General features: G+C 39.7%; 4 protein-coding genes across 6 annotated transcripts; 1 reads left to right on the top strand and 3 right to left on the bottom strand.

Annotated features, from left to right (window-relative positions):
* Window positions 1-19,352: 19,352 nt before the first annotated feature.
* Window positions 19,353-20,764, bottom strand: LOC133782248 (uncharacterized). 3 transcript variants are annotated; one of them, XM_062221488.1, is made up of 3 exons: window positions 20,667-20,764; window positions 19,905-20,530; window positions 19,353-19,810 (listed from the first exon to the last, which is right to left on the bottom strand). In XM_062221488.1, exons 2-3 carry the CDS (start codon window positions 20,010-20,012, stop codon window positions 19,463-19,465), a joined length of 456 nt encoding a protein of 151 aa, XP_062077472.1. In that variant the 5' UTR covers window positions 20,013-20,530; window positions 20,667-20,764; the 3' UTR covers window positions 19,353-19,462. The 3 variants fall into 3 exon arrangements, with proteins under 3 accessions (XP_062077472.1, XP_062077470.1, XP_062077471.1); XM_062221486.1 differs by having other exon boundaries at window positions 19,905-20,549; window positions 20,667-20,758; XM_062221487.1 differs by having other exon boundaries at window positions 19,905-20,758.
* Window positions 20,765-20,841: 77 nt separating this feature from the next.
* LOC133782247 (uncharacterized) lies at window positions 20,842-37,008 on the bottom strand. Its single transcript, XM_062221485.1, has 7 exons — window positions 36,550-37,008; window positions 22,860-22,945; window positions 22,693-22,777; window positions 21,834-22,588; window positions 21,598-21,713; window positions 20,998-21,488; window positions 20,842-20,903 (listed from the first exon to the last, which is right to left on the bottom strand). The coding sequence occupies exons 2-4, from the start codon at window positions 22,937-22,939 to the stop codon at window positions 22,142-22,144; spliced, it is 612 nt and encodes a 203-aa protein (XP_062077469.1). The 5' UTR covers window positions 22,940-22,945; window positions 36,550-37,008; the 3' UTR covers window positions 20,842-20,903; window positions 20,998-21,488; window positions 21,598-21,713; window positions 21,834-22,141.
* Window positions 37,009-39,094: 2,086 nt separating this feature from the next.
* Window positions 39,095-39,797, top strand: LOC133782251 (uncharacterized). Its single transcript, XM_062221490.1, has 2 exons — window positions 39,095-39,340; window positions 39,489-39,797. Exons 1-2 carry the CDS (start codon window positions 39,176-39,178, stop codon window positions 39,642-39,644), a joined length of 321 nt encoding a protein of 106 aa, XP_062077474.1. The 5' UTR covers window positions 39,095-39,175; the 3' UTR covers window positions 39,645-39,797.
* A 151-nt stretch (window positions 39,798-39,948) lies between these two features.
* LOC133782249 (uncharacterized) lies at window positions 39,949-49,062 on the bottom strand. Its single transcript, XM_062221489.1, has 4 exons — window positions 48,726-49,062; window positions 48,414-48,647; window positions 44,882-46,135; window positions 39,949-40,547 (listed from the first exon to the last, which is right to left on the bottom strand). Exons 1-4 carry the CDS (start codon window positions 48,992-48,994, stop codon window positions 39,962-39,964), a joined length of 2,343 nt encoding a protein of 780 aa, XP_062077473.1. The 5' UTR covers window positions 48,995-49,062; the 3' UTR covers window positions 39,949-39,961.
* Window positions 49,063-72,089: the final 23,027 nt, after the last annotated feature.

Consider the following 72,089-nt stretch of genomic DNA (forward strand, 5'->3'; position numbering starts at 1 on the left):
AGTGTTTGATTGTGATTATAGACTCGTTGTGAATTATCCCGCTCTTTAAATTGCTTGAACCTGAGGTAAGGAAGTTAGCTAGAATTTTTAAAAGTTTATGTCGACTGTATGAGATGTAATGTTATGAGATGAGTTGCTTGTATGTGTGCTTGTATGTTGTATGAAAAAGCAAAGGTTGTTAGCGTGTTGAATACGACACAAAAAAGGAGTTACTAAGGTATGACGTAACTCATAGGGCGGACGCACCAAGGTTATTCTAAGACCAGAGTTCCTGAATACCTCACATAGGAGGATTTACTAGTTTATTCTTTACTTGTTACCTCATAGAATTGTTTGCTTTATTTGTTATGATGAAATATTCAGATAAAGTGTATGAGATTATGTTTTGTCTACGATATGCTATTTTTTAAGCTTATGTACGATGAGGATAGTCTTGTATTGTGCTTATGTGATTTGTTGTTTCTTGTTTGTACTTCCTTATTGGGTTTTTAGCTCACCCCCTTACTTTCTCCCTTTCAGATAGGGAATAGCGTTTCTCATTGGCACGCATGGTGATGTGTGGCGTCCCTGGGTCTGAGTATGTATATTGTGGGGCTTTGATGAACGGAAAATGATCTAGTTAATGCCATGAACATTTTATGGAGTTTATCTGTGTTTTCTTACGATTACATTGGGACTTTAAACTTTTATTTTAAATTTTCATAAAAGACATTTGTTGACGGTGAAATTTCTTCAACGAAATTAGATCGGAAAACTCAAAGGTAAGTTAGATGATATTTATATAAGAACTTAGAATAAACTTTAAGGAAAAGTAAACACAGATAAAAAATGGAGCAAGCATTGGTATATTTCTCAATAGCCTCTGCATACAATGAATTTTCCAACCCCTCATTCTGAGGGGTCAAGCTCCTTTTATAGTTTGGCTCTAATGGCCCCTTATACATGGTGGTCCCTTGGGACAATATAGTACATAAGTACACTGTCAGGGTAATAGCACAGATGGTAGTGGTATGGGAAGAGTGGTGGAGCAGAAGATCATGGTGTCAGCCTGGTACATAGTCAGAGGCATGCATATAGTGCCTCCACTCTCTGTACAAATCCGTACCTCCACTACCTGTGTGATACAGGTGTCAGGGTCATGCTTCTGTCCTCCTCATGGTTGTATGTCATGCACCCGTACACGTACGGGTACTATGTACCCGATGGTTATTCTCGCCTCTCCAAGGCATGTATCTACTCAAGGTTATTCCACGTCCTACTAAGTGTAGGGAAGCTAGTGTGTTGACATGAATGATATACTCAGTCATCTATTCCACTTTTGGCTCTATACCTAATAGTTATTGGGTCTCTCCTATTGCTCTTCACCTCATGTGACTCATAGGGAGAGTGGTGCCCCATTGGCGGCACTTACCTCAGGAAGAGAGATAAGGCCTCTTCAACGGGGCCTGCTGCGTGTGTAATGAGGCATGACACCTACAAATGAGATGAGGGTCTCATCTTGTGAAACCATCACTTTGCAGCCCCCACACTACGAGGCTCCTGATATATGGTCGAAGGGTGTTTAGTGGAGGCTATGTCTCTTGAGGCCTTTGAGGTGGCCGATGAGCAAGGCGAGGCACTCGCGGCCCTTGGGCGAGACCCTTGATGGTGTGGCCACTAGGCATGCGGTCGTGAGCCCCTGGTGCGCGCGGGGTGTGCGGCCCCTGGTGCGCGTGGGGCGCGAGGCCCCTAGTGCGCGCGGGGCGCGAGGCCCATGTGCGCGCGGGGCGCGAGGCCCCTGGTGCGCGCGGGGCTCAAGGCCCATGTTCGCGCGGGCGCGGGGCCCCTGGTGCGCGCGGGCGCGAGGCGCATGCCTTGGTGAGACGTGGAATACATCCTAGGTGTGAAATGTTTCCTTGGCGTGAGGTCCTTGGTGTGGGACACCTCGGGGCAAGGCTAGGCGCATGAGGTGTTGGCATGTGCGGGGTGCTGCTGGAGTGGTGTTCGCGAGGCTGGGGCCTTAACTTCGAGGGGCATGGATAAGGGCCATGTGTGCATGACAGAGGCATCTAACAAGGTGATGCAGCTTGGAGGCCTGGAATGACCTCGTGAGGCCTAGAGCCTTGCGAGTGTCTAACACTTTGATGACCTGTAATAACCTTCTGCCTTCATCGCGTACTTGGCGCCTTTGGTGCCCCTTAGCTGCTTACTTCTTCAAGGGACTAGAAACTTCTTTTGTTTGTTTTTCCTATTTGGTGGATTTTTGGCATCCACACTTGCCCCCCAGTCTATGGGGAGGCCTTTAGGCGTTCTTGTAGACTATTTCGTTCCTTTTTATTATTCTCTTATTCTTCTTCTTTTTTATTTTTTTTTTATTTTTTTTTATCATGTTCGAGATCCTTTGGAACCCACGCGAAAGGGGGTTCGGTAGGTCTCTCTGTGGTGCACCTTGGTTGCACCTATAAGGATATATTGACCCCTTGGGTTCTAGTTATCCTTTTATATATCTTTGCGCGCACTTATTATATCTTGCGAGAAGCGTCCTTCTCGTCATTAGGCATAGTACTATTTTCGCAAGCGTCTTCTTTGAGACCCTTTTTGCAAGCATCTTCTTTGAGACCCTTTTCGGAAGCGTCTACTTTGAGACCCTTTTTTATTACGTCTACTTTGGAGACCCTTTTTGGAGGCGTCTACTTTGGAGACCCTTTTTGGAGGCGTCTACTTTGGAGACCCTTTTTGGAGGCGTCTGCTTTGGAGGCCCTTTTTGGAGGCGTCTACTTTGGAGGCTCTTTTTGGAGGCGTCTACTTTGGAGACCCTTTTTGGAGGCGTCTACTTTGGAGACCCTTTTTGGAGGCGTCTGCTTTGGAGGCCCTTTTTGGAGGCATCTACTTTGGAGGCGTCTACTTTGGAGACCCTCTTTGGAGGCGTCTACTTTGGAGACCCTTTCTGGAGGTGTCAACTTTGGAGGCATCTACTTTGGAGGCCCTTTTTGGAGGCATCTACTTTGGAGACCCTTTTTGGAGGCATCTACTTTGGAGACCCTTTTCGGAGGCGTCTACTTTTGAGGTGATTTCCCCTCGGGTGGGGACTTTAATGGCTAGAGGGTCTTCGTTCGATCTCAAACATGGTCAGCGACCCCTCTAGCATGAGGTCCACTTCTATATGGAATCTCCAGACGTGTTGGTAGTATGGCCACCGGAGGAAGGTTCGCTTTCTTCGACATGAAAGTTCTTATGGCCCTCTTCCACACGTATGTACTTTTGTGCTCTCTCGAAGAAGTCATCCAAATTCGAAACTTCTCTTTTGAGTATGCTCCCCCATAACTTGCTTCCTGGACGAACTCCGGCTGTAATAGCCATCTTGAGCTCCGCTTTGGTTAAATCTCCCACCTTTGTCGCCTCCATACTGAACCTATGGACGTAGTCCTTCAGACTTTCATTCTCACCTTGTTTTATGTTAGCGAGGTTGGTAGTTGGCATGATGTAATCACAGGCTGCATGGTGCTGCTGAAGAAATTCATCAGAGAATTGTTGCCATGACTCGATTGTTCCTGGCCCTAACCTCTTGAACCACTTGTACGCCACTCCTTTAAGCGTAACAACAAAGCAATGACACTTTGCCCTGTTGTTGACCCCTCTTAACCTCATCAAGTTATTGAAGGAGTCTATGTGATATTTTGGGTCTGTCGTACCCTCGTACGGAGTCATGCGAGGCTCTATGAAGCCAGTGGGCACTTGCTCAACCTGAATCTCCCTTGTGAAGGGTGAGTCACGGTCGAATTCTTCGTCATCCATGTGCCCCCCAAGCGCAGTGGTGATCTTGCCTCGAGGGTTTCGCATTTCGGAGTCTAGTCCCCTCCTCTTTTTGCATAAGGAGTCTTGCGGGTTCTTGGGCTGATCCCTTGCCTTGGTCGTATTCCTTGGGGGAACCGCGGGGGGTGCATGTCTTACTTCTGACCTCTTCCCATGGAGCTCTTTTCTTAGGCTAGGGGGTGCCTCTTTTGAGGGGACTTCGGCCTCGTTCTTACGACCATCATCTTCTCTCTGCCTATGCTCCTGGGGACATTTCGTCGGCCTAGGTCCCCCATGGCACTTTGCATGGGGGGTTTTACTGGTGGAAAGTTGGGTTCTCTCATCATCTACAGGGAAAGTGCTTTCCCATTTTTCATGCTCCTTCCCTTTACGCATAGGAGGGGGTGTGCTTGACTTTCCTCGTAGTAGGTCATTTAAAACCTCTTGCATGTTCTCTATCTGGGTTTCCAACTTTTGAGTCTTTTTGTGTAACTCTTGAATCTCATCCCTGTAGAGGCAAGTCCTTGAGCCTGAACTTACCGAGCGTACCCTGGGACTCTAGCTTGGCCCGTGCGTTGATGGACCTGGGTCTTGGTGGCCTGAGCATGGTGCTACTGGAGGCCGGTGAAGTGAATGCACTGGCGGCTCCAAATGACCTCCGTCGGGCCTGATGATCGGAGATGAGGCTTCCTTCTCCTCCCTTGGGGGAGGAGACTCCTCCAGTCTGCCTCCATGTTTAGGCGAAGGGGGGTCTTTCTGGGTAGCCCTCCGCTCTACTTCATCCCAGAGAACCTCATCATCTTGTATTTTCCATAGGCATTTTGAACGTCTTAGCATCTTTCTTTGCTGGGAATGATGGAAGAACGCTGGCTTGATGCTTGTTCTTCCCACAGACGGCGCCAAACTGTTGACGGTGAAATTTCGTCAAAGAAATTAGATCAGAAAACTCAAAGGTAAGTTAGATGATATTTATATAAGAACTTAGAATAAACTTTAAGGAAAAGTAAACACAGATAAAAAATGGAGCAAGCTTTGGTATATTTCTCAATAGCCTCTGCATACAATGAATTTTCCAACCCCTCATTCTGAGGGGTCAAGCTCCTTTTATAGTTGGGCTCTAATGGCCCCTTATACATGGTGGTCCCTTGGGACAATATAGTACATAAGTACACTGTCAGGGTAATAGCACAGGTGGTAGTGGTATGGGAAGAGTGGTGGAGCAGAAGATCATGGTGTCAGCCTGGTACATAGTCAGAGGCATGCATATAGTGCCTCCACTCTCTGTACAAATCCGTACCTCCACTACCTGTGTGATACAGGTGTCAGGGTCATGCACCCGTACACGTACGGGTACTATGTACCCGATGGTTATTCTCGCCTCTCCAAGGCATGTATCTGCTCAAGGCTATTCCACGTCCTACTAAGTGTAGGGAAGCTAGTGTGTTGACATGAATGATATACTCAGTCATCTATTCCACTATTGGCTCTATACCTAATAGTTATTGGGTCTCTCCTATTGCTCTTCACCTCATGTGACTCATAGGGAGAGTGGTGCTCCGTTGGCGGCACTTACCTCAGGAAGAGAGATAAGGCCTCTTCAACGGGGCCTGCTGCGTGTGTGATGAGGCATGACGCCTACAAATGAGATGAGGGTCTCAACTTGTGAAACCATCACTTTGCAGCCCCCACACTACGAGGCTCCTGATATATGGTCGAAGGGTGTTTAGTGGAGGCTATGTCTCTTGAGGCCTTTGACGTGGCTGGTGAGCGAGGCGAGGCACTCGCGGCCCTTGGGCGAGACCCTTGAGGGTGTGGCCACTAGGCATGCGATCGTGAGCCCCTAGTGCGCGCGGGGTGCGTGGCCCCTGGTGCGCGCGGGCGCGAGGCCCCTGGTGCGCGCGCGGGCGCGAGGCCCATGTGCGCGCGGGGCCGAGGCCCCTGGTGCGCGCGGGGAGCGAGGCCCATGTGCGCGCTGGGCGTGAGGCCCCTGGTGCGCACGGGGCACGAGGCCCATGTGCGCGCGGGCGCGAGGCCCCTGGTGCGCGTGGGGGCGAGGCGCATGCCTTGGTGAGACGTGGAATACATCCTGGGTGCGAAATGTTTCCTTGGCGTGAGGTCCTTGGTGTGGGACACCTCGGGGCAAGGCTAGGCGCATGAGGTGTTGGCATATGCGGGGTGCAACGGGGTGCTGCTGGAGTGGTGTTCGCGAGGCTGGGGCCTTAACTTCGAGGGGCATGGATAAGGGCCATGTGTGCATGACAGAGGCGTCTAACAAGGTGATGCAGCGTGGTGGCCTGGAATGACCTCGTGAGACCCAGAGCCTTGCGAGTGTCTAACACTTTGATGGCCTGTAATAACCTTCTGCCTTCATCGCGTACTTGGCCCCTTTGGTGCCCCTTAGCTGCTTACTTCTTTAAGGGACTAGAAACTTCTTTTGTTTGTTTTTAAAAATAAATGGGCCCATATTGCATGTTTTATTAATGCCCCATTGAACCTTTTTCATAAAATATGGTATTTTCTTAATAATTATCAAGTAGTCATCGTTCACAAATAAAGTAGCATAGGGTGTTATTACAAAGACTCTAAGGCAATATGGTATTCTAAATCGTTTCCTCGTTCACTGGCTCCCCGTAGCATACATACATATGTTTTGGAAACTGACTCAGCTCACCATGCGTGTCAAATAAGTCTACCTAGTGTTTACCTACAAGGGGGAAAGTAAGGGGGTGGGCTAAAAGCCCAATAAGGAAGTTCAAACAAGAAAATAAAACACAACATAAAAGCATAAGAGACATATCTCATAAATTCTGAACATATTTTCCTTATAGCAATCATTATCAACATAAGTCATATGAAAACATAACCATAATAACATAAGTCATCATCATAATCATAGACATAATATTATATAAAACATAAGCATAATTACACAACATATGATTATGGCACCCCTATTATCCAGGTCACATCATATGAAAACATAACCATAACAACGTAAGTCATAATCATAAACATAAGATTATATAAAACATAAGCATAATCACACAACATATGATCATGGCACCTTTATTGTCCATGTCACATCATGTGAAAAACATAACCATAACAACGTAAGTCATAAACATAAGCATAATCATACAACATATGATCATGGCACCCTATTGTCCATGTACATCATGTGAAAACATAACCATAACAATGTAAGTCATAATTATAAACATAAGCATAATCATACCACATAAGATCATGGCACCCATATTGTCCAAGATCACATGTGACTCTCCTTTGGTCACTTACATGGCGCCCCTATTGTACATGTTTTACCTGGCACCCATATTGCCAAGATTTTAGGCACATCTGCCCTTAATAATGTTGCAGCACTAGGTTAAGCAAACACAAACAACTCCATACATATCTCAAAACTAGGGTCAATTCAAAAACAAAACAAAAATCTAGCTAACTTCCTTACCTTGAGTCCAAACAATATTCAAATAGTAGGAACACTTCACAAAGAGCATAGAATTATAACAAAATAGGTGTCTTAATATCACATAAAATCACACCTAAATATTCAGAAGTATTTCCCACATTTGCATGGGCCTTGCAACATGACAACCACCTAAAGACCAAACACACAATACTAGGTATGTTTCTACTATCAAACTTAGAGCACATAATTGATTCAATTACTTGGAAATAAGCCTTCAAATCAAACTAAATTCTAGGTCGAAACCATCATAGGCACACCAAACAATTAAACAAGATTTCATAATTCATAAGGTCATGAAAACAATATCACTTGTCATGTTAAAAATTCATAGATAGATCTTATGGCTCATATTTGGTAAATATCTCAAGAAAGAAATAAAACAATTTTAGGAAACATGCATGTCGAACCCTCATATACCCTTACTACCAAAACATGATGACAAAATCATACACAAGCTTATAATTAACTAAAGTGATAGAAACAATATCAATTGGCACGCTGAGCATCTTGGCTAGAACCCTAATCTAACATAAAGAAAAATTTCAACATATCATGCAAGGGAATCTTAAAAACATTAGTAAGAATGTTTGTAATATCAAAACATTCTAGAATCATGTCACGATAACACATCACTTTGAATAATTTTTGACAAATTCCAACTTGGTGAAATAGCACTGAAACATATATATAGCTAAAGCATAATATTTTAACACCAAATACATGGTAACAAGGCATTCATCATGTTTCTATAATTAAGGAAAATTCCATACCATTTCTCACAATTTAATTTAACATTTTTATCAAATACATCTCAAGTCACATATACATATACATACATGCATATCTACACTAGCTATATACATATTACATTTTAAATCATATAATAGAATTTCAATTCCAAAACTAGCAGGCATACCTAATAGTCAAGCAATTTACATACATTTATAAGACATAGATCATAGCCATATACATGAATTGGCAATACCTTATCCCATAAACAAGTTAAAATCACACATTGATTTTCATCATAAAACACATTTCACCACACATAGCATGACCAAAACTCATATCCAAACCCAACACATATATATAATACACATAGCATCACATATATATATATATATACATTTACTACATATTCCCACATATATATAATACAAACAAGATTATATACACTCTATACTATACATATTTATATATATATATCTTTTAACCCTTCATGCTTGTACAAAAACACATACACGCATACATATGAATCAATACACGCATATACCACATTCATATATGCATATATTTATAAATGAGTTTATTCATAAATTAACATTCATGCATCAAAACCATATGTACAACCCTAGCATGTTTATATGAATTTAAATAGAGAAAAAGGCGAACAACATCAAAACACATAGAGAAACAAGATCAAAACAACAAATAGAGAACACAAACCTCTTGATAATTTTTCTTTGCCCAAAACACTAGAAATGTGTCCCTTGACACCCTCGTTACTTAACACGAAAACCTAGATGCGAAAAACCCCAAAGCATCTATGTTTTAGAATTTGGAAATAAAGATAAGAAGAACGAAAATAAATAAACACCATCTTACATTTTATAAACCCGAAAACCTTAACTTTCTTGCCTTGAAGGACTATGAAAAGAAAGAGAAAAAAAATGAGGTTTCTTTTTTCTGCTAATGGGTGGAACACGTTGGTGTCAATTGGAAGATGAAAGAAAATTTTCTAGTGCTTCCTTGGAGGTGGACATCAATGAGAATGGGAGGAGAGAAAAGTTGAGTTTCTTTCTTTGGTGTTGGGCAGCTACAAGTGGTGATGAGGAGAAGAAGAAAAGAACAAAGAAAAAGAAAAAGAAAAATTGAAGCTACTTACTTATGCTCTTAACCCTAGTCGAAACTCTTAGGCCAATATACAATTAAAGACCAATTATTCCCCTTGATTCCCTCTTATGGAAATATATACAAAAATGAAAATCACTACTAATGGCTAATCCATTGCTTGACCGACACCCCACACTCTCCTTGCATGCTATCAATTTTGGCTAGCACGAATATAGGAAACAATCAATTCCTTTATTTTCCAATTAACAAAATAATTACTAGAAAATGTAACTACAAGAATCTAGACAAAGCTATCAATTTCTATTGATTTTGAATCAAGGGAATAATCTAAAAATAGAAGCAACTGTTAGATTAAAGCTTTTACTAGCTCTTTTAGATGGAGTTACAGAAAGTCAGAATGAGTTGTGAGCTTGGGGACCGGTACTCTATATCTATAGAGTGAGGCCTACTATCAGAGTCTCTACCACAGATTGAGATATTCTCTCGATCAGTTTGGATATGCAAAATCGTGTAACAAATAATGTTGACCATTAATTAGAATATTTTGTCAATAAATAAAATATTGACTTTGATATATTAAATCAATTAGTTATAACAAATTGATTATTATTTTCCATGTATTACAATATATTTATTACATAACAATATAATTTATGTGGCTATGTACTTAAACGAATAAACCCTATGTTTATTCATGTCCTATAAAATTTTCTCAAATAAAATTAAATGTGCATAAATATGAGAAAATATCAAAATAAGAGTTTCATTGATAATAACTTCAATTTGTACAATAAATTTACATAAGGGAACCAAGTCCCATGTTCACTACATGATCCTTGAATTTATGAGGTGGCAAGCCTTTCGTCATAGGATCACCAATCATCAATTCAATGCTAATGTGTTGAATGACCACATTATTTTCTTTAACACATTTTCTCATGACCAAGTATTTGATGTCGATGTGCTTGCTTCGTCTACCACTCTTGTTGTTCTTAGCCATGAATACAGCAACTAAATTGTCGCAGAACATTCTCAATGGCCTAGATATGGAATCTACAACTCTAAGGCCTAAAATGAAACTCTTTTTCCATACACCATGCGATGTAGCCTCAAAACACGAAATGAACTCAGCTTTCATAATAGAAGTAGCAGTCAAGGTCTGTATGTTACTCCTCCATGATATAGCTCCACTGGCAAACATAAACACGTAACCAGAGGTTGATTTACATGAATCAGTACAACCAACAAAGTCTGAATTTGAGTAGCCAACTACTTTTAGGTTGTCGGTTCGTCTGAACATGAGTTTGTAATCCTTAGTACCCTGAAGATACCTCATAACTTTCTTTGCAGCTTTCCAATGGTCTAACCCCGGGTTACTCTGAAATCTTCCAAGAATTCCGACAGCAAAGGCAATGTCGGGTCTTGTGCACACCTGAGCATACATCAAGCTTCCAACAGCAAAAGCATATGTGATGTTCTTCATTTCTTCCTTTTCAAAATCATTCTTTGGACACTGGATCAAATTTAATTTATCACCCTTAACAATAGGAGCAACACTTGGTGAACAATCTTTCATCCAAAATCTCTCTAAAACTTTGTTAATGTAGCTTTCTTGAGATAGATCTAATAATATACCTTTGAATCTATCTCGATGGATCTTAATGTCAATGACATAAGATGCATCACCCATATCCTTCATCTCAGATTTCTTTGAGAGAAATTGCTTCACCTCATCTAGCATGCCCTTATCATTGGTTGCAAGAAGAATATCATCCACATATAAAACAAGAAAACAAATCTTACTCTCACTGACCTTCTGGTATATACATTGATCCATGACATTCTCTTCAAATCCAAACGAAGAGATGACATCATGAAATTTTAAATACCATTGGCGGGACGCTTGTTTTAAACCATAGATGGACTTCTTAAGCTTGCACACCAAATGCTCACCATCACTAGAGGAGAATCCTTCTGGTTGTTTCATGTATATCACCTCCTCTAGGTCACCATTTAGGAAGGCAGTTTTCACATCTGTTTGCTGCAACTCTTGTAACGCCCTACTACCTTAGAACCGTTACTAAGTGAGTTTAAAATGTGCAATTAACTCGCTCAGCGAGGTTTTTAGAACAAAAGTGTGATTAAACAAAAAGACAAGGCTGTAATCTTTAAAAGTACTCCATTTCACTAAAAGTTCCAGTAGTTTAACATTTGGGATCCCAAAACGATGTTCGTAAACTATTTACAACACAAAATAGATACACAGTTGACAAATTATCAAAAACAGAGTTTAGTACAGCCATTTCTCAAAAATGCCCCCAACCAAAGCAGTCGGGTAGGCCAAACATGTACGTGCCGCCCCCACGCTCTCCGTACTCATGGCTAGTTGACTTTCTCTTTGCCCTTACCTGCAACACAGAGCACCCGTGAGCTGAGTCCCAGCAAGAAAACTCACACAGTACATAACATATGCATATCACACAGTTGCTATGACAGATAGCTCACAGTCAATCAGGCAATCCACAAGATTAAACACATATACGACCATGCCGTCTCAGAAGCATTACCAAAGCCTGGGATCTCGGTCTACACCGTAAGGATATCCCATGTATCCATTAGGGTCTTACCCTAACCACAAGCACTCCATGTGCTAAGTGGTATTCCCGGCCCCATTGCCGTTCTCGGCCTTCACCGTTCTCGGCCTTCGCCGTTCTCGGCCCCTTTGTCGTTCATTCTGCTACAACCATATTTAGCATTCTCAAACAACAATCAAACATATAATAGTTCATTTAAAGCTACATCCTAGCAATGATATATCTTAGGGCCGCGCCCTGCAGCAATACTATGGGCCAAGCCCTGCTCTACGGGTGCTATAGTTTTCTTACCTGTACCCTGAGCTTTCTGATGCACCAAGGTCACAAGAACGGTCCTCTATCACAAGCCTCTCCAAAGTCCTAGTCACAACACATATAAAACACTTTTAATACTAACCAATCCCAAAACCACTTCCCGGGACCAATCCCGCACTCTCGGGACCTCTAATTCCTTAAAACAACGCATTGGAACCATCTCTCAAGTCCCCGGGAAAAAGCCCTAAAAATGAAATTTTTGGCTGTCAAAAATGGCCTAGGGCTGCGGCACTCCCTTCAAGGGCCGCGGCGCCCAGTGGCTTTCCCTCATCCTGATGCAACCTCGCGCCGCGGCGCCCAAGAACAGGGTCGCGGCGCTCCTTCGCGAACCCAGATTTCTGGGTTTTCCCCTGCGTTTTTCCCGAGCTAAAACCACTCCAAATCATCCCAAACAAGTACCTAAGCCCCAAAACCAATTCAAAACCCCAAATGAACCCTTAACAACCTATAAACATCATAAACAAACTCAATCACACAATGACACCCAAAAATCCACTCTTGGGTTTCAAATTTCAGAAACCTAAACCATGGCTTCTAAGACTTAAACCATAGCTTGAAAAATATGAACCTTGCTTCTAAAATCTTAAACCACATCAGAAACCAAAATGTAAACATGTTAGAACTCTTACCTCAATCAAGAATCTGGCTTGAACCCTCCTCAATTCCAGCCTCCAACCTCTTTCCTCTTGATTATCCTAGTTGAATTTCCAAGTAAAACCAGCCATTCCCCCTTTAGATTCCCACACTCAATCTCTGAAAATTTAAACTTAAATTCAACAAAAGCAGAGCACAAACTCTTACCTCTGAACAATTTTGGCCTAAGCTTGATCTTGGTTACTTCAAACCTCTTGATTCTCCTCCTAAGACTCAAATTCAGCTTTCTTCTTCAGGTCTCAAATTTTAGCATAAACCAACTATCACCAAGTATAATACGTAAATTCCTTTTTCCTTCTGCTGAAGGTTATCTATCTTGTCAAATGACTATTCCACCCTTCCTCAAATATCCCTTCCTAACTAAACCTCAGGGGCTCTTTTGTCATTTCATATCTATATTACAATTCTACCATTTTTCCTCCTAAACCTGTTACTCTCAGCGGTTACTAATGGTTACACAAGTTACTAAATTACCAGTTACCATTAACTCACAAGAACTCAATTTACAAAATCCCCAAAATACCCCCTAGGCTTCTCCCGAGCCGGGTATTTAATCCTGTTGTGACCTTTAAACTAATTATCTCCCTAGGACCGTCTCGGCACGTGCATCACACTATTATCACCACACTCACGTGGTACAAATCACATAACACATTTATCACATTTATGCCCTCAGCAAACTAAAATTACCAATTTACCCCAAGCATACAAACGGGGTCCTCATGCATATTTATACTACCTAAGCATGCATTCTAATCACATATTCATTTAAATTCATAGATTATCATATTAATTCACTTATTTCCCTCCAGGCACGCTAATCAAGGTCCTAAACCTTATTAGCAACTTGGGATGTTACAACTCTAAATCGAAATGAGCAATTAATGCCAGGATAACTCTGAGGGAATCTTTCTTAGATACCGGAGAAAAGGTCTCCATGTAGCCAATTCCTTCTTTTTGAGTGAATCCCTTAGCAACAAGTCTCGCTTTGTGTCTCTCAATGTTGCCTAATGAGTCTTTCTTTGTTTTGAAGACCCATTTACACCCAATAGCCCTCACCCCATTAGGCAACTCAACAAGATCCTAAACTCTGTTGCTCTTCATAGAATTCATTTCTTCATTCATTACATTGTACCACAGTTCTGATTCTTTACTATTCATAGCTTGTGAAAACATTTCTGGATCATTTTTTTCTCCAATATTGTAGTCAGATTCTTGCAAATACACAATGTAGTCACTAGGTATTGCCGATTTTGTTGTCCTAGTGGATCTTCTTAAGGCTACACCAGCAGGCTCTTGGGCAGCGGGTGGTTCAGCTTGTTGTTCAACAATTATAGGCAACTCTTGAACAACTTGATACATTTGAACTTCATCATTGACTTGTGGATCTTCAACAATTGGTTTTGGTGGTTCAACATCCATTTGGACTACAGTGGTGTTATCAATCACAATCAATCTTGCTCTTGAGGTGGAGGGTTCTGAAGGATCTTTCTTAGAACCTAAGTCCTTGGATTGATCACTCCCACTAATCAAGGCATTTTTAAGAAATTTTACATTCCTTGATTCCACAATCCTAGTGCTATGAGATGGACAATAAAACTTGTAACATTTAGACCTTTCAGTGTATCCAATAAAGTATCCACTTATGGTCCTTGGGTCCAGTTTCTTTTCTTGTGGATTGTATACCCTAACTTTAGATGGGCATCCCCAAATGCGTACATGTTGCACACTCAGTTTCCAACCATTCCATAATTCAAAAGGAGTTTTTGAGACTGCCTTGGTTGGAACTCGATTTAATATGTACACGGATGTCTTTAGAGCTTCAGTCCGCAAGGATTTAGGAAGTTTAGGGTTGCTACTAAGCATACTTCGCACCATGTCCATCAATGTTCAGTTTCTCCTTTCTGCAACACCATTTTGCTCGGGTGTACCAAGCATGGTATATTGGGCAACAATCCCATTTTCTTGAAGAAACTTTGCAAAAGGGCCAGGTGCTTTTCCATCTTCAATGTATCTACCATCATATTCTCCACCTCTATCTGGTCTCACTATCGTAATTTGCTTGTTGCATTATTTCTCTACTCCAGCTTTAAATCATCTATGAAGGAGATGAAGTATTTCTAACCATATGAGTCCATGTCTGGACTACATATATCAGTATGTATGATTTCTAATAGGTCAGAACTCCTATGGACACCACTTTTCTTAGACTTGGAGGTATGCTTTCCCTTAATGCAATCCACACAAGTATCAAAATCAGTAAAATCTAAGGTATTGAGTACCCCATCTTTCACTAACCTTCTAATTCTATCAATGAAGATATGTCCCAATCTCCGGTGCCATAATGTAGAGGAATTCTCATTCATAACACATTGTTTATTGCCAGCATGAACGTGCACAGTATTATAAGCGGTATTGTTTTGTAAATTAAGGCAATAAAGACCATCAGACAAAATACCATTTCCAACACATTTAGATTTATTATATAAATTAAAAGATTTTTTCTGAAAATGTAAAGGAAAAAGCAAAAGGTACAAGTCTTGAAACGGAAATCAAGTTTCTAGAGAAACTTGGTACACAAAATGTCTTTTCTATCTTTAAAACAAAACCACTACTTAAAACTAAATGGCACGTTCCAATAGCCTCCACATGTGAGCCCATCTTGTTTCCGGATAAGATGTTTTGCTCACTTGCCACTGGCTTCCTTAGGTTTTGTAAGCCCTGCAAGGAACTTGAAATGTGAATTGTTGATCCATAATCAATCCACCATGTGTTAATATTAACATTAGCCATATTAGATTCATAACATACGAATGAAATTGGATTACCTTTGTCGTCCATCCATTTCTTGAACTTGGCACATTCCTTTTTCGCATGTCCCATCTTTTTGCAGAAGAAACACTTGATGGAATCCTTCTTTATTTCTCCTTGGGGGGGTCACTTTGTTTTTCCCCTTGTCCTTCTTAGATGGTTTGCGTTTCTTCCCTTGGGGGGCCATGTGAGCACTTTCACCTTGTTCCTGCAGGAGCCTTGCTTCTTCTTGAGCACACATGGTTATCAGTTCATTGATACTCCATTTGTCCTTATGTGTGTTGTAGGAAATTTTGAAAGGCTCGTATTGAGGTGGAAGATTGTTAAGGATGTAGTGGACCAGGAAGGTTTCAGGAATGACTACATCGAGCTTCTTTAGTTGAGCAGAAATGTCCCTCATCTTTGAAATATGTTCTCTAACTCCTGTGACATCAGTGAGTTTTGTGGATGAGAACTGGTGGATGAGGTTGTTGTAAAGTGGTTTTTTCTGAAGTGTCGAACTGCTCATCGATCAGTTTGATCAAGTCTTTGACTTTCTCAGGTTGTTCCACTGATCCACGCATTCCCATAAGGATCTTGGACATAATGAACAGGATGTTAAGGCGATTGGATCGCTCCCATTTTTCATATAGTGCGATCTGAGCAGCAGTGCTAGTCGCAGTAATTGCAGCAGGTTCATCCTTCCTTATTGCATAGTCCATGTCGGTGCAGCCTAAATGAAGAAGAACTCGTTCTTTCCATATTTTGAAATTTTCACCCCTAAGCTCAGGAATTTCGATAAGGATTTCAGCGAAACTAGAGGAGGATGAAGAAGCTGCATGAATAGGATTACAAACTTAGATTTTTAAAGATTGAGGCTTAATGAAGTCATGTTTTACCAATGTATAACATGCTGAAGGATGAAATTTTATTAAACAAATATTGCCTATGGGCTAAATTTTTAATTTAATAAAATTAGATGTATAGGATGATAGATTATTCAAGCGAATTATTTTGGATAAATTAAGGTTTGATACTTCTATCTTTATTAAACTTTATGATAAAACTATTATACAGGATCTTTATTTATTTTCATGTATATCTAATATTAATACGAGATAGCCTAAAACATGTTTCTAAAATTGAATTCAAAGAGAAACAACTAATAGAATACTTACAGTATACGCAGCGGAATTAAAGAGTCATTCCTTCAGTTTCTCTAACTCTTGTATCCTCTCTGTCGCAGAGTATTATCAAGAGACTGAACCGGTCTTCTATTTTCTTCACAATCTTCCAATGTATCCTTAGAACCACCTAGACTAGTGTGGGCAATTCTCAACACATGAGATAGATATAGAGAGAAGAAGAGAAAATAACAAAGAGGCTTAGAAAAGGACTTGTGTTTAGAGAGAATCTAAAACTATCAGAAAATCTGACTTGTGACTTATCAAACTTATGTTTTGACTTCTCTCTAAGCACTTCTTTTATAGACTCAATTAGGCCATTTAATTTAATTTAATTAAAAAAATCAATAAAATAACAGTCATTTTGAAGCCCTAGGTCGAAATTATCATGGGCTATAGGCCCGTGAAATTTCCCATTTGATTATGAGCCCATTGAACTTAAAATCAAGGCCTGTATTATTTTCTATTGATTTAATTAATTAAATAATTATTTAAATCATCTATCAAATTAATTATTTATAATTTGAACCTTGATTTAAACTTATTTATTAATTTAGATATCAATTTATCTTAATTAATAAATCTGCCATAATTTCTCTTTTCTTCTCAAAATTACACAACTCTATGAAACTATCTAAAATTGACTTGGTCAACTTTGATAATTCTAATTGATAATTAAATCAATTAATTGAGACTATCTAGATGATTTTATCTAAGGTACAATGGGGACCATGGGCCTATGAAATCAAGCTCCAATAAGTTATCATAAATCTAACAAATAAATTTACTAACTTATTAATTCATCATGACTCCACTATAGACTCGGAATTGCACTCTTGAATTCACAGAACGCTCTGTAACAAACATGTTAGGAAAAATTGTTTTGCCTCAATGGAAATTGATAATAATATTACAACTCTATGCAATATATTACAAATAAATAATGATTGATTGAATAAGATTACAACTCTATAACTGAAAATACAAATAAACTAAAGAACAAGAAGAAGAGAAGAAGAATAGAATGGTGAAAATACAACTCAAAGCAAAATGTTACAAGTAAAGTAAAATGTTTGAAATAAAGAAAAGAAGATTACAACTCAAAACAAGAAATACAAATAAAAAAAAAGAGAAGAATATAAAGATGAAGAGAAATAGAATAGAAAGAAAGAACAAACAAACTAAAATAGAAGCAACTCTCACTCACACTACCAAAGTGAAGAGTGTTGGGGATCACCAACTTGAACAAGGTTTGAAACCTTTGTCCAAAATCTTATTTCCCCCTAACTCAAGCACTAAGGGATCTCTCACATATTATAGGAAATGCTTTATGGAATTATCAAGTCTCAAGGTGTTTCTAGCCAAGTGCTGTAATGGATAGAAATGTTGTGTCTTTCAAGTGAGCTATAGGCTCCTATTTATAGAGTTTAGAGACACCTTTTGAATTTCAAATTCCACCAACCCTCATGGCTATTACCAATGTTTAATTGGATTAATATGGAATTAAAAATGAGATTTTAGGGTTATTTGGGTTTTTTGAGTCGTTCAACAAAGATTGAAAAAACTGAAAAATTGGTCAGTTTTGGCCTGTGGCTGCGGCCAGAGACATTAGTGGCTGCGGCCACTGGTCTCTAACCCACAGGTCGCGACCAGTGAATGTTGGTGGCCGCGGCCACCGACCAATTTCAGCACAAAAAAATGTGTTGTTTTTCCAAACGGTTCCAAACCCTCCCAAATGATTTTGTAACTCCCAAAACACATTATTGGGGTTTAAATCATATCTCTAACAACCATATCACATATGACTTTATGAAATTCATCTCAATATTGTGTAACAACAAATTTACACAATAAAGGGTAATATTTGGAAGTTACAAATTTGTAACACCAAATATGTTACATTATTTGGATATATATTATATATCTTAATATTGTAACTCTCTATTATATGTTACAATATGTGACACACTTTGTCACATTTATTTAATCTAAAACATTATATTATAAAATAATATAACAAAATATAAATACGTTATTAATTATCCATTGTTACAACCATAATTGTCACTCAATCCTCTATAGACGATCTACAATGAGACAGGACTAAAATATCGTTTTACACCTCATTGTATTTTATCCTTAAAACACTTAGTTCCTTGTAAATGATATTTCAGTAAACTAATTTAACTACTGAAATGAGATCTCTATCATTTAACACCTTGAACCAAACTAAAAGGAAACCATCGTTTCACTTCTTCATCAGAAGTTAGAGATGTTCATATCTATGATTAATACTCAGAATACTAACTACTCAGAATTGAGATTGAATTGACCTATGGTCAACTATATGATATGACTAGAATAGATAATAACAGTATGTTTACTTATCTTATCAACTGTCAATATTGGTCCAGTCCGATGTAAAAAATATATCTGATCTTATTTACTTTGCTAATGTTCTAGAAAGAACATAACACTGTAATGTGTAAGTAGATCATATCGTAGATTGACAAGTCAGTGTAAATCCTGTGCACTGACTAATCTTAGGACTAACTTATTTTGAACATATAATCATATTTATATTCCACTGTGATGACGTCACTATAAATAAGATTAGCTATATGCTCGGGATTTAATAGAAGTTTATATTAAACAAATAATCATGAAAATAAAACATGTGAGCAAAGTGATTGACCAAGTCAAAAAATAATTTCTATCCTTTTATTGATAATAAAATGAGATTACAAAGAATTTGGGTTTTAATTAGGGCATAAAACCCCAACATAAGATGCAACTAAAATTGTATACAGCTAGACAGGACAGCCTAGTCCACTACCAATCGAAACTTGAAGCTTTCGAGCAATTGCATTACGATTAGCACTCTGAGTTCGAGAAGACACGGTTGGAATCATATTGGCACGTTTAACTTTTTTGGTTGAAAATCGACTATCAGAATGTGACTTAACAGGGCTCAGAAGTGGCTGGGGACTTTCACCATTCTTATTCCCAACAAATAAGCCAATTTCACCACTGCCATCCAAGTTGATTAATTTATTATAATGGTCCTCATTTTCACAAAAAAATCGCTCGCTTCCTTTGTTGAAATCATTACATACTAAAAGATTTCCAAAACGATAACGCTCCGCACTTGCATCAAACTATGGATTTAAATTTTTTGTCAAAGTCAAATATAACTGTAAAATTGAAAAATAAATAGCCATACCAACATGCCTTAGAATAAAGTTTACATACCTCGTACGCACTAGCATTTCCATCACTATGGGCCTCCATGTATTTCAACACATACACTCCGCAGTCGTAGTTGTTAGCTTGTTGAGGCAAACCTTTTTCCATAGACATCTCAAACCTAGCAGATTTCCATTTGCTCTCTCGAGTGGCATTAATATCAAAGGAAAATAAAGTGTCCAAGGTCTCCAACTATATTCATAAACGACAGAGTATTAGGCAGGCAATGATGCAATCAAGTTTGAATAAACTAAATTTCATACCATTTCTTTAGTACAACAAAATTTATCATCCATATCTCCATTTTCTACAAGAGAATCCCAAAGCACAGCGGTTCTACCTACAAGATCCAACTGAACCACGAACATATGTCTAGCTTCCGGATCTCCATCTTTCATTATCAAAACCACCATTTGAAATATACAAAAAAAAAAAAATTATGCAAAACTAAAAAAAAAAATATGCAAAACTCGTACAAGGATGTAATGGTAATGGTAAACATAGTCAATAAAAAAGTCTAAATAAATGAAAGAAACATAATGCAATATATATCACCTCTTGACACTTTCCAAAATCAGAAAAATGGTATTTTCTCCAATTGTTTTCTCGTGCAGCATATTTAATTGAATACCCTTTGCCAAAATATTTTTCCTAAAATTAGTTTTAATTTAAAAAAATACCCTTCATTAAACCAAATATATAACATTATAATTTCAATCAGGTCAATATAAATAAACATGATCACAATTTTAGACAAATAAAACTCACTGATACATTCGTAGGCATAAACCATACAATTGCATTTTCATCGAGTTGTTTCTTACGCTCAGCTTTTGTCAATATCCTGGCATATGCGGAAACAATCTGCATAACAAGTTAATTGTCCCATTTAAATAAATTGGATTCGATATTAACAATGCTAGTAAATTAAATTTGATACTTGCCTTTCCCTGAACCCATCTCCTAGGTTCCATTGACTGCATGCACTTACAATCAATAACCAACCTATCATATTCACAAATAAGAGTGTTGCATAAAAATTAATTAACATCAATAAAATATAAAATCATATCTAAATGGTATACTAAATAACTTATACCTACTAATCTTCCAAGTCATTGTTGAAAATATATTCAGACATCTTGTATGTTTGTAGGGATATAAGGGTTGCCAGTTTGAAAGGTCCTACTACAAGCCCTTCACTAAAACAAAACAGTTCAAGCCCAGCGACACCCTAAGGGTTCGGCTCTTTGGGTTTAGCAATTGACTTCCCTGCCTCCACCACCACATCAAGAAATTCCTGTGACAAACCCATTGCAATATTACTATGTTTTCCTCCATTAACTGGATTTTATCCGCATTGATTAACATTCTCTTCTCCTACAAATTTCAGCCCCATTAGTTTAGTTACCCCCTAAGTGACCATAACCCTTAACTTATCTAGTAAAGCAACAACTAGTACCACCAACCCCTCCACTTGATGGCCAACTTTTGTAAGCTTCTCCATCAGTATGCTACTTCCCCCATAGTCCCCACTAGGCCAGACCATCCGTGCTGAGGCCCAATGCTAAGTTCAGTCTTAACGCGAACCTATTAAAGCAGACAATGATGATCAATGCTAAGTTTAGTCATAATGGGAACCTGTTAAAATATACACCTTAATATATTTATATATGTATATATATAAAATTTCACATACACTTTTGCAGCTACTATAACCTCCACGATGACATATGTAACCCTTCACTTTTTTACACTGTTCGTCAGTCCAAAAGGTGATGGTTGGAACAGAGCGGTCAACATACGTGTTCGGGACTTGTATATGGTTAGAGTACATGAATTGCCACAGTATGAAACAAAACTACAATTTATTAGTGGCTTTCAAATAAAATTAATCATTTCGACCAAATATAAAGTAACAGAAAGAATAACTACCTGAAGGAAAGCAGTGAATCCATTCAAGTGGACCAAGTTTCAAGCTTGGTACTTTCTGATAGATTTCATAAGGCATCGGACGCTATGGGTAGCCTAGTTTTGACAAGGGATTCTACAAGGATCGCACACTGTGTTTATATAACTTGTGCGCAACTGGTTGCCCGATCAAGGTACAAGGACGCTGCCTATGATTACCAAAATGAAACTTTCCAAGAAATATTCGTCTGTGTTCGAATACTCTACCAACTGTGCTTCTAGGCTTGACAATGACATGCGTTTCTTTCCAGTAAGCATTCTACTCTTAATCTTTAAGAACTTTTGCCGTCTGGAATGGTCATCACACGTTGGAAAACATCACCAGAAATGGGAAACATCTTCCCGTATATTTTCATGCAACTATTCTCAACATCAACTGATTCAACTAGCCATTGCGCCAAAGGAGTATATATACTGGGGAAATCGACTCTCAAAAATGCTCCAAACCCAACTTCATGCACCATGGCCTTCTGTTCATCAGATAATTTATTGACAATACGAGACACCCTCTCAAATGACCATCGAGTCATGATCTCACGTGACTCAATCTCATGGGTGTCCACCTCTGTTTCTGCATCATCATCCTCTGTGTCATCTTGGTCTTCTCCTTCAGATTCATCATCGAAATCAACTGGTGGCATCTCCTTGCCCTTTTTCGATTTACCAATTGATATGGTCTTTAGGGCAATCATCCGCTTGGTTGCTAGTTCTTTCTGCATCTAAACAAAACAAATCAAAAGTACACGATTAAATGATTAATCAAATCAAATAATATTAAGAAAAACTTAAACAACAAGGAAGTGAGTCTACAAAGATGGCATACAAGTGCATTCTCTAGTCGTCTCTTCTCCGTTAACAAATTTTCAAGCTTGGATGTCTCCTTCTTAACAACTACCATACTACATGTCCTGAAACAAGCCAATAACTAAAGCACTCAAAATAATTGTAGCAAAACTAAAATTAGCTGGACAAGAAAAAAAAATTACTCACCCAAGATCACCATCCTCATCGTTCTTGCGATGGGTATCCAGTTTCTTACCCACACCTCCTCGTTTGCATTTTAAAGTCATTTACCCCTACATTTCCCAAAAATGAATAAGATAACCTCCAATTTAACTAACACATGAATTAATTGCTATTTCTTCTTAAATATTTCAAGAACAATCTAAATTCATGGTTTTCAAATATAAACAAACCAAAAAAAAAAAAAGAGGAACATGCCGAAAAGACAACTAGGTCTCAGTTCCGATAACCAAAATGGTTAAAATGGGTTGATATAGGTCTTGTTTGGTAAAATTTTTGTTTTTGAATTTTTTAAACACAAAAATATAAATATTATTTTATTTTTGTTTCTTTATTTTTAAAAAATAAAAATATGTTTGGTAACTATTTTTGTTTTTTGTTTTTAAAAACAAAAAATAATAAACGCGTTTGATAACTTTTATTTTCATTTTTTGTTTAACAATATAAGGTGTTGATTTGAAGAAGAGAAGAAAAAAAAGAAAGGAAATTTTGAAAAATGTTTAAAAAAATTGAAAGTGAAAAAATTATATTTTTAAAATTTAATAAATTTTAATTAAAATTTAAAAAAAATAATAAATAAAAATAGAGTTACCAAACACATTTTATGTTTAATTTTCAAATTTTTAATTAATTAAATAAAAAACTATTTTTTTAAGTGTTACTGTTGACGCGGTTCTTCGCCAACAGGTAATTAAGAAAATAAGAGGATGGGATTAGTGTTTATGTTGAACCGAAATAGATGAATGATCTTTTTAGGAATGGGCTGGTGACACAATTACGTTTTTAGGTGGTTCAAAGGTTAAAATCCTTCTACTCCACCAGTCAATATTATTGCTATATGCTTGGTATTCTTTTACAGGGTATTTCTTACACAATAGAGACCAACCCTTTGCAACTCCCAGGGTCTCCATATTTATAGGAGAGGGCACCTGGGAGTTGGTAAGAAGGTCATCCCGTGACCTTCTTACCTATCATGTCAACTATGTGACATTCATGATTAATTCCTAAAACCTGACACATGAAGTGTGGTCTAATCAATAGGTAAGGGGATAATGGGCCGCACGGCCCAACCCAGTCGTAGGTGTCTGAATACGCACGTTCATGCTACGTGTCCGAGAAGTCAGGGATATATCAGACACGTGATGTCTGATATATGCACGTTTACCTTGCGTGGTTGACTTTATAAAAGGTCACAGCCTCCAACTTTAGCTCGTACCACGAGCTGGATGCTTCCCTTGACCTGTGGCCTTCAGAGTCCAAACCCAGTCTGATCTTGGCGAACCCTTAGGCTACCTTGAGCTGAGGAGGTAGGATCTTTCGAGTAGCAGCTCCGGTCCTGGGGATGTCCACGTGGTAGACATGATTAGGCCGTATCTCATGATTAGGTCGTATCTCAGCTTGCTAACAGCCAGTGGGAAAACCAGGGCGTACATTTGCCCCCCAAGCCCATGCTCGTGGGCCACAGTAAGGGCTTTTAGGCTTCCCCATGAACTCTTCATATTCCACATTTTACGCAGACGCCGAATACGTGGAACATCGTGGTTGGTGACGGTACGTCTTCCGAGAACCGCATTTAATGGCCTAGCCTATACTCAGCCGTCGTTTCGTCTTTCGAGTGGAGAGCCTTGGATCCCACATCAGGGCAATCCAACGGCCCTCCTCACGTGGCCCTTCACGTATATAAAAGGGGTGGGCACCTTACGCATGGGCCACCCGTTCATTTGAAATTTTCCATAAATTTTCTTCTTCTTCTCTCTTCATTTTCAAAAAAAAAAAAACCCTCTTCTTTCCGGCTGCCATTCCCAGCACTCAAGAAGTTCAGGTGTAAGGGCCCCTTTGAAGCTTTGGAATCAACTACTCCGACGAAGCCCCAACCCAGGCGACCCCTTCATCCTCTTCTCAACCAGAACATTCTATAAGTCTCCTGACTGTGCATGTTTTGAAATTACTTTTCACTGTAGCTTAGGTAAATATTTACTGTAGCCACATGCAAGGTTTCGTTGGTTTGTTGTGGGCATGAAGGGTAAAAGCCTTTTAGGTTAGGGTATCGTTTGCAGTAGAAAACCATTTAGGAGCATTGGTGCGTTTTCTGGGGAAATTTTCTGGGTAGGATTTTAGGTATGCTTGTTTAAAATACCCAGTATTTTGGGTGCAAAACCGGGTAGTTTAGGAGACACGCTTCACAAGCGGTTTTGCCTCTCTTGCCTACTGAAACTTTCCTTCCAAGGAAAATTCCATCCTGACCCTCCTGACACACGAATTCCAAGTAATCGGAGATCTGTTGGGAGCACAGGCTCGTGTTCATAGAACCGCGTGGTCTCACTCTCCACGGGCTGGGCTTACCTCAGCTCATGTTAAGGAAACAAATTCAGATTTTTCTCCATTTTTAGGTTGCCTTCTTCTAAAATTTCTTCTTTTTGTTTGTTAGGCGACCAGATGGGACCCAAGAAGAATGCTCCCAAGAAGTCCGTAGGCAGCTCGTCTTCCCAACAAAACAAGGGAAAGGAGGTGATGGCTGAATCCCCGATTCCCAACTTTGGGCCAGCAGTGGAACGGGAGCTCGATGTGGCCCCTGACGCATTCATTGAGGCGGAGAAGACCGTCTCGAAGATCACTGACTAGGCGAGGGTAAACAAAATATTCCTCTCCCATAATATTGAGCTGGGGAGAGGAACCGTGGTTGCCCGACCTCCCATAGAAGGCGAGCGGAGCTGCGCATCGCTTGATGAGGTGTTCTCGGCCTGGAGCAACGAACATTTAAAGGCGGGGGCCATCCTCCCGTTGGACCAGTACTTCGCTGATTTCCTCAACTATGTGAGGTTGGCCCCCTTCCAGCTCCCCCCCCCCCCCCCCCAATTCTTACCAGTTGTTGGCGGGGTTAAGATACTTGTTCTTGAAACAGGAGTGGGAGGTCCCCACTCTTGCAGACATTCTGTATTTCTTCTACCTCAAGGCCAGCCCGGAGCAGCGGGGGCGAGGTGACGAGTTTTATTACTTAACCCGGTTCCCCAACACAGCTGCGGTCATCGAGCTGCCCAGCCACCCCAACGAATTCAAAGATCAATTCTTTATGTCGACGGGGTTTCGAAACTGTGAGCTGCACTACTTCAACCGTCCTCGTAAGTGCCTTTCAACCTTAGCTCGTAAGTTAAGTACCAGTTAGCTCCTCCTGTATCCATTTCTGACTTAGATTAATTCTGCAGCTATCTTCGCGAGGACAGAGAAGTCTGTGATCCTCGAGAGCCAGTACGAGACACTGGCGGGCTTGCCCCCCAGTTAAAAGGACTATAGTCAGCTCGTGACAGACGAGACGATGCTGGCCTGTAAGCTGATCTCCCCAGGCCAGACTGAACTTGAGGAGGCCCCGGGTGCCTCCCCCCACTCGCGATATGAGGCCTATCATCGTGGAGGAGGTTGCGGGGGATGAAGATGAGGAGGACGAGGTGCCCCTCGTGAGGACGAGGAAACGGGCGTTGGAGGTCGCCCAAAGAACGGACGAGGAGAGGATCCGGTCCGGAGCAACTGCAGGTCCCTCCGACCAAGGTAACCCTTATACGTTTAGGCACTTAGATAGGGCCACTTCAGACCCCCGGCTAGCTAGGTTCAATCCCAGACAGATCGTCTAACGCCATCGAAGTGACCCAGACTTATATGAAACCTTGCTTCACTGCGTCGACCAGCTCGTGCTAGATTACGAAAGTAGCCGCCCTAGGGGTACCATAGTTGTAGACAACACCCTAGCTTTTAGGTCGATCCTATTCGAGGAGTATGGGACTAACCTTCGGTCATGGCCATCACTCCAGGAGGGTGTCGTAGCCCCAGGTCTTAGGCAATACGTAGAAGATTCTAGTCCTGAGACAGCCTCGGATCCAGAACCTACGCTAGCTCGAGAAATAATTGCCTTAGATTCCCCCGCGGAAGCTCCGGGGCCGATGGTCGTAACCATAGATTCTTCTTCTAGCTCGGGGGGTAGGATTCCCTTTAGTACATATATATACTTGAATTTTGCATTTTTTCCCTTTGTTTTTGATTTTGCATGACTGCTAACTTGTGTACTAACCATATATTTGTTTTGCCAGAGGAGATGTCTCAGTCCGGGGGAAAAAATCTGCGGGCTGTGTTCGCTGGGGGGAACTCCTCAGCTAGGGCCTCTGGGCCCAAAATGAAGAAGCTCCGGATGGCGAAGAAAGCTGCCGAGACCCCAACCAAGTCTCCTACAAAGGAGAAAGGGCAGCCCCCAGTCGCCCAGGTCGAGGAAACTGCACCTCCTGCTGCAGGGGGGAGCATGCCCCCACCCCCTCCACGAACTCTGGCCTTCTTCTAGGACACAGGGGCGGAGCCCGGGACTTCGGCAATTGTGCCTCCCGAGGTACGCATCCCGGTGGACCCCCAGGATCTGTAGAAGATCCCAGATGTCTTTAGGGGGACGGTGTACGAGACGACGAACTACGCCGTCAGCCACTTCTACTGCTTCAACAAGAGGGAGCTACGGGCCATCGAAACAAGGAGCCCGGTGGGCGTGCTGGAATCTTCATTGGGCATGGCCCTAACGGTAAGCTGACCTTATCCTTTTGTGATCTTTGACTAGTATGCCTTGCCCTGTTTTTCCTTTCTCCCTTCTCTTTTTCTTAAGGCAGTTGCCTCTCCGTTTTTGCAGAGCGCCTTGGCCCTTCACAAGAGCATAGCCAGGACCAAGGCCCAGCTCGAGGATATGAGGGGCGAGCATCAGGCGGTTGTGGCCACCCACCAAACTTCCTTGCAGATGGCCAAGGATGCCCTGGCGGCCGTGCAGGCCAAGCTGGAAGAAGCCTGTCCCAAGCTTCAAAAGGTCGAGGCAACCAAAGCCGCCCTCGCCGCTGTGCGGGCAGAGCTAGACACTGTGAAGGCTGGGGCCGAGAAGGCCAAGGCCGCCCTGGAAGCCGAGAAGGCAGCCTCCAGCACCGCCATGGAGGACATGCTCTACCACTGCTGGGTCTACAACTCAGACGGTGATTTCTCCTTCTTGGGAGCGGACGTCTGGGAGCCCTTGCTGGAGGGGTTTAAAGCTCGCCTCGAGAAAGAAGAACCTTCCGAGACTGGGGAAGTCTCTGGCGCAGCTGAGCAGGAGGACGAGACGGCGACCTCCACGGGGCAGCCTGGCGGAGCTTAGGGCCTTCCTCTTTCGCACCCTTTCCTTTAATATTCTCAATTTTTTTTTGTGTAACTTTTGCATGAGGTGTTTCCACCTTGAGACAATATAACTATCAATTTTATTTTTAATTGATTTATTTCCTTTTGCCTTTACGCATTTTAGTTACTATTTTGAAAAAACTTAGTTCGCGTTAATTTTTATCAATACCTCGTGCTTTTTAAGAAAAACAACGATCACTCGATTTAAATTAACTTCTAAGTTTTATGACCTGGTTATGTCTAGGAACTTAATTTGAAAACTTAGTTCGTGTTAACTTTTATCAATATCTCGTGCTCTTTAAGAAAAACAACGATCAATCGATTTAAATTAACTTCTAAGTTTTATGACCTGGTTATTTCCAGGAACTTAATTTGAAAACTTAGTTCGTGTTAACTTTTATCAATATCTCGTGCTCTTTAAGAAAAACAACGATCAATCGATTTAAGTTAACTTCTAAGTTTTAGAACTTGGTTGCATCCAGGGTAGAGCTTAGTTCGCGTTAATCCTTTATCAATATCTCGCGTTTTTTAAGAAAAACAACGATCAATCGATTTGAATTAACTTCTAAGTCTTTAAGGCGACCTGGTTATATCCAGGTACCATATGCCCCCCAAGTAACTGGGAAAGGGTCTTTCGTGGTTACTTTAGATTACACTTGTAAATATGTACAATCATAAACGAAAAGTTAATTCTCATTGCGTAATACATAAAAAATGGCCTTTAGGCCTTACAAGGGAATCATTGACAATATCTCTTCAAATGGATGGCGTTCCAAGTTCGTGGGACTGCCCCTCCATCAAGCTGAGCTAGTTTGTAAGCTCCTTCTTTAATGACCTCAATGACTTGATATGGTCATTCCCAGTTCGGTCCCAATACCCCATCTTTGGGATCCTTTCCGACTAAGAAAACCCTCCTGAGGACCAGGTCGCCAACGCTAAAGGCGCGTTTTTTGACCTTAGAGTTGAAATAACGAGTGATTTTTTGCTGGTAATGTGCGAGCTGGAGTTGCGAATCTTCTCGTCTTTCATCAACCAAGTCGAGGGAAGTGCAAAGTAGCTCATGGTTGCGATCCTGGTTATATGCCTGGACTCTATGTGAAAGTACCTTAATCTCCACAGGGAGGACTGCCTCACTCCCGAAGGTCAGGGAGAAAGGAGTATGACCCGTAGGAGTCCGATGCGAGGTCCGGTATGCCCATAGAACCTGGGGGAGCTGTTCTGGCCAGACCCCCTTCGCTTCATCTAGTCTCTTCTTGAGGCTCGCCTTTAACGTCTTGCTAACGGCCTCGACCTGCCATTTGCCTGAGGATAGGCCACGGAGGAGAAACTCTTCACAATTCCGTACCTTTCGCAAAATTTGGTGAAGAGGTCGCTGTCGAACTAAGTCCCATTGTCGGAAACGATTTTCTTGGGCAGCCCAAATCGGCAAATAATGCTCTTAACCACGAAGTTGAGGACTTTTTTGGAAGTTATCGTTGCCAAAGGTTCTGCCTCAGCCCACTTCGTAAAGTAGTCGATGGCCACCACGGCGTAACGGACCCCGCCTTTTCCAGTAGGGAGGACGCCAACCAAGTCGATCCCCCAAACTGCAAACGGCCATGGGGAAGAGATCATCTTCAGCTCGACTGGGGGAGCTCGGGCAACGGTGGCGAATCGCTGGCACTTGTCGCACTTCTTGACATACGAGATCGAATCCTTGGACAGAGTGGGCCAGTAATATCCTTGCCTCAGGACCTTTAGGGCCAAGCTTTGCCCCCCAGTGTGATCTCCGCAAAAACCCTCATGCACTTCCTGCAGGATGGCCTTTGCTTCGCCTGGAAGAACACATCGTAGGAGAGGTAGGGAGTGCCCACGTCGGTACAGCACCCCGTCTACTATTGTATACCTGGGAGCTTGATATAGTACTCGTCGCGCATCATTACGCCCTTCAGGCAGCTTCCCCTCGGTGAGATACTCAAGGATGGGGGTCATCCAAGTCGGCCTAGCGTCGATCATCTCGACCTCTGCCCTGGCTTCTTCTATACTTGGTTTTTCCAAGAACTCTACCGGAACTAACCCCAGAGCCTCCGTCTCCCCGGTGGTGGCGAGCTTGGCAAGAGCGTCTGTGTTAGCGTTCTGTTCCCGAGGTATCTACTCGATTGAGCCTCGACCAAATGCTGACAGTTCCACTTTTACCTTTGCTAGGTAGGCAGCCATCTTGGGTCCTCGTGCCTGATATTCGCCCAGAACCTGGTTTACCACGAGCTGGGAGTCACTGAAGCACTGGACGGAGCTCACCTTCAGCTCCTGGGCTATCCTTAGCCCGGCAAGCAAAGCTTCGTATTCGGCCTCGTTGTTGGAGGCCTTTAATCCGAATCTCAGCGCCGAGTGGAATCTATGTCCCTCAGGGGATATTAAAATGATTCTAGCCCCGGAGTCGTTCTCATTGGATGAACCATCCACGAAGATCCTCCACGATTCCTGGGCCGAGGTGGCCTGGGGTGAGTCTTCTGCAGGATCCTCCCGGAATCTTGTGCACTCGGCTACAAAATCGTCCAGGGCCTGACTTTTTATAGCAGTTCGTGGGGTGTACAAAATCTCGAAGTGAATGAGTTCGATAGCCCACTTTAACAGGCGTCCCGATGCTTCAGGTTTTTGCAAAACCTGCCTTAAAGGTTGATCGGTTATGACGTGTATTGAGTGGGGCTGGAAGTACGGCCTGAGCTTTCGAGAGGCCGTGATAAGGTAGAATGCCAATTTCTCCATCAACGGGTACCGGGATTCAGCTCCGAGAAGTCTCTTGCTGATGTAATAGACAGGTCTCTGAACCCGGTCTTCTTCTTGGACCAATACGACACTAGCTGCATCCTCTGTGACAGCTAGGTAGAGAAAAAGAGGCTCTCCTGCTTTTGGTTTGGATAATATGGGTGGCTCGACCAGATGTGCCTTCAGGTCGAGGAAAGCGCTTTCACACTCTTCTATCCATTCGAAGTTCTTATTTCCTCAGAGCAGGTTGTAGAATGGCAAGCACTTATCGGTGGATTTTGAAATAAACCGATTGAGGGTTGCCACCCTTCCTGTCAGGCCTTGGACATCTTTACGCGACCTGGGTGAGGGAAGATCAAGTAATGATCTAATTTTGTCGGGGTTTGCCTCGACTCCTCGGGTATTGACGATGAAACCCAGGAATTTTCCCAATGCGACTCCAAAAGTGCACTTCTGTGGATTAAGCCTCATGCCATACTCCCGTAGTATCTTGAAGCATTCTTCCAGGTCGGAAACATGGTTATCGGAAGTCTTTGACTTGACTAGCATGTCATCAATGTACACTTCCATGTTCTTCTCGATCTGGTTTGCGAACATTCTATTTACTAACCTCTGGCACGTAGCACCGGCGTTCTTCAGCCTGAATGGCATGACCTTGTAACAATAAACATTAGTCGGGGTCATGAAGCTAGTGTGCTCCTGGTCCGCCGGATTCATGGCGATCTGATTGTAGCCTGAGTACGCGTCCATAAAGGACATGAGGTCGTATCCCGCCGTGGCATCCACCAGCTGGTCAATCCTTGGCAATGGAAAACAATCCTTGGGGCAGGCTTTATTCAGGTCGGAGAAGTCGATCCAGGTCCGCCACTTCCCGTTGGGCTTCGGGACCAGCACGGGGTTGGCGACCCAAATCGAAAACTTGGCTTCTCGAATAAAGCCGCATTTCTTGAGCCGGGCTACTTCTTCCTCTAAGGCCTCAGCCCAGGTCGTTCCAAGGCGCCTTTACTTCTGGGATTCTGCAGGAACACTTTTATCCAGATGAAGGGTGTGCATGATGATACTTGGGCTGATTCCCACCATATCCTCATGGGACCATGCGAACACATCCAGGTTGATCCGCAGAAATCTGACCAGCTCCTCTTTCCTCTTGCTATAGAGGTTTTTACCGAGCTTGACCATCCGTGAAGGGTTCTGCGGATCGATGTTTATTTCCTCGAGCTCCTCAATAGCCTGGAGCTCGGACCTGTCTTCGCCTATTCGGGGGTCAATATCCTTACTTAAGACAATATTTTCCCCTTCAACGCTCTGAGGTTTTTCAATCTCAGGATCAGCTAAGGGTTCCTGAGATTCCTCTCCACCACCTTGGATGGCCATTGCTAGCTGCCCAGGTTTCGATTTTCCCTTCATGGAAATGCTGTAGCATTCCCTAGCAGTGAGCTGATCACCACGGACAGTGCATATTCCCGTGGAAGTAGGGAATTTCATCGCGAGGTGGCGAATGGAAGTGACGGCCTCAAAAGCTATGAGTGTGGGTCGTCCCAAAATTGCATTGTACGCAGCGGAGCAGTCGATGACCACGAACTCGAGGAGTTTGGAGATTGTCCGAGGTCCTTCTCCTAGGGTGATCACCAGCTCGATAGTCCCTATGGCTGCTGATCCTTCTCCCGAAAAACCATACAGCAGCATGGAGGTCGCCTTCAGCTCGGCGACAGTCAAACCCATCTTCTCCAATGTGGACCTGAATAGAAGGTTTACCAAGCTCCCATTATCGATCAGCACCCTCCTAACCTTTCGATTAGCGAGCTGAACTGCTACGACCAGAGGGTCGTTATGAGGGAATTCGACATGGCCCGCATCTTCTTTTGTAAAAATGATCGGTTGCCTCTCCAATCGCTGCTGCTTTGGCAGATGCTGCTCCGGGGAGAACTCTACTCCATTATGTGCTTTGAGTTCGTTTACGTACCTCTTCTGGGCATCCCTGCTCGTGCCGATCATATGCGGACCTCCAGATATTGTGGATATCTCTCCTCCTATCACGGGAGGAGGGACGTCCTGATCTACCCGTGACCCGTGCTGACTTACCGGGACTTCCGGAGCAGGTCGACTTCCTGGAACCCTGTTCCGCGCGTATTGGGCCAAGGGGCCGGCTCAGATGAGAGTCTCGATCTCATCTTTCAAATGCCTACAATCATCGGTATTGTGGCCAAAATCGTTGTTAAAACGGCAAAACTTGGAGGTGTCTCTCTTCCCCTTTTGGTGCTTCAACGGCTCCGGCCTCTTCCAGGGGAGGCGAGTAGAGTTAGCTAGGAAGATGTTCTCCCTAGAGTGGATGATCTCTATATAAGTCTCGTAGACCGGCTTAAACTTGTCTACAGACTTATTCTTCTTTGGGCCATGCTGGCTGCCCTCGCCGTTCCCCTTTCTTTTGCCTCCACCGAGCTGGTTGTTCTGTGTGACATTTTGGGTCGCTGTCGCGACCTCCATCCCCACTCCAGCGGGCTGCTCAGGGACCTGGCTGGTCCCTGCAGCTGAGGCTTCGGCCTCCTCCAAGTTGATCCATTCCTGGGCCCTATTCAGGAACTCGTTCACTGAGCTAACTCCCTTCATTTGTATATCTTTCCAGAGTCCCCCTCCGACGAGGATCCCAGTCCTCAAGGCCATGAGCTTGGAGCTGTCATCCGCGTCTCTGGCCCGAGCAGCGACGCTCGCGAACCTGCCCAGGTAAGCCTTCAGAGGTTCGTCGGGCTACTGCCTCACGTTAGCCAGAGAATCGGCCTTGAAGCGGGCAACCTGGGAGGCTCGGAATGCCCTTTTGAAGTCAGCGAAAAAAGTCTTCCAGGAGCTGATTGATTGTCTTTTGCTTTGCTTGAACCACTGCCTGGCTGGTTCAGTCAGTGTCGAGGGAAATATCAGATACCTCAGCTCCGGGCCAATGTTGTGGGCCATCATCAGGGTGTTGAACATCCCCAGATGATCCGACGGATCTCCGTCTCCATTGAATTTGGACAGGTGCGGCATACGGAAACCGGGTGGGTAAGCCGTTGCTGCTATGCTGGGGGCGAAGAGCTCCATCTCGTCCCCGAAATCATATTCATCTTTCTCTTTCTCCGACAGGAGCTTCCTCATCAGCTCCTCCATCTGAGCCAGGCGCTCGAGGGTTTTGTCCTGATTTCCTTGGTTATTCCGGGGCTGCTCAACAGCTCTGGATCCATTGTACATATTTGGTGGGTTATTGCCCCTCCTATCTTGAGATAGGTTATTTGGGGCACTCCCTCCGTTACATACTTCGGGCAGGTCTCCCCCTGAGCGAGCATGGCTGCCGCCTCCTACTGGCTCTCCTCTATGAGAGTTAAGGCGATCTCGCAGGTTGCCCCCCTGGGTGGTTTGAGGACTTTGTGTCGAGCTTAAACGCTGACGCAGGTCTCCGCCAGAAAGGTCGCTTGAGCGACTGCCGGTCCAGTAGCTCCCGTTAGAAAAGCTCGGAGTCCGCCTTTAGGGGTGAGGATCCGGGCTCCCTCTCGGCGCCCTACTACGTTGGGAAGGTCCCACGGACGGCGGATTTCTCCTACTGCTTCCATAGGCTGGGATATCTCGGATGGGCCGAGGTGGAGACGGATATCTTATTGGTGAGGGAGGATGCCTGACCGGAGACGCGATCCTGGTTCCATCAGGGCGGATCAAGTTAGGTGGGGGCCTCGCGGCCCTGCCAACCTGCGGGTCTCGCACCTGGCGATCTGGACGAGGCGCAGGACAGCTGGTGGGGACAGGCTGATGCTGTGAGCCCTCCCCGGATCTCCTTATGGAACTTCCTTGAGCTCTCCTGGGCGCGCTCGAGGCTGGTTGGGAGCTGGGAGTTGAAGTTCGGACCGAACAACTGTACTGTTGTTCGGCTCTAGGCATTTCTTCGAAGTTTGCCTCTCGACGGTGCGATGAGGGGATAGAGTTGGCTATCGGAGGTCTGTCCGAGCGGCTAGGCCTGGACCGATTACCCCGACGGGACTTATGAGTCTCGCCTTGCCTCTTTCCAACGTTAGCGTCGGTTGTAAGAGGGGGTAGTCGGGCCAACACCTCCTTGATCTGCTGATTTTCCTTTTCTAGTTGGCTCCTCAGCTGAGCATTCTCCATCTCCACCACAGTGTAATAATCTGGGTTTGGATTAGGTGGCCGGGACGCCGAACTTCCAGTGTCATCTTGGCCTGCCGGCTGTTTGCCCGGCCGCTGTTGGACCTCAAGAATTTGTTCACCGGGGATAGCGATATGATGAGCCTCCTGCCCATCATGTTGTTCCGTCTCGTTACCGTGTCTGGATCGAGTGGTCACCATAGTGGATGTTTGCAACAACACCAATCTAACTTGCTCTCAATGAAAGCACCAAACTGTTGACGCGGTTCTTCGCCAACAGGTAATTAAGAAAATAAGAGGAAGGGATTAGTGCTTATGTTGAACCGAAATAGATGAATGATCTTTTTAGGAATGGGCTGGTGACATAATTACGTTTTTAGGTGGTTCAAAGGTTAAAATCATTCTACTCCACCAGTCAATATTATTGCTATATGCTTGGTATTCTTTTACAGGGTATTTCTTACACAATAGAGTCCAACCCTTTGCAACTCCCAGGGTCTCCATATTTATAGGAGAGGGCACCTGGGAGTTGATAAGAAGGTTATCCCGTGACCTTCTTACCTATCATGTAAACTCTGTGACATTCATGATTAATTCCTAAAACCTGACACATGAAGTGTGGTCTAATTAATAGGTAAGGGGATAATGGGCCGCACGGCCCAACCCAGTCGTAGGTGTCTGAATACGCACGTTCATGCTACGTGTTCGAGAAGTCAGGGATATATCAGACACGTGATGTCTGATATATGCACGTTTATCTTGCGTGGTTGACTTTATAAAAGGTCACAGCCTCCAACTTTAGCTCGTACCACGAGCTGGATGCTTCTCTTGACCTGTGGCCTTCAAAGTCCAAACCCAGTCTGATCTTGGCGAACCCTTAGGCTACCTCGAGCTGAGGAGGTAGGATCTTTCGAGTGGCAGCTCCGGTCCTGGGGATGTCCACGTGGTGGACATAATTAGGCCGTATCTCATTATTAGGCCGTATCTCAGTTTGCTAACAGCCCGTGGGAAAACCAGGACGTACAATTACCAAATAACACCATAAATTTCACATAATAGAGAGGGCATAAAAATCATACTTTCAAGAAATGATTCTGTTTATAAGACCCTCAAAAAGATACCAACGACTCAAACAAAGGCATATAACATATACTCCTAAATAATTCTTAGAAATCTCACCCATTAACTAGTAGACTCAAACTACTTAACAACTATAATTATGTGATTTTTTTTTTTCCAATCAACGTAGCTTGTATAATTCTCGCCGTTTATTTTATTTCACTCAACATTTAATATGCATCTTTTTCACATATTATACAAATAACTGAGTCTAACTTAACTATTTCAAACATAAAAAAATAAATTATTCCAGAACTTGATAAATAATTTGACTGACCATTAGTTCTTAAAAGAGAAACTCATTGAATTAATAATATTAATAAAAAGGTGAAGAAAATACCAAAAAAAGGTAAGTAATCTTTGGCGATTTTTAAGTGGTTGAAATTCCTCCAATGGAGACTTAAAAAAACAACAAAATAGCTTAATGAACGTAAAATACCCATAAAACCAGATAACACACAATCATTAAGAGATGGATCTAGAAAAAAAAAACATGACATACCAAGACGTTAACGATACACACTGAATCCTGCTTATTTCGTCTCGATTATAGCTTTACAAATATGAACTTCCTTCTGTCACCTCTTCAATCTTCACATAAAAGGTAATAGCTTCGAAACAGAGAGCAATGGTTTTGAAACTAAAGAGTTTTTGTTTGAAAAGGTAAACAAGGCAACCGGTTACCAACCTTAATCAATGACTATACGACACTTTTCACTACCCCTACTAGTAGACTGCAAAAGTCACTTCAATGCCAGTGTCAGTTCAACACACTTTCTTCTTCCATTGCACCTCATCTGTTGATCATCTTAACGGCCAAGATTAAACTATACATCAACAACTGAAGTCATTGGATTAGAGAAAAATAAACGACGATCTGGACTAAAGAGCGAAACAGGTTCCGAATCCGTACGGAGCGGGGCTAAATCGAGGTGCCGTTAGAATTGTATTTTTTATTTATTTCTTTTATTCTACTCCTCTCTTTCTCTCTAGTTTATTTATATTTTGCGAATAGAGTGATATCTCTATTCACCATCATTTTTATTATATTACTTGTATAGAGTGATATCTATCCTTCTATTCACTATTATTTTTATTATGTTACTTGTATTTTTGCAATAGAGTTGTAATACTTATTTTTCTATCATCTTGTCTAATATATTTTTTTTTTGCATAAATTTGTATTTAAATTTTGCCATTTCCATTTCAGCAATATTATTTTTCCTAACACTATTGACATTCAAAAGCTTTCAGTTTGAGTTAAATTTCACTTAAACAAAAAATAAATAAATAATGTGCTCCTAAGAAATATCCAGTATTTAAGTTTTTCTTTCAATTTATTCATTAAAACAATATAATTTCGTTGGCAAAAATAATTTAATGATTTAAAATGATAAATCGTAAGAAATAGTATATAGATCAACAATTAATAGTAAAAAGTACGTTATATATATATATATATATATATATATAAAAGTAAAAAGTGCGTTTTTATGCATGCAAGAGATGAGTCCAAATTGATTATTGCATCATTTCCATTGTAATTAATTATGACTTAAAATTTGCTAAAAACCTTCTGCATTATGACCCAAAGTTTACTAAAAACCTTTTGCATTTCTCAAAAGAAAAAACATTTTGCATCATGTTTCCATTGTAATTAATTATGACCCAAAATTTGCTAATGACCTTCTGCATCATGTTTCCATTGTAATTAATATGACCCAAATTTTGCTAAAAACCTTTTTGCTACAATTTATTCTGTAAAACAATGTAATTTTATTTAGCAAAACAATTGAATAATGATTTAAAATGATAAAATAGTAAGAAATAGTATAGACCAACAACCAATAGTAAAAAGTACGTTTTAGATATGAGTCCAAATTAATAATTCTGCATCATGTTTCCATTGTAATTAATTATGAACTAAAATTTGGTAAAAACAAATTTGATATAATCCTTTTGCATCATGTGTCCATTGTAATTAATTAGGACTAAAACTAATTTACTTTTTAGCGTCATGTTTCCATTGTAATTAATTATGACCCAAAATTTGCTAAAACCCTTTTGCAATTGACATTCATGCGTAGAAAGAAGCACGTACGTAGTAATAAGAAGTGAGAATGTTGTATCATTCCAATTATAATAATTAAGAAAATGATGAGAATGAGTTTATTTGTGATGTAGTACACGTTACATGTCTAAACATTACTATTTTTAACAATTATAGTACATGATATCTATGAATAGGCTTAGTAAGAATATATGAGATATGATAAACTAATATAAAGAGGAAGAGGAAGAGGAATCTGTAGTGCAGTGTCCAAATGGATAAAGGACAAAACATAAAATCAATTATTGTGTTATGAGTGATGCGTGGTTCTGTTTGACGTGGGTACACTCACGTGAACTCAGTTCCTTTCATTCACAATGCCCAAAATAATGCATCAATCACAACAAACACAAACCCACTGTGTACATGTACAAGTTATATATGAAGAGATGTTTAAAGTGTTACTCAACGAACACAACCTCTCTAAAATTACATTAAACATGTCATTGTTGTGTTGTATTATAATTGTCCCAAATTAATGAAAAAAAATATAACATAAATTTATTTATTTTACATTATGGGAATAATATTTAAGATATAAGGTAAATTTTGTTTTCTAAAACACTTGACACACATAATATGTAAAAGATATAGGACACAATTTTATGTGGAACCCTAAATTGTATAACTATATCATAGTGTATATTTTTATAGTGTACTGACACTACTCTAATAAGTAAACAATTTTTTTTTAAAAAAATGTACAGCTATGAGCCAAACTGTTCTAAAACTGCCAAATATACAGGAGGCCGAATAAAAGCCATACCTTTTAATGTTTCGGATTGGTCTTAAGTCTCTTCTTTTATATCAGCAACAGAAACCACTAGCATGAGACATGTCTAATCTTCGCTGACAAATTTTCTTCCCCCTTGATCAATAATTCACTCTCTCTCTCTTTCTCTCTCTCTCTCTCTCATTGTGTGCAACCCTCAGAAGTTTATATATAGCTGGTATGGTATTCCACCATATTATCCTACATGAAGAAAGTGTAGTCTTCTTTTTCTAACAATACTAAACAATGAAAGCTTTAGGCATCATTTGCTTCTGTCTATTGACAGCACTCGTATTTCTCTCCTCCCTCAACAGCTATTACTCATCTTCTGAGGTTTCTCCCCCAATACCAACACATTTCATTACTAGAAAAATGGGGGTGCCATCATCTATCGCACATAGTAAGATCGAGGTGGGTTTTTCTGATTCGATGAAAGTAATTTGTGACCTCATGACTCTCTTGGTAGAGTTGAATTTCTTTCATTTTCAAAACCAGTTTTCAGTTTAGTTGGGCCAACTTTCTTAATATCAAAACTAAAAATGGATCTCTCTTGATGCAGGTTACAGGGGAAGACTGGAAAACACCCACGGCTGAAGGAAACTCCGTGACTGTTAAACATGGAAACAGTGACAACTTGGATGAATTAGTTTATCATACTGATTATCATGGAGCCACCACTCATCCAACTCCAACGCCTAAACATCCCATGCCTTAGTATATTAGTTGGGTTTACTTGAGAGAGACTTCTCATTACCCTATTGAGTAATAAAGATATATACTGTATTTCATTATTAAAACATCATATATATATGTGTAGCGACTGATGGACTGAGCAATATATATCTTATAAAGGCTTAAATTGTCTTAATTGTCTTCGTTCTTATTTCTATTTTCTCTCCAATAATTAGAGTTTTGCTAATGAAATACCAGTCTCCCATTGGCCTAACTTCAATAAAATGCGAGTATTTTGTATCAGTGCAACAGTTGAGAATTGGAAAAACTACTCATGCACATTGAGATAAAAAGTAATAATCATGCTCCATGATGCAGTGAAATCATACCATTCTTATATTGTTTTCTGGCATTCCTATATTTTTCAAGCAGCTTCTTATAGCTCTGCTTTACATCTTCAAATATTATCTCAGAGCAAAACCTAGACTTTATTTGCATGAAGCCACCTTCTATCTCACATTTGTTTTGAGCCAATAATGGGAACAAGTTCATGATTTCCCTAAAAGGTGCGTAACAATCAAGCCCTTCACATTTTTCGTCCCCCAAAATCTGGAGCCATCTGATCCGCTGAAAGGGATCTTCATTTTTCTGAAGAGCGGCTTCCACATTACTCAGGGCTTCAGAAAACATTGATTCGGTGTTGATTTTATCAACCAAACAGTGGAAAAAAATTCGGTTCGGATCAAGCAAATCACTGGAATATGACGATGAAGAAATTCCAGCAACCAAACAAGCCTTTCGAAAGGTAGGATCAGAATCGCCAATCAGCCTAATGGCAGCATGTAACAAAGTCACACACACATCATAGACAGAAACAGAACCAGAGCAGGACTGCTTTTTCTTTAGGTTCCAATTCCACAGTGCTACATGGACAAATCCTTCCCACCTGTGTTAAAAGCGCACATACAAAACAATGAGAGAGAGGAAGAGAGATTTAAGATGTCTGATTTTTACACACTGGAACCCCGCTCAGCATGCAACACATCTTTAATGAAAGTTAATCAATGATGTCTGATCTGCTTTACAATTATGCCAAATAAAGACACGTCCATGCAATAAGCATCTTTTGTTCAAATGAGACAAAAGGCCCAGAAAGTTGTCTTTCTGCCTCGTATAATAAGCTCCCAAAGATACCATGCAGCATCTCACGTAAATTGTAGGGCTGCTTCTTCTAAAAGTATGGTTACCAGAATTAAAATTTTACAAATGTTAAAAAATGAGATCTACATATGGGAAAACAGTGATAAATAAGGATAGCAACAGGAAGAGTTTGGGTACTTAACCACCTTACCCTATTATTTTCTGCGACAAGGGTAACCCTATCCAATGAAATTTTTTTTTAAAAATTAAAAAATTCAATATAACTATAATTATCAAAATCTAAATCCATAATACGCAAAGTTAAAACTCATATTTGAATACATAATTATTAAAATCTTCTAAATTTAAATATCAAAGTCGAAATCCATATCTAAATTCACAATTATAAAAGTCAAAAGAACAGCCTTGGTTCATCAATCATTCTCTCAATTTCTCAACTTTCTACTGTTTCAAAAGTAGCATATAACAAGAAAGAAAAACATCTTGTTATTTTCGTTGCAAATTATTTAATAATAAAAACAAACAACTAAAAATATGTATCAACTTACATCTAATTCAATTCCAACACTGTTAAAATTTCTATCATCCCAAAAACACGACAACTCTTTCTTTATCTTTTGATTGATATATCAAATGTCATACATCAATTAACAAAACTTGTGTTCATAAAATTACGACAAAAAGCTTAAAATTAAATTTTTAATTATATTCATATTAAAATACTAATTAATTTTCGAAGTAAAATTATTTTTTTATTTTATATTAAATGAATTATCCATAAATATTAATATGTAAAATAATAAGAAAAAATATACATGTAAATATATAGTAGGGTAGGGAAATAGGGTAGAGTATACATATAATTGCATCCTACCCTATACTCGCCTTGTGGGTGCATGTTTCTGTATTTACACCCTACTTGAAATCCTAATTCAACGGGTGATACCCTACCCATTAGTGGTACCCACAGGCAAACATTTCAGGTAAAATTGTCTAATAACCTTTATGTAAATTGTAAGTTTGATAAGCCAATAAATACGCAGGAAGTAGAAAAACTAAAATTAGAACCAGATATACAAATACACTAGTCCATAAACACAAAACTATAGACAGATGAGATAGAAGCTGGATTGTTAAAATTTTAATAATAAATTAAAATGATTTCCTGCCCCCACAAATCAAATATGAATTTGAAGCACAATAAATCTTTGAAATGTCTAAGATATCAATAGGGTACCACCAATGATATAGGCGTCAAATCTATATCTATCATTAGGTGGAAATCACCCAAATTATAGGTCATTTGTTTTATGCACACGAGTTCATTCACAATCAAATCTACAAGCCATTGATAAGGTTGTCACTTGATTGAAAAAAGGAAAATGAGAAGAAAAAAATTCATCAATTGATGGCATTGATAATATTTTGGTAATATTATGTATCTATTTTTGCCATCAATTATAGCAAACAATTTCTACACGACAATCTGATTGATATATCAGTTGTAACCATTCTACTTATACGCTGCATGGGGTCCAATAATGACTAGTACAGTATCACTCCACGCTTCATGAAATAAAATAAAAAATTAAAAGATATGATATTGATTTTTCAAATATATCAGTGATTTTGAAAGTTTCTCATATGAAAGCACTGATGGGTTAACACTTGGATCTGTAGTTTTGAAAGTCTCACGGATGACATATTGGTGGGTTTACACTTTCTATGGTTTGGAAAGATTCAGACCAATGAGCCAACCCCTCCAATAGATTTTTTTTTTTAACTAGACTCCCTGCCTGAACCTACAATATTTGGGAACTAGAAAACTATAGCAATTTCTGTGTACGTACCCAGGAGTGACTCAAGCCTCAGACCTTGTGGGAACAATCCACATGCCTGAACATTTGAGCAATTCTTCTCGACTACCCCTCCAATAGAAACTTAATTATTCTACTTCAAAGAAAGACATTTATCTATGGTTTTAAAAGTCTCTCTTATGACATATTGGAGGGTTTACAGTTTCCGTGGTTTGAAAGATTCTTACCAATGAGCCACCCCTCCTAATAGAACTTAACTATTTTACTTCAAAGAAAGACAATAGACAACATCAAATAAGATTAACTAGGAGATATTGGAAGTTGTTTACACCTTTCGATGTTGGAGCTCTCTTACACTTACTCCAAGTAGAATTGTGATATCTAACTTCACCTATTAAAAAATAATCAACTTCATTATCATAACCTCAACCTTTATCTCACCCACCGAACTCACAACCTTATAAATTTGGTGGGTGGAATAAGAGATAAGATTATAAATTACCCTCATAATCCTATTTTTGATGCCGACTTAAGATTTGGACAAGTATTTTCTCTCACAAAAATAATTATAAAAGAGCCCATATTTAGATTATATAATTATTTTTTATTTTTATTTATTTTGTAAGTTATTATATGAAATTGAAAACTCTATATTTGAAAAGTTCAATATTTTAAAGTAACTAGACATTAATGTTATATAATTAACAGTAATACTACACTAGCACTCTCCCTCAATGTACCAATCATTGGGTGGATTGAAATGGAGTTTGGACAATGTTGTATATTATTATGAATTGGATTACAACTCAAAACTATATATGCAAATTTTGCACACAGAACGTTTAATTCAAATTAATTGCAATTATCAAATTAATTTTTTTTTTTTAAAAAAAAAAGTCTCAAGTGGGCCTCTCCATCATTGGTGTATTTGGTTTTGTAATCTCATACACCTCAATAAATAATCCCACCCAATTGGGATTTTATTTCTGTGAGAAGAATATTTTATTCTAATCCCAAGCTAGTTTTGAACTAGGATGGTATTTTCTACTCATCTCTACCCACCAAAAAGAATGACAAATAGGTTAAGCCTTTCTTAGTGCTTAGTGTTTACATCTAGAAGACTTCTGATTTTTTTTATTTTGGCGTGTCCTAGAAATTTTCAGACTTCAGAAAATCACATTTATAATTCAAAATAGAAAAATAACTAACATGATAGCACAATAACCTTCACTAAAGAGAAGAGCTGGTAACTAGTTGGTGAAAAGGGATTGAATAGGCCTCTCTACCATCATTATGTACAAATAGATAGACATTTGTACAGAATTGTAAAGTAGCCTTCTATCATAGATGATCATAGTCCCAATTCTTCCATGAAGCGATCAGCAGTTGATCTTCACTACTAATGTACATGTAGAGCTAGCCAACACCCATACCAACATCTGCCTTGTTAGATAATTCTATTGAGCACCAATTGTGCCCAGAACATTTTAACTTTAAACCCAATCACATTTTTCCATATAACATTGAAATCATATATGCCTCCAACACAATCCCATGAAATTATATAGTAGGAGAAAAAGTTTTCCGTGCTGAGAAGGGTCAGTGCATTTTTTTCCCTAAAAGAGTTGGTTTTCGAATACTATTTCCACAGTGTGATAAAGCAATGTCTACCCTACCAGTTATACATAGCTCAACAGGTGCTGCAGCACTGTTGTGCACATCGAATTTTTCTTTAGCACTGTTGTGAAGTGGAAAGTCAACTAAATGCATACGACACACACAAGTGCTCGGAGAAGAACAATTTAGAAGATAATCTAACAGTATAAAATTACTATATTAAATATAGGCTCTAAAATGCACTAAAAACAGATTCATGGTAGACCATCCAACAAATTAATATATAAAATCTTTGCATATCCAATAAACTCTAAGAAGACTTGCATATATACCTTGCTCTACTTGGAATACAAGTTATAAACATAGTAGTATAGTGCGCACTATCTTAGGCAGCAGAACTTTAAAATTCAAATATACATCTCTTTTTGCTGAAGAAACTTTAAAAATATTTGGCATACAAAAGATCAAATCTTCTTGAGCAAAAAAGAAAGATCAAATCTTATTAAAAATAGAAAACGGACAAATAAGAAATCTAGAGGCACGGATAACTACTTTCTTTCATTATATAAAGGTCAAGAAGAAAAGAGTATGGTAAAACTAGTCAAACAAAGAGAATAATAGAAAAATAGGCAGGACGTTAGGTAGCAAAAGATAAAAAGAAAACCAAAACTAAGCTTTTACTTACTCAAAAGGGGGCTCCACTTCAATACCAAGAGTCAGGTGCAAGGAATATCCAGCAGACCCAGAACCAGTTTCAGTGTAGGCCTCATGAAAAAAGCCTCTGGGAATATACAGAACATCGCCTTCTCTCAATGAAAAAAGTTCACATCCAGCTGCTGGACTGTCAGCTTCAGAAAATTTCAAGTTCTCAAGAGGATCATACAAACGAGGTAACTGCTTATTTGATTGAGAGAAAACCTTCCATTGCTTAGTCCCATAAAGTTGGCATACAAACACACAGTGATCATCATAGTGACATGCCAAGCCCTGAGAATTTGGTGGTGTCAAGTACATATTGGCACCTACTGATGGTTGACCAAACATAGATGCTAATCCATCAGCAATAGCAGCGATAGTTTTAAAGCGAAATTCCATGCCACGTAAAGCAATTGTGTAACCGTCTTTAAAGGCCTCTTCACATTTGAAAACATCGATATTACTAAAATAATTTAAAACCTCTGGAAAGGAAGAGCTTGAAACAAAATTGAAGAAATGGTCCTCTCTTTTCAAATGTCTGTTTGTTCTCAGAACCCTTATGTCTTGCTGGTATATTATAGGACAACCCAATTTATGCTTTACCTCCTTCAAGAAAGTTAGAATGTCTAATTCATCTGAAGCAATCGGAATACAGGAAACCATACTTTTAAGGATAGAAGAGAGAAAAGAGGGAAATGATTTGGTAGCGTTTAGAAATTGTAGGAATGGGGAGAAAATATCACCCTTCTCAACTGAAGCATTGGAAAGACTCCGCAGAAGAATGGGTGACGATTCCCAATGTTTTAACACAAAATCATTAAAATTGGACCCATTCAAACCAAAAATATGTCTTTGAACCATCTCAAATGGCAGAGGCGTGATTAAATGACAATCATTAATGGAAAGCCTAAAGATGCTTTCAGCTATATCTTCTACTTTAAAGTAGCTATTACTAAAGAGTCCCACCTGGTTGAATTTCATAGGGTTGCAGGAAAACATTTGGCTATGAACTTGTTCCCAGAGATTCTTTAGAGAGGCCAAGAAAGATTGAGACAGATTTCCAGGAATTTGTTCCAATTGTTCGATGTTGCACATGTTAATCAGGTTGATTGCACCATTAAGAAGTAATGCAGAAAGCTCATCACCCTTAAATCCAACCTTCACACAGCTAATACTTTCCCTTTCTGCAAAGCATGGAGGAACTGAAGTAGCTGAGCACTTAGGAACCTGCAAGAATCTCAATCTAAGGAATGTAAAGTGAATTGATCAAAACTTACAAACCAAAAGCGCCAAGTAGTTATCATAGAAGAATATTCCAATTCAAATAAGAACATAAAAAATGAGGAAGGCAATGCAACTTTTCCACAGTAATCAATATGGCCATAATCTTACGATTTGTTTAAACAATTAATAATAATTAAAATATATAGACACATACATATCAAGGATCAAACAATTCTAGCCTTAAAAAACTTGTTCTCAATATTTGAAGGACAAGGAAGCATTGTAAAATGCGGCATTTTAAAATCTACAAAGAAAAATGGGAAGCATTATAAAATATGTGGAAAAAACAATTATATGATTTTATCAAAGATTCCGAATGCTATTTCATGACTCTTTCGTAATCATCGCAAATAAGAAATGAAAGAGACTATCAGTAGCAGGCACACAAAATGAAACATAAGAAAGATCAATCAAATGCTAACAAGAAAAGAAACAACCACGCTTCCACTAACTTCCCTAGCAACAATAATTTTGCTAATCATAAGACTGATAATTATAAGCTATTTTGTCTTGTTAATTGCACATAATACTATCAGTAACCAGTAATACACAATAATTATAAGCTATTTTGTCTTGTTAATTACTCATAATATTACCAGTAACACACAAGCAGAATAACATACAATTCCAGATCAGGCACATTAAAAGTAGCAAATGTTTATTGTTATTCAATATATTTAATGTAGCAGCTTTACATGTATGTATTCACTTCATATAATTTTATCAGAGAGAGAGACTGTTAATCTGGAACTTTAATAATATATATATATATATATATAAAAAGAGAAAATGCATAAAGAGAACACAGACACAAGACAAATGGCATCCTTAACAATTTGTTTTACAAGTAGATTTAAAATAAAAAATAAATAAGGGAGAAGGGAGCAAGGATAGAAATATAAATATGCATAGCACATACACATGTAATAGAGTAATTGGTGAAAATAAATTCTCTAAAATATCACGTTGGAAAATGGCTTAAGTTAAAAAATTCTCTGCAAAATCGCCTTCTCAACACACCTAACACCAAGTCATTCAAATGTCGAATAAGTGTCAAGAGTTGTCGAGAAACTACATTGCAATGAATGATTTAGCATAGGTCTATTTCCAAAACACCATTTAAACATAGGCTTGTATAAAGAGGGGAGAGAGAAAGTATCACTTTAATGGCACATTACTAAACTGTAATCAAAATCGGAATAAATCAATGAAAAAGAATGGGAATAAAATATAAAAGAATTTGAATTATTATTTGTATTATGTTGTTTACTAAAATTGACTCAAAAGGGAATCGGAATCATTTTAACTTGTTTATATAATCAACAAACATAATCAAAATGCTTAAATTCACTCAATTGTCATTTTTTATTATAAAATATAAAGTGGTATTTTGGTGAGGTGGGTTTTTAAAGGAAAAAAATGTTTTTTGATTTTTAATTTTTAAAAAAATGAAATGAAATAGAAGTCATTGAGGGTAATGAGATTCCTTGGGTGTTTGGGAGGAATCATTCCCATTCTTTCCCTCTGACCCCATCAAGTTCTCCCATTCCTCATTTTAGTACAGACGTGAATGGGAATCATTACCATTCAAATGATTCCAAGTATAATGTATTAAAAAATCAAAACAGGCCAGACAAAACATCACTTGGCACATAACAAACTTAGATATGTGGGAATTAAATTAATGATAGTTGATCCACTATACAATGTTTCAAAAATGAAAAAACATGGAAAGAGGGAGAGAAAGAGATGAAATAATAAAAAATCTTAAACCATTTGAAGAAATTGGCCTCTACTACATTCTCCAATGAAAACGTAAACATAAGTTTCCAAGATCATAAGCGATTAAAAAGTTTTATCTGTGATAGACATCATTTTCTAAGTCTAAAATATTGCTGAAACTCTCTCTTGTTTCTTTAACTCCGTTGACAACAATCTTAACAAAATTGTATCATTTCTTAGAACCAAATTCCATGTCTCGAAATACATCATTTGCAAAGTCAACTTAGATTGATATTTGTTTTCTAATCTAATTTTCAACATCACACAATTTGATTCTAAGAAAAAATCTAGTGTAGGCATTTATTATAAGTTGTATTTTTCATACTATTTGTGTACTTGTTTAAAAAAAAGAATTATCTAAGCAAAGTTACTAAAAATAGCTAGCCAAATATATGCGTTGCACATATCATTCCATAAAATAAAAAGAATAAAAGCACAACTATGAAAACACTCACATAAGAGCCTCAAGAGCACAAAAATGCAGCAACCTTTCCCGTCCAATACAAGTTGTCCCCACATCCAAAACAGCATTACAAGCCGCCATTAAAACTGTCCTCTTGGGACTCCCCAAGGCCGAGACCAAAGCCTTTACAGTCTCACTATCCGAAGCAATTTCCTCGTTCATTTCCAGCGACAACAGCGATGCCAACCCCACAATTTCCGCACCACAAGACACGATTGCGGCGTACCTGCAATTCAGAAACGAATTAAGACCGGAAACTGTTTGATAAAAAGTCAAGAGGGAGAGAAAATAGAAAATTCTTTACTTGGAGGCTAGAAGGGTCGGAAGGAGAGAGATAATTGGGGTTTGGATGTGAGAGAGACGAAGTTTTGCTAAGCTTTTGTTGATTAAGGGTAGGAGATAGCGGGGTTGTTTGTGCAAATTAGTTAGGGCTGCGACTAGAATGGCGAAGAGGGCATCGAAATCGGAGGCATATTGGACTTGGACGCCATTGTTGTGCGTAGAGGATTCATCGCTTTTCCTCTTTCGGTTTTTCTTGCGTGAGCTTAGACTGGGCCTGCGTTGCTTCTCCATTTCAGACTGAGGTTGAACTCCTTGGTCATCCGCACGCAGTGTCAAGTTTGTTTATTTATTTATATTTAACAAATGAACAAATACTCATTCATTTTAATCTTTAACTAGAGAGGCTAATAATATATCAAAATATATAATAAATATATGGTGTAATATATTCCAACCAACTAAACTCTTTTTTTTTTATATTTACTGCGCAGATGTATCTAATTATGAGAAGCAATATTTTATACACATTTGAAAAGATAAATAACAAAATCTAATATTCCTAAAATGAAAACCTAAGTGAAAAACAATCTCTTAGAAAGAAAGTGTCGTATTATTTCATATAATATAATATTAGATTAAATAATGTGATTTGTCACATTTTGTAACATATAATTGAGAGTTACAAAATTAGATACATGTGTGTACCAAAATGTAAGATATTTTGGAGTTATAAAACTAGTTACAAATTTGCAATTCTTAAATATCACCCAATAATGTATATACTTTATGTTACACATTATAATTTGAATTCGTCAAGGTCATAAGTGAAATGGTTGTTGGAGACATGATTTTAACTCCCATAATGTGTATGGATGTTACAAAGTCATGTGAGAAGAGGATAGAACTGTTTGGAAATGCAAAAGCTGAGTTTTGTTGAAATTGGAGTTGTGGTCATGGCCACTGATAATCCCTGGTTGTGCCCTGCATGACAGAGGTTAGTGGCCGCGACCAAGGACTCTAACAGCCAACTCCAACCTCTTTTTTCCATCTTGGACGGTTCTAACATCTCATGTAACTCCCAAAACTCATTTTTAATTCCATAAAACGTCCAATTAAACATTGGTAACAGCCATGGGGTTGGTGGAATTTGAAATTCAAAAGGTGTCTTAAAACTCTATAAATAGGTTCCTATTACTCACTTGTAAGATAACATTATTTCTATCCACTAGAGCACTTGACTAGAAATACACCGAAAGACTTAATTATTTTAGAGAGTTATTTCCAATATTGAGATAATCCCTTAGTGCTTGAGATAAGGAAAATAAGCTTTTAGACAAAGATTGTAAACTTTGCTCAAGTCAGTGATCTCCAATGCTCTTCACTTTGGTTGTGTAAGTGAGAGTGATTTATTTCATTGTTCTTGTTGTTTATTATTTCTTCTATTGTTCATCTTGTCATCTTTTTTTATTTCCTCTTGCTATTAGAGTTGTATCATCTTCTAACTTTTATGATAGAGTTGTGATTTCTTCTATTTCATCTTCTTATTTCTATATTTACTTGTATTTTTGTAATAGAATTGTAAACTTATTTAATTATCATCTTGTCTTTTGTATTCTTTTGCTCAGAGTTGTAATAGTTCTTATTTTCCATTGAGGCAATAACATTATCTCTAACAATCAAAAGTTTATTCCCTTGTTTTTTTTCAATGGAAGGTGAGACCATCAAGATCATGAACCAAGACCTAGTGAGGTTGGATAAGTTTGATAGATCCAATTTCACTATGTGGTAAGATAAGATAAGTGTAAAAGGTATACACTATTTTATATAATAGCAATGAGATTCTATTAGCATTCTTTCTTATGTTAATATATAAACTATATTGATATATACATGTGAATTATCATGATTTTATGGTGTGTCATATAATATGATTATTAATGTGATTAGTAACCATTTATTTGGTAAATAAAAGAATAATTTGAGAAATTAAAATTTCTCATTTAAGTATTGAACCAAAGGGGGTTACATCTTTTATTGGAAGTGTCTTGTCATTGCAAGAAAAATAGATCAAGGTGGATTCAAAAATTATGGGATGACATATTGACTTAATAGACTTGGAGTCTAGAGCGTGGTCAAATGAAATATATTTGAGAATTATTTAGTGTCAATAATTCTTAAATACTCAATGTCTCAATGAGGAGACATTACGAAATTGGAGAAGCGATTTTGAATCTTAAAACCAAAAATAGTGAATGAATTGATGGGAATTTTGTTCATTTTGGTTAAAGATAATAAAATAATGATATGATTAATTTATTCTAAATGAGGAGACATTTTTAATTGTAAAACCAATTTTAAAGTATAAGAAATCAAAGTAATTAAATAAATCAATAACGGTTTATTTTCTTTGATTTAAGTGTTTTGACATATTCAAATTGATCTTAGTGAGAATAATCAATGGATGTCAAAGTGGTGTTTTGAAAAGAATCTCAAAGACTCTTTAAAATGCACAAAAGTTGCTTAAGTAATTTTGAGATTATATTAGACAACTAAAAGTGAAAATTAGTGATTATTTTGAGAAATTTTCACATGACATTTGTGTTCACATTTTTTATTTTGTGAAATATATAAAAGAAAGCAACTAAGTGAAAATTACTTTAAAAAAAGTGTCTTTCTTTAGCAAGTAAATAAATCAAAATAAACATTGAGGTTTTTGTTTATCTTGATCTATTGAGAGTTTATCATGTGACTTAAAGGACTCATGATGAACTTTTTGAATTATAAGTCTAGATTTATCCTAGAAGACAAAAGACTTAATAGAAATAAAGAGATTTCTATTTAAAAGTGATATTTTCACTTTATGTGAGAAATGTGGGGGTGATGCTCCAAAGTTAATTAATTTATTTTCATAATGGTTATTTAATTTGGTCATCCCATTAAATAGGTGACTTGGAATTCCACATTCTAAATCACTTTGGCTATATGTGTATAGAATGGATAAATCTAGACATGCTTGGTGTCTAAAGTTATTGTTATTAATATTTTGCTTCAAGAAGGAATCAATTTAAAACATAAAGGAGAATTCATAGAAACAAAGAGGTTTCTATAATTAATATTCAAAAAAATGTTTATCTTATATATTGAAGTATAAAATAGTGGGGGTGTTGACTATAGTCAAAATCACTATTTTAATGGTGTAACTATTTTAATAAAATTATAGCTAGTAACAAAGTTTGAATAAAATAATGAGAGTGTTTAAGTATGCATACATGAGAAAAGAAATGACTCAAATTGAATCATTTCTACATCTCAAGGGATGGGACTTAGACTCCCTAAAGAGATTCGAGGTTGATGGTAACCTATCTTAATACTAATAACCATCTAGTATTAGGTTCAATAGGTAATAATACGTCAATCAAGTAAATAGTAATAGTACTTAAAATTTTTGTCCCATCTGAGATATGAGTATTAGAGTGTTACCAAAATGAGGGTTAAAACTGAAATATTTTTTTAATAGAACCCAGTCTTGAAAAGAAAAGTATTTTAGGGTAACAAAATAATGTCAGAGTTCTACCTTTATAGACCTAAGGGTTGTGTCGCCCCTCATGAGAATTGGGAGTCATTCTCAAGAAAATTCTATGAATGGAAAGTGCATATGGCCATTAACGGTGCAAAAGCGAGACATTGAGGTCTTAAGTGAACAAAGCAAATGTGTGTTATCACCGGTTTGTTACCAAAGGATAGTGGTTCAATGTTTCGACAATCAAAATTTCAACAAACTTTGTGATAATTACAATAAGGTAAAATTCAAGTCAAAATACATTTTACTTTATGCATTAATACAAATGTTTCTATACAGAGTAATTATTTAATCAAGTGGGGGAATATTATATTTTAATATAATATTTATTGATTAAATAAGTGTTACAAAAGTTATTATTTAATCTAGTGGGGGAATGTTATATTATTTCATATAATATAATATTATATTAAATAATGTGACAAAATGTAATTTGTCACACAAATGTGATTCGCCACACCTTGTAACATATAATTGAGAGTTACAAAATTGGACACATGTGTGTGCCCAAATGTAACATATTTTGGAGTTACAAAATTAGTTACAAATTTGCAACTCCTAACTATCACCCAATAATGTATAGATTTTATGTTACACATTTTGATTTGAATTCATCAAAGTTATAAGTGAAATGGTTGTTGGAGACATGATTTTAACCCCCATAATATGTATGGATGTTACAAAGTCATGTGGGAAGAGGATAGAACCATATGGAAATGCAAAAGCTGAGTTTTGCTGAAATTGGAGGCATGGCCGCGACCACTAATAATCCTTGGCCATGGCCTGGGGGACAGAGGCCAGTGGTCGCGGCCAGGAACATCTCTGGTCGCAGCCAAAGACGTTGACAGCTAACTCCAACTTCTTTTTTCCATCTTGAACCGTTCTAACACCTCATGTAACTCCTAAAACTCCTTTTTGATTCCATAAACATCCAATTAAACATTGGTAACAGTCATGGGGTTAGTGGAATTTGAAACTCAAGGGGTGTCTCAAAACTATATAAATAGAAGTCTAGTGCTCACTTGTAAGACAACACTATTTCTATCCACTAGAGCACTTGGCTAGAAATACACCAAAATGCTTGATTATTCTAAATAGCTATTTCTAATATTGAGAGAATCCCTTAGTGCTTGAGATTGGGGGAAATAAGCTTTTGGGCAAAGGTTGTAAGTCTTGTTCAAGTTGGTGATCCCCAATGCTCTCCAATCTCAGTCGCTCTGTCAGAAGTGCGACTCCGAGCTCCATACCTTTAGAGCAGAATCAGTGAAATACTCAACCTACCAATACTCATAGGAACAATCAGCCCCATATCAGTTGATCTATTTGAATTACGACCCTGAGCTCCGTGCTGTCTGGCCAGATAACACAGAATATTCAGAATAACCTAACAGGGCAAGCTGAGATTGATTCCAAGAGGCAAAACACCCCAGCAAATCCATCTGTTCCACGGTCAAATCTCCTGGTACAAAGAAATGATTCCATTCTACCTCTTACCCGGGAGATTAAGGTAGAACAAAGACGAGCTAACCTAGTGTGCCTCGATGGAACGAGGATAACTTCACTGATAAGACATCCATCATCACCGGTTCGACATCCAACTCCACCTCACCCATAGAGGAACGCTCTAGCTCGAGAGGATAGTAGGAGAATTCCTCCTCCCTCATAAGACATCTATGTCCCATGACCTTGCGCTAATAATCTAGGTCCTCTATCCTAGCCACGGACTGTAAGTTTCACTAATGGAAGTTACTGGACTGAGAGCCAATGAGGAGGCAGAAAAGCGACCTGAGGAATCATTTGAGCTCCACACAAAGTCTTCGTTCCGACCCACACCTCGACCTACGTGATCATCTAAATTCACAAAGAAGATCTCTGGTTTGCCATGATGATTTGAGATATATTCAGCACATGGGAGATCCGTCTATTGTCCATGACAATGGGAATGTCCCACCTAACCAAGCTCAAGCTTAGAGGAAAAACAACCCATTTAACATGTACAATAGGATGGAGGCTAATGATCAGCTCCCAAATAACTTAGAGGCAAAGGATCCAACCCTCGAGCGACTGGCCTTGATGGAAGAGCATATGAAGAGACTCCTATTTGAAAAAAGAGTCGATGATTGTGATTCCGATGAAGAGCTCGAGTCTTTTGCTCAAAACATTGCGGTAGTCCGTATCTTGTTGGCTTTAGGATGCCGACCATGCCCGCATATGACGAAAACACTGACCCATCCAACCACCTCGGGATGTTCAATACGTTAATGATGGCCCACAATGTCGAGTTTGACTTACAATGTATCTTGTTCCCCACAACTCTTACCGGATCCGCCAGATTGTGGTTCAACAAGTACAAAAAACATTTAATAACTTCGTGGAAGAAATTGTCTTCCAAATTTAAGAGACAGTTCCATGCTTTGAAGGAAACTTGCGCTGAGGCTGATTCGCTGGCTAACATAAAACAACAACCTGGTGAGTCCCTGAAAGCATATCTGAACCGGTTCACCAATGCAGCAGCATGAGCTAGGGATGTTGTAAATCCCTGGATATCCAAGACCATTACACTATATATTTTAAATAGTGATGGACTTGCTAATCAAGTCATTTGGATATAAAAGTGTAGCTAAGGACAATTAGTGAAATAGAGTTTAAAGATTTTGATTGAAGAAATAGTTGTTTTCATTAAAAAGTTTAAGTATGTACATGGGATCCCAAAAATAAGTGTTTACAAGGCATTTACAACTTCAAAATTAATTACGACATAGGCTAACCTAAGTGGCAAAATTAAGTTTTGGATCTAGTTCTTGTTGATCCCTCAGCCGTGGCAGTCTAGTAGCTGCAAATGTACACGCCGCCCCTAAAGCTCTCAAACTCATGGCTGGTCCAACATTCCATTTCCTTTACCTACACCACATAGCACTTGTGAGTCAAGGCTCAGCAAGAAAACTTAAATCAACAGATACAAATGAGCAACGGTATATAAATAATAAACTTAGCAGTAAAAACCTGCTCAAACAAACACATAATCGGATCTTAGCAATCAATATGGTTAGACAAGTGCAATCAACAATTTTGCTTATTAAGATGATGTTCAGGCCTGGCTCTCTTAGGCCAAGCTCTCAGATCTCATGGTCGACCCAGACTCTCTTAGGCAGGGCTGTGTTCCGCACGCTTGATGTCGGCCCCGACTCCCTTAGGTCGGACTTTCATATTAAATAATAATCAAAAGTATAGATTATACAATACACAGTCAAATGCAGCATATACAAGCATGCCTTATCGAACAATCACATTTATAACCACAATCATATCCATTTACAGGGGTCCGAGCCCCGACCACAACCATGGTGCAGTTTTCTTACCTCCAGTTTCGTGTGATAGACGATACGACCTCAAGTACGATCTGATCCCGAGTCTTGCGATAATCTAGTCACAACATAAACATACTCTTGTTAGGGATTGACTTCAAATCCCAACCTCACCCCAGGCCCTACTCTTAAGATTACTATTCCCAGATTTTGGGATGTTGGATATGTCCCCCGAGCCCCCAAGTGGACCACCAAAAGGATTCTGGAACTCCTTGAGCCCTAATCCTAAGATTAGCAAAACCATATTTCGGGGCACCTAGCATGGTCGCGCCTGCAGAAAGTTTAGGCTTTCTGGGGTACGAGCGCAGTCGTGCCACTAACTTCAAATCCCAAAATTAAAACCAATTCCTAAGGTTTTGGGACCCTAGCGCGGTCGCGCTAGGTCACCAGAAACCCAAAAATACCAAGAAATTATAGTGTTCTTCCCTAATTCTCAACTCCGCAATTCCTTTGCATACCAGACCAAGAAAATCGACTCCAAATAGACTCTCTAACAAGTTTATAACCACAAAATGCCCTATACAACCCTAACAACCTAATACCAATATTAATATACCACAAAAATGCACTAAAACACCAAGAATTCCAGCATTTAATATGTTGATCTTGAGTTTTAGGAACTTACCCAAATTCGAAAATCAAAGTCTGAATTGTGAGTTTGGAACTTAACTCCCCAACTTGATAAAACCACCAAACATTTTCCTCCAACACCACTAGCACAAAACTTCCTAGAAACCTCAAATCATTAGAGTTTGCCTTAGCACCATCTCAACCAAGAACACCAAAATCTGAGATAAAAATAGAGCTCTAAGTTCTTACCTCTTTGATTTTGAATTCCTAGAAGCTAAGTGATGATCTTGGCAGCTCAACCCCTTCCTTAGGACCTTGAATCTCCTCAATTTTCACCAAAATCCTTCAATTTGCCTATCTTGTGTTTGAGACCCTGACACAAATTTTACAGATAAGCTAAGAGGAGTGAAGGGTGCCCAAACGTGGTGTGCTAGGCTACTGCTGCCTTGGTCTATTCCTTGGGTCAAAATGACCATATTACCCTTTTCTTCCAAATTTTCCACCAAAGCCTTTTAAGGGCGACATGGTCATTTAGCCTAAATACCACTAAACCTCAAATTACACTCCTAATTTCCCAATTAGATTACTAACCCTCCAAATATGAATATTTCCTCCAATAATGCTCCACTAATTCCCAATCTACGCAAAATTACCTAAAATATCCCTTGGGTCGCCCCGAGCTGGGTATAAGTCCCCGTTGTGACTTTTCCGCCAAATCACTCTAAAGGATCGACTTAAGAAAGTTATCGCAAAAATATCCACATAATAATATGGTTCCAATCACATAACACATATAATTACAACTATAACCTTAACAGGTCAAAATTACGAAAATGCCTTATGTTATCCCCAAAAATTTGAAAATGATGATGTGGCAATAGAAATGACAAATAGCAAGGAATGGTTGGATGACCTGGCTTAGGAGTAGCCCAATAGGCCATTGAAGAATTTTGACTGGCTTGAGAAGTGTCATGACCGACCAGGCATGACCTTGTTCGACCAATCACGTGTTTGTCTGCCCAGGAATGACCTTGCCTGCCCAGGCATGACTTTGTCCGACCAGGCATGAACTTGGCTGATCGGTCATGACCATGTCTGACTAGTCAAGTGCATGTCTGCCCAGCTAAGTGCATGTCTGCCCAGTCAAGTGCATGACTGCCCAGTAAAGGTGTGGCCGACCAGACTGAAGATGATATGGATCAACTAGATAGAGCAGGACTACGTCAAGATTCCCAGAAACGGCTTCAACAAGAATCGGTCTTGGCATACGCGGGAATCTCTCATTTATCCCACAAATTTAGTGTACTGTTACATTTTGAATATTGTTGTAATTTAAACATAATGAGAATAATAAAATATCTCGATTATGGGGGATATCATCTGTACGATCCTAAGCCTATAAATACAAGGCTTATGGCATCATAAAGGGGACTTTTGGAATTTTGAACTTTTGATCTGAATTTTCTAGAGAGAGAGAGTACTTGTATTTGAGAGAATTCTTGTATTCTTGTAATCTACACTGAAGAAACTCAGTTGACTCAGGTTCATCTGATCTTGAGTGTAGATATATAATCATAACTCTAAGTGGATTAGGCTATTACCATTACATTGGGGCTGAACCACTATAAAATTGTCTGTGTCGTTTATTTTCTCTTGAAGGTTTTATCATTTTTGACGTTCTCACGTCGTTGGCCAAAAACGCAGTCAACACCTTATTTCATAAAAATAGGCTCACAATCACATTTAATACACATAAGCATGCATAAATAGTCATATCATAATATAACTCAAATATTTGACATAATTACACATATATTTAATTAAATCCATATATAAATCAATTTATGCTCTCCTGGCACGCTAATCAAGGCACTAAGCCTTATTAGAAAATTTGGGACGTTACAACTATCCCCTCCTACTGAAAATTTTGTCCTCAAAATTTTCCTGAATAACTCGAGATGCTGATCCCACATAACTGATTCTAACTCCTAGGTCGCTTCCTCAACCTTGTTATTCCTCCATAAAACCTTAGTTAGAGGAATTGTCTTGTTCTTTAGAACCTTGTATTTTCTATCTAGGATCTGAACTGGTCGTTCCTCATAAGAAAAATCCGTCTTTAGCTCTGAATCCTCATATCCCAATTCATGGGTCGTATCCGACACATACTTCCGAAGCATTAAGATGTGAAACACGTCATGAACTCCTGATAATGACAGGGGTAGCGCTGATCTATAGGCTACTTGCCTGATCCTTTCTAGGATCTCAAATGGTCCTACAAACGTAGGACTCAGCTTGCCCTTCTTTCCAAACCTTTTTACGCCCCGCAGTGGCAAAACTCGCCGAAATACGTGGACCCCTACCTGGAACTCCATGCTCCTACACTTAAGGTCAGCGTAGCTTCTCTGATTACTCTTTGAGGCGAGCATTCGAGCTCGGATCGTCTCAATAGCTTCATTAGTCCTCTAAATCGTCTCTGGACCCAAATACTTCCTTTCTCCCATCTCATCCTAATGAATGGGTGACCTACACTTCCTGCCATACAATAGCTCATATGGAGCAACTCCAATCGTTGATTGATAACTGTTATTGTATGAAAACTCTATCAATGGAAGACACTTACTGTTAGGATTAATGCCCTAAAAGCATGTAAAGACATTTTATTGGTTTTAAATAAAAGTAAAAGTTTATTATGTTTGAATGTTATAATTATTGTTTGAATTAATTATATAATAATATCAAGAAAATTCCCTATTCATTCATGAGAATATGATCTTGTATTAGTATGAGAGAATTAAGATCATATATGGTGAATAAAATAGTTAGTAACATATTAAAGTAAGGAATCTTTAATGAATGGTTACTAGTATGGTTGGCTAAGCATACGAGATGCAAGTATTCTAGATTCGAATTATTGATGTGGATAAACATCTTAGTAAAGGTGTTGTATATAATAGAGATTATATATGACAAGACCGATGTTAATTAATTATCTTTATAAACTTGGCGTTTGACATGAAGATTTAATTCTTATCATAATAGATTATCATTTGTAGATCAGTCTAAATCCTGAGTATTCATGAACTCCTGTTTATGTTTATTGGATCTTTTGATTCACTCGTTAAGGTCTCTTAGAATAATGAGGCTAATGACTTTTGTTTTGGAGATTCAATATCATGGATGGCTGGGAACATGAATTACAATATTGGAATCCATGCTGTAACGCCCTACTTCCTTAGAGTCATTACTAAGTGAGTTTAAAATGTGCCACTAGCCCACTAATCGAGGCTTTAGGTCAAAAGTGTGACTAAACCAAGATAAAATCTGTTTAAAGGCATTGAATATAAAATTTTTGGTTATTCATTGAAGCTCATGGATGGCTTTGATATGATCCTAAGGATTGATTGGTTATCGAAGTATGGGGCGACGATTGACTACAAGTGCAGGATGGTGACCTTTGAACCAGAAGGGGAGGTACCATTTGTATTCATGGGGACAGTGAGTGGACCGCGAGTACCTATGATTTCAGCACTGAAGGCTAGAGATCTGATGCATGAGGGTTGCATAGGATTCCTAGCAAACATTGTGGATACCTCTAGAGTTGTGTCGGTTGGACCGGGTGAGACCAGATTGGTATGTGAGTTTCCTGATTTGTTTCCTACAGACTTTCTAGGGTTGCCGCCACACTAGGAGATTAAGTTCGTCATAGAGTTGGCACCAAGGGCGGAGCTAGTATTTAGGACACCTTATAGAATGGCTCCAACAGAATTGAAGGAACTGAAGATTCAGTTGCAAGAGTTACTGGATTTGGGATTCATCAGACCGAATTTTTGCCATGGGATGCTCCAGTGTTGTTCGTCAAGAAGAAGGATGGATCCTTAAGGATATGTATCGACTACAGAGAGTTGAACAAGTTGACCATTAAGAACAAGTACCCACTACCTATGATCGACGACTTGTTTGATCAGTTACAGGGGAAGACAATGTTCTCTAAGATTGACCTTCGGTCAGGCTACCACCAGTTAAGGATTAAAGAGGAGGACATACCAAAGACCGCTTTCCGCACGAGTTATGCACACTATGAATTCCTGAGGTTGGCTGAAGTTTGGGGGTGTGATTTATGGGTTCAGGATCAAAGGAAAACTTGAGGAATTGGCTGGTTTCTAGGTTTCTGGGACTCGCGCTACGGCCTTGTTCATCAGGCACTGCGGCCCGTATGTGCGTGAAGGCCTGGGGAGGCCTCTGCCCTTCAGGCGCCTCACGACTAGCACCCTTGGGGAGGCCTAGGATTTTGTCAAGGCTCGAGATAGAGGGTTGTGCTCATGATCACAGTACTCAATTAGCTCGAGACATAGGTAAGGAAATTGTTGTACCCATAGAGCAGAGCATGGTCCCATTGTCTGTATTGCAGGGCACGACCCTAATACTTGTGCTTAACATGTGCTTAAATTTATCTGTGATTATTATGCCATGTGACCCATGCTTGTGATTGAACGACAAGGGCCGGGAATGGTGAAGGTCGGGATCAGTGTTGAGCACGCTGAGTGCAGGTCGTTAGGGCGAGACCCTCCTAGGATGCTGGAGTCATCCTCTCGGTGAAGACCGCAAACCGAGGGCCTGGTAAAGCGCCTGGGATGACAATGGTCGCTATGTGTTTAGCCTGTTGGTTGTCTTGCTGTATATTGTTGACTGTTGTGCATATGTTATATGTTACATGAGAGTTTTCTTGCTGGGCTTCGGCTCACGGGTGCTCTATGGTGCAGGTAAGGGCAAAGGAAAGGTCGACCAAACATGAGTACAGAGAGTGTGGAACGATGGGTACATGTTCGGCCTACTTGGTTGCCACGACCAATGTTATTTTGGAGAGATGTAATGTATTGGTAAATTTGTCGCCTAAGTCGACCTTAAATGTATTTTGAGATGTAAAGTATTTTCTAAACGGTATTTTGGGATCCCAAATGTTTAACTCATTATGTTTTTAATGAATGACCATATTTTTATATTAAATACCTTTAAATGATTTTTACTACAGTTTAGCTACACTTTTAACCTAAAACATCGATTAGCGAGCTAATGGCACGCTTTTAACTCACTTAGTAATGGCTTTAAGGAAGTAGGGCATTACAGTACTGAACTTCAATTGAATCCCAATATCCTTCTGCAAGCTTCCCCAAAACTTGGAGGTAAAAATGGGATCCCGGTTCGACAATATAGATTTCAGAAACCCATGGAGATGTACAATCTCCCTCACATACAACTCTGCATACTGGTCCACAGTATAGTTTGTCATCATTGGCAGAAAATGAGCTGACTTAGTACTTGGTATACTATCTACTATCACCCATACCGAGTCATGTTGCCCCACAGTCTTGGGAAAGCCTCCCACAAAGTCAATAGTAATATATTCCCATTTCCACTCGGGAATACCTAAAGGTTGTAACAACCCCGCTGGCCACTGGTGTTCAGCCTTCACCTACTGATAGGTTAGACACTTTGCCACATAGTCGACCATGTCCTTCTTCATCCTAGGCCACCAATACAATGACCTAAGACCTTGATACATCTTTGTTGTGACTAGATGTAATGAATATGGTGCGGTATGAGATTCATCAAGGATTTCTTGTCTGATACCCATGTCCATCGGAACACAGATCCAATCCTTGTATCTCACCAAACTCGTCTCTGTAATGGAATAGTCCTTAGCTACTCAAGCTAGGAAATCCTCTCTAAGCTTCATCAACTGTGAATCCCTCATCTGGCCCTCCTATATTCTCTCCAAGAGAGTGGACTGCAAGGTAATATTGGCCAAGCAGCCCACTACCAATTTTATCCTTGCCCTGGTCATGTCTTCTGCCAATTCCTTCGATATCTGCTTTGAACTAAATAACTGTCCTGGGCCCCTTCGACTCAAAGTGTTGGCCACTACATTGGCTTTCCTGGATGATAAAAGATCTCACAGTCATAATTTTTTACCAACTCTAGCCAACATCTCTATCTCATGTTTAGGTCCTTCTGGGTGAAGAAATACTTCAAACTCTTATGATCAGTGTATATCTCGCACTTCTCTCAATACCAATAGTGTCACCACACTTTCAGTGCAAATATCACCACTGCTAACTCCAAATCATGAGTAGGGTACCACTACTTATATTCCTTCAGTTGTTGCGATGCATATGCAATGAGATTCCCACTTTGCATCAACACACATCCTAACCTAGTCTCGATGTGTCATAATACACCACAAACTTATTCCCATCCGAAGGGAGACTCGGTACCGGAGCAGTAATCAACCATCGCTTCAACTCCTAGATGCTATTCTCACATTTGTCTGACTACACAAACTTCAGGTTCTTCTATGTCAGTTCTATCAATGGTGTAGCAATCTTAGAGATTCCTTCCACGAATCATCGATAATACCCCGCCAACCTAAGGAAACTCCTAACCTCCAAGGCATTCCTTGGCTTCGGCCCATCTCTAACTGCTTCTACCTTGTCTGGATCTACCTTAATCGCATCTCCACTGATAATGTCACCTGCGATAACCAAAACTTGCACCTCTTAAACTTAGCATATAATCGGTGCTCCCTCAATCTCTGTAATACCAATCGGAGATGATGCTCATGCTCTACCTCTGAACGAGAGTAAACCAAGATGTCGTCGATGAAGACAATTATGAATTGATCTAGATAATCCTTGAACACCCTGTTCATCAGATCGATAAGTGCTGCTGGGGCATTAGTCAACCTAAATGACATGACTAGAAACTCGTAATGCCCATTCCTCATGCAAAATGCGGTCTTCGGAATATCCTCATCCTTGATCCTCACCTGGTGATAACTAGATCGAAGATCAATCTTCGAGAACACTGTATTAACCTGCAGTTTGTCAAACAGGTCGTCTATCTTCGGTAGTGGGCACTTGTTCTTGATAGTCAGCTTGTTCAACTCTCTGTAATCTATACACATCCTCAATGTCCCATCCTTTTTTTCACAAACAAATCTGGAGCACCCCACGGTGAGAAGCTGGGTTTGATAAATCCCAGGTCTAATAACTCTTGTAACTGTACCTTCAACTCCTTCAGCTCCGCCGGAGCCATTCTATATGGTCCCCTTGACATTGGTTCTGTATGTGGTGCTAACTCAATGACAAACTCAATCTCCCAACGTGGTGGCAGTCCCGGTAAGTCCTCAGGGAACACATCTAAGAACTCACATACCTATCTGGTCTCCTTTGGTCCAACTGGCATGACCTTAGTGGTGTCCACCACACTAGCTAGGAATCCTATACAACCTCCTTGTAATAGGTCTCTAGCCCCTAATGCTAATATCATGGGAATGCAGGGTCCATGCACAGTGCCAAAAAAAAACGAAGGGGTCCACACTCTCAGGCTCAAAAGTCACCATCTTTTTCTTGCAGTCTATAGTTGCCCCAGACCCGACTAGCCAGTCCATTCCCAAAATCATGTCAAAGTCGTCCATATCCAACTCAATCAAATCCATTGATAATTCCCTGTTGTCCACCACCACTGGCAATGAGCTAACCAATCTCTTAGAGACTACCAGCTCCCCAATAGGCAATAACATTCCAAACCCCACAGTATAATAGTCACAAGGTCTACACAATCTATCAATCACGCTACTAGAAATAAAATAGTGTGTAGCACCAGAATAAAGTAATACAACGTAAGAAGTGCCAGCACTAGAAAGCTGATCTGTCACTACTGAGGAACTAGCCTCAGCCTCTACCTGAGTCACGACAAACACTCGAGTTGGAGTCAAGCTGTCCGCCTTCCTTGGTTCTTCTTTCTTCACGCTTGGCATTCTTTCTTGAGATATCTAACCACCCCACACAAATAGCATGCCTTCACCCGACATTCGCCCAGATGGCGCTTCCTACACCTGACACACTCTGGGTAACTCCCCCATGTCTCACTGCCGCCCTGGACACCCGAGCCCCTCCTATCAAGATCAGTAGTGGTCGAGGTGTCAGGGGTCTTCCTCTTTTGATAACTAGGGCCTCTGCCCCTACCAGATCCGACAAATGGAGGCACTACCCTCCGAATATCCCATCGTGCAACGCTCTCCCTCCATATCGTGTTCTGTGCCTCCTCAGTTGTGAGGGACTTCTCAAACACTTGGGCATAAGTAGTCTCCCCAGGCACTAATGCAATCCGCACATCCTGGGCTATCATTGCATTCAATCCTCGAACAATTATGTCTTGCCTGGCTACATCGGTAGGCACTAGATCAGGTGCAAAATTTTCAAGTCTATCAAACTTCAGGGCATACTCAGTAATTGTCATACTTCCCTGTACCAAACTGGTAAACTCGTTCACCTTCGCCACCCTAACGACATTACTGTAGTACTTTTGGTTGAACATGTCTCTTAATTCATCTCAACTCATAGTAGAAACATCTCTAGTCTGGGATGCCACCTTCCACCATATCAGTAAGCATCTATTTCCAGTTCTCAGGGACTGGTGTAGGGTTCTGACCCTGATTATCATCTCTAGCCTCGATCTCAGCGTCGACTAGTCAAACTGATCACCTTGGAGGCATAACTCTCCAAGTATATCTGTAATCAACAAATCATCTGATCAGAAAATGATAATAGGCTTTTAAAAGTCCTCCCCCACGGTCCAATGCTAACAATTAAGCAATCACATGCAACCACCATGCTAATAGGCATTCCCATAATACTAACATACAGTAGCAATGTTAATAAGCATGCCTTATCATGTACACACAACAGTCAAGGGCCAGGCCCTGTCAGTATATCTCATGCTTCCTAACAAATAGGCAGATAAGGCATTTATATTTTATTTAGGCAGTTAAACACATAATCACATATATAATTACCAAACCCTGAGTTGAGCTTATCTTTAGCGGCGAGTGTACATGCCAGGCCAGTCTACAGGAACCCTTAACCCTAGACCACTATGATACCAAGTTGTAACGCCCTGGATAGCCAAGACCATTACACTGTGTATTTTAAATATTGCTGGACTTGCTAATCAAGTCATTTGGATACAAACGTGTAACTAAGGACAATTAGTGAATTAGGGTTTAAAGATTTTGATCGTAGAAATAGTTGTTTTCATTAAAACGTTTAAGTCGGTACATAAGATCCAAAAAATAAGTGTTTACCAAGCATTTACAACTTCAAAATTAATTACAACATAGGCCAACCTAAGCAACAAAATTAATTTTTGGCTTTAGTTCCTATAGATCCCTCGTCTGTGGTGGTCAAGTAGCTAAAAATGTACACGCCACCCGTAAAGCTCTCCAACTCATGGTTGGTTCAACTTTTCCTTTCTCTTACCTGCACCACATAGCACCTGTGAGCCAAGGCTCATCAAGAAAACTTAAAATCAACATATACAAATGAGCAACAATATATAAACCATAAACTTAGCTGTAAAAACCTGCTCAAACAAACACATAATCCGGTCTTAGCAATCAATACAGTTAGACAAGTGTAATCGACACTTCTGTTTATTAAGATGATGTTCAGGCCTGGCTCTATTAGGCCAAGCTCTTAGATTTCATGGTTGACCCCGACTCTCTTCAGCCAAGTTGCGTTCCGCACGCTTGATGTTGGCCCCGACTCGTTTAGGCCGGACTTTCAGATCAAATGCAGAATATACAAGCATGCCTAATCGAATATTCACATTTATAACCACAATCATATCCATTTACAGGGGACCAAGCCCCGACCATAACCAGGGTGAAATTTTCTAACCTCGAGTTCCATGCGATATACAATACAACCTCAAGTACGATCTTGATTCCGAGCCTTGTGATAATCTAGTCACAACATAAACATACTCTTGTCAGGGATTGACTTCAAATCCCGAGACTCACCCCAGGCCCTACTCTTAAGATTACTATTCCTAGTTGCCGTGAACGTTGGATATGTCCCCCGAGCCCCCGAGTGGGCCACCAAAAGGATTCTCGAGCTCCCCGAGCCCTAATCCTAAAATCAGCAAAACCATTTTTCGAGGCAACTGGCACGATCGCGCTTGCAGAAAGTTTGGGTTTTCTGGGGTACTGGCGCGGTCGCGCTAATAACTCTGAAGCCCAAAATTAAAACCAATTCCTAAGGTTCTGGGACCCTAGCGCGGTCGCACTAGGTCACCAGAAACCCAAAAATACCCAGAAATTATAGTGTTCATCCCCAATTCTCAACTCTGGTATTCCTTTGCATACCAGACCAAGAAAATCGACCCCAAACAGACTCTCTAGGAAGTTTATAACCACAAAACGCCCTATACAACCCTAACAACCTAATACTAATATTATTATACCACAAAAATGCACTAAAACACCAAGAATTCCAGCATTCAATTTGTTGAGCTTGAGTTTTAGGAACTTACCCAAATCCGAAAATCAAAGTCTGAATTGTGAGTTTGGATCTTAACTCCCCAACTTGATAGAATCACCAAACGTTTTCCTCCAATAATATTAGCACAAAACCTCCTAGAAACCTCAAATCATTAGAACTTGCCTTAACCCCATCTCAACCAAGAACACCAAAATCTGAGATGAAAATAGAGCTATAACTTCTTACCTCTTTGATTCTAAATTCCCAGAAGCTAAGTGATGATCTTGGTAGCTCAATCCCTTCCTTAGGACCTTCAATCTCCTTATTTTTCACCAAAATCCTTCAATTTTCCTATCTTGTGTTTGAGACCCAAACATAAGTTTTAGAGATAAGACAAGAGGAGTGAAGGGTGCCCAAACATGGTGTGTTAGGCTACTGGTGTTGCATTGGTCTATTCCTTGGGTCAAAATGACCATATTACCCCTTTCTTCCAAATTTTCCACCAAAGTCTTTTAAGGGCGATATGGTCATTTAGCCTAAATACCACTAAACCTCAAATTACACTCTTAATTTCCCAATTAGATTACTAACCCTCCAAATATGAATATTTCCTCTAATAATGCTCCACTAATTCTCAATCGACGCAAAATTACCCAAAATACCCCTTGGCTCACCCGGAGCCGGGTATAAGGCCCCGTTGTGACTTTTCCGCCAAATTTCTCTAAAGGATCGACTTATTCCAGTTATCACAAATATATCCACATAATAATGTGGTTCCAATCACATAACACATATAAATACAATAATACCCTTAATGGGTCAAAATTACGAAAATGCCCTTTTTCACAAAAATGGGCCAACAATGAAATTTAATACACAGAAGCATGAATAAATAGTCATATCTTAATATAATTCATATATTTCACATAATAAAACATATATTCAATTAAATCCATATATAAATCCATTTATGTCTTCCCGACACGCTAATCAATGCACTAAGCCTTATTAGCAAATTTAGGATGTTATAGATGTTGATGATAACTCCAAGCTCATGGCAATGAGGACAATGATCACAGTAGGAGGTGAATTATAGCAAGAACTCTAGCAAAATGGAGTAAAGAGTGTAGATGAATTTCTGGCTCGAGCTCAAGAATGGATAAATATAGAGGAGGCGCGATCTACTATCGCAGGAACCAGCCAGACCCCTATTCAACCTGTTAGAGCAGTGGCAGATGTTGCAGCTACAGCTAAACCTGCTACTCAAAATAACCAGGTGGGGAACAATAAGCGAAAGGGGACTGGTGAGGGCGAATAGAACAAAACCAAAAAGAACAAGCCCAGAGTAAAGTTCAAGCCCATCTACACGACCTATACTGACCTCACTGATACACGAGAGCATATTTTCCTGGAAAAATCTAATTGCCTTCCATGGAAGAAGCCGAAGCCTTTGAGGCACCAAAGGGCGAAGAGAGACCCTGGTAAGTTCTGTTGATATCACAATGACATCGACCATAATACTGATGATTGCCGACAACTAAAGGATGAGATTGAAACCCTCATCCGAGTTGGACCATTAGCCCAGTATGCCTGAAACCAAGTAGTTCCCAATCAACCAACCGGGAAAAATACTCATTCAGTTCTGGAAAATCCAGTCGGCCAACCCTAGGCTCAGACAAATCGGGAACATAGTCGGCCCCCCTCCAGTAGCAGGAGGGGATATAACCACTATCTCAGAAGGATCCCATTTGGTGGGCACAAGTAATGGAGCCCAAAAAAGGTACATACAGGAGCTAAAAACCCACAACGGTACTGAATTTATTCCAGAACAAAGGCTACCAATACAAAAGCGGTTGGAGAAACAACCAATCATTTTCATGTAAGAGGACACTAGCCACATTCAGTTCCTGCATAATGATCCGCTGGTGGTAACCATTCAGCTCTCCAATCGAAGGGTACGGAGGATATTGGTTGATAATGGGAGCTCGGTAAACGTGCTATTCAGGTCCACCCTAGAAAAGATTGGATTGTCCCTAACCGATCTTAAGGCGACCTCAATGACCATGTACAGATTCTCAAGAGAAGGAATGACAGCCATAGGGATGACCAAACTTGTAGTTACACTAGGGGATGATACATGAACTGCTTCTAAAATACCCGAGTTCGTCATAATCGATTGTCCAGCCGCATACAACGTGATTTTGGGACAACTTGCACTGATGACTTTTGAGGCTATCACCTCAATCGGACACCTAGCGATGAAGTTCCCCTCAACCTCAGGTATATGTACTGTGAGATGAGACCAGCTCACTGCCAGAGAATGCTATAGCATTGCCATGAAGGGAAAATTACAACCCGGGCAGCAAGCAATGATTGTTATTGAGGAAGGAGAGGAGCCTCAGGTAATGTAAATTGCCCATTTGGCGGAAGAACCTCAAGAAGGAAGTAAGAGGTCACCCCAAAAGACGACATTGATCCAAGATTAGGTGAAGACAAGTTTGAGCTCCAAGCGTTGGAAGAGATTGAGGGAATTAGTATAAACCCAGAAGTACCTTCAAGGGTAGTAAAAGTTGGAAAAAATCTTGGAACCGAAAGGAAGAGAGAGTTGATCGAGTTTTTGAGAAATAACCTAGACATCTTCGACTGGTCACATGAAGATATGGTGGGAATCAGTCCGAATGTAATCATGCATACTCTAAATTTGGACAGGAATGTGCCTGCAAAGGCACAAAAATGAAGGTTTTTGGGGAAAGAGCGATCATAAGCTTTAGAAGAAGAATTAGCTCATGTACTTAAGTGTGGAATCATTAGGGAAGAAAAATATCTCACCTAGGTTGCTAACCCTGTTTTTGTCCCAAAACCCAATGGGAAGTGGAGAACTTGCATATACTTCCCCGACCTCAATAAGGCTTGTCTTAAGGATTGTTTTCCACTACCTCGAATCGATCAGTTGGTAGACGCAACAGCCAGTCATGAGCTTATGTATTTCATGGACACATATTCTGGATATAACCAGATCTTGATGAACCCTGCAGACTAAGAGCACACTAGCTTCATGACTGAGCATAATGTATACTACTAGAAGGTTATTCCATTCGGGTTGAAGAATGCCTGTGCAACGTACCAACAGCTGGTCAACAAAATGTTTGTTAACCAGATCGGGAAAAACATTGAAGTGTATGTCGATGATATGCTCGTTAAGTAAAAGACTTCCAGTAACCATGTATCTGACCTGGAAGAATGTTTTGGCATGCTAAGGAAATATGACATGAAGCTAAATCCCCCGAAGTGCACCGTTGGGGTTTCGTCAAGAAAATTTATGGGCTTCATAGTCAACACAAGGGGGATAGAGGTGAGCCCAGAGAAGATTAGGTCGTTGTTAGAAATGCCCCTGCCAAGGGTCGCGTAAAGATGTACAGAGCCTAACTGGGAAAGTGGCAGCCCTAAACCGTTTCATTTCAAAATCAACTGTCAAGTTTCTCTCGTTTTACAACTTGCTCAAAGGAAACAAAAAGTTTGAGTGGAGCGAAAGTGCAAACATGCATTTCAGGATCTGAAAAATCACCTAGCTGAACCCCCCATATTATCAAAATTGGCATTTGGAGAATGTTTGCTCTTATACCTAGCTGTGACAAAAATTGCGGTTAGCGCCATATTAGTTCTAGAGGAAAATTGGATGCAAAAATCGGTGTACTATGTGAGTAAAATACTTCTGGGAGCTGAGCCCCGATATCCTTTAATAGAAAATCTTGCGTTCTACTTGATCTTGGCCTCGAGAAAACTCAGGTCGTATTTCCAGTCCCACAGCACCCACGTCTTAACCGATCAACATTTAAGGAAGGTCTTGCAAAATCCTGAAACATCGGGACATTTGCTTAAGTTGACCATCAAACTTAGCCAGTTTGAGATATTGTATATGCCATGTACAACAATCAAGATTCAAGCACTCCCTGACTTTGTGGCCGAGTGTACAGGTTTTCAAGACAAGCCAATGAGAGAACCGGTGCAAGAGTTGTGGAAACTCTTCGTTGATGGATCATCCAATGAAAATGGATCTGGAGCTAGGATAATTCTGATCTCACTTGAGGGACATCGATTCCATACAGCCCTAAGGTTCGGGTCCGAGGTGTCCAACAATGAAGCAGAGTACGAAGCTCTGTTGGCAGGAATATGGGTGGCAAAATAACTAAAAGCAAAGGCAATCCATTGTTATAGTGATTCCCAGCTCGTGGTTAATCAGATATTAGGGGGTTATCAAGCTTGATGTATCAAAATGGCAGCTTATCTAGCTAAGGTTAAATATGAGTTGTCTAAGTTTGAGTTCTGGTCCATTGAGTAGGTACCCCACGAGTAGAACTCCAACGCTGATGCTTTAGCCCCCCGACTTGCCATTACCAAATAGGGGGATACACTAAACGTAGTCCAGTGGATTTCATAGAACAACCAAGTATAACGGAAGAACCAATTGAGGTCGAAGTGATTAACAAAAAATTGACCTGGATAACCCCCATAGTGGAATACCTCACAACTGGTAAACTACCAGATGATCAAAGGACAAAAGAAAATTTTATATCAAGTCCCACGGTATGTTATGGTTGAGGGAATTCTATACCGACGGGCATTCGCTACCCCTCCTACGGTGTGTTATGCCTGAAAACGCACAGACCATCCTATAAGAGATACATGAAGGCTTCTGCGGAGACCATGCTGGGGGGCAAAACTTAGCTCTAAAGATATTGAGATAGGGCTATTTTTGGCCTACACTAAAAAAGGATTCGGCCTCGTACGTACAAAAATGCGACAAGTGATAGATTTGCCACGATTGCTCGGGGAGCGCCCATTGAGTTAACCATGATCTCATCCCCCTGGCTGTTTGCAGTATGGGGGATAAACTTGATTGGTTTGTTACCAACAAGAAAATGAGGATTTCACTATGCAGTTGTCACCATCGACTACTTTATGAAGTGGGTCAAGGCCGAGCCTCTGGCGACCATAACCTCGAAGAGAGTCCTGGATTTTGTCATGAAGAACATCTTGTGTCATTTTGGTCTCCCGAAGAAGATTGTGTCTAATAACGAAACTCAAATCAATAGTGATATTTTCACATACTTTTGTGAGAAGTATGACATATTCAAGAGTTTCTCTTCAGTGGCGTATCTGCAAACTAATGGACAGGTTGGGACTATAAATAAAACCATAAAGGGGAGCTTAAAAAAGTGACTAGATGAAGCCAAGGGATTATGGCTTGAGCAACTCCCACAAGTGTTATATTATTTTATAATATAATGTTTTAGATTAAATAAATGTGACATGGAGTGTCACATATTGTAACATATAATAGAGAGTTACATTATTTGGATATATGTGAAATATCCAAACATGTATCATATTTGGTGTTACAAATTCATCACAAATTTGTAACTCCCAAATATTACCCAATAATGTGTATATTATATGTTACACATTTGAGATTGGATTTCATAAAGCCATATGAGAAATGGCTGATAGAGATATGATTTTAACTCCCATATTGTGTATGGAAGTTACAAAAT

This window comes from Humulus lupulus, chromosome 6, assembly GCF_963169125.1.
Source record: "Humulus lupulus chromosome 6, drHumLupu1.1, whole genome shotgun sequence".
Taxonomy (NCBI): Eukaryota; Viridiplantae; Streptophyta; class Magnoliopsida; order Rosales; family Cannabaceae; genus Humulus; species Humulus lupulus.

Bases quoted from the DNA above. Each gene is read 5' to 3' on its own strand.
- LOC133782251 (XM_062221490.1), top strand. From the start codon at position 39,176: ATGAAAGCTTTAGGCATCATTTGCTTCTGTCTATTGACAGCACTCGTA. The intron at 39,341-39,488 runs GTGGGTTTTTCT...CTCTTGATGCAG, and splicing joins TCGCACATAGTAAGATCGAG to GTTACAGGGGAAGACTGGAA.
- LOC133782249 (XM_062221489.1), bottom strand. From the start codon at position 48,994: ATGGAGAAGCAACGCAGGCCCAGTCTAAGCTCACGCAAGAAAAACCGA. The intron at 48,648-48,725 runs GTAAAGAATTTT...TCTGAATTGCAG, and splicing joins CCGACCCTTCTAGCCTCCAA to GTACGCCGCAATCGTGTCTT. The intron at 46,136-48,413 runs GTGAGTGTTTTC...TACATTCCTTAG, and splicing joins TGTGCTCTTGAGGCTCTTAT to ATTGAGATTCTTGCAGGTTC.
- LOC133782247 (XM_062221485.1), bottom strand. From the start codon at position 22,939: ATGACTTTAAAATGCAAACGAGGAGGTGTGGGTAAGAAACTGGATACC. The intron at 22,778-22,859 runs GTGAGTAATTTT...GGCTTGTTTCAG, and splicing joins GATGAGGATGGTGATCTTGG to GACATGTAGTATGGTAGTTG. The intron at 22,589-22,692 runs GTATGCCATCTT...TGTTTTGTTTAG, and splicing joins GACGACTAGAGAATGCACTT to ATGCAGAAAGAACTAGCAAC.
- LOC133782248 (XM_062221488.1), bottom strand. From the start codon at position 20,012: ATGTCTATGGAAAAAGGTTTGCCTCAACAAGCTAACAACTACGACTGC. The intron at 19,811-19,904 runs GTATGTAAACTT...TTAAATCCATAG, and splicing joins GAAATGCTAGTGCGTACGAG to TTTGATGCAAGTGCGGAGCG.